At 38.7% G+C, this 60948-nt stretch overlaps 1 pseudogene; it reads right to left on the reverse strand.

Annotated features, from left to right (window-relative positions):
- Window positions 1-25135: 25135 nt before the first annotated feature.
- On the reverse strand, window positions 25136-55908 carry LOC121403047 (annotated as a pseudogene).
- Window positions 55909-60948: the final 5040 nt, after the last annotated feature.

Below are 60948 nucleotides of genomic sequence, written 5' to 3' on the forward strand. Positions count from 1 at the left end.
TGTAGTCGAGCAACAAGCTAAAGCGGAATCATTTACTCCTCAATTCATATAATATGGAATGGAAAATTCTCACTCTTGATAGCTTGCCAACTGAGATTAACACAAGTTCATGTATAGATTGTAAGCCATGGCTGCAATAAAGCTTGTTTCTATTTCTACTGCTTGTATTAAAAATGATTGGTATGAAAGAAGTGAACAGGTTAACTGTCCTACAGCATTCCCCTGACCTCCTGCCCCCTGCATTGTCTGTTCTTTGCTGTGGGTCAAAGCAGTTTCTCACTGTGTGGTCCTCCCCCTGATCTTGTCACTGCTCTTCTTGCTTGCCTCGGGGGACAGGTTTCTGGGACTGGATGGGAGGCTGAGTTACCCCACCCCCAGTTCTGTAACTAATACCCTGCTTCCCACCTTTTCTATTGTCAGCATTGTGTAGCTTTCCTGTTTCAACTGGGTGCTGCTAATCTGGGCTTTTTTCAGCCACAGTATCAAACAGATGACAGACGCCAGCGATTCTTAGGTATATAGAAGTGTACAGGATGGCGTCATAATGGATGGATTTACAACAGAAAAGCAAATGTATCATACAAGGATGACTACTACTGATAAGGACACACACATGATACTGTATTTGATCAAAAGTTAATAAAAAAATCTATTAAATAAAAGGGATCATAGAGAAAAAAACTGACTAAGAAACAATCAGGATAAGATAAGATGTAACTCCAGTTCTTGTAATTATGTGTGGGTACCTGTGTATGTGTAAAACTGTGTGTGTGAAAATCTTATGTATGTATCTTTATGTGGGTAGGGTATCTTTGCATGAGTAACTGTGTGTAGCTACCTGTGTGTTTGGGTAACTGTGTGCGTGTGTATCTGTATGTGAGTAACAGTGTGTTGGTATCTATGCGTGTGAGCACCTGTTTTGGGGCAACTGTGTGTGTGGGTACCTGTATGTGGGTAACTGTGTTTGGGTAACTGTGAGATTGATACCTGTGTGTGTTGGTGACGGTGTGTGGATACCCGTGTATGTCTGTGTATGGGTAACAGAACACTTCTAGGCAGGAGAATAAACATAAGAACTGGACATATTTATCCATTTAAATATAAATGCTGAGGATGAGGAGCAGTCTGTATGGCCCTAATCTTCAGCTTTGGTCTGCTAATGACAACTGACCCTGAGTTCATACCCGTTGAGATGTATATATATATATATATATATATAGATATATATATATATATAGATATATATAGATATATATATAGATATAGATAGATAGATAGATAGATATATATATATATATATATATATATATATATATATATAACCTGAGTCAGATGCTTGCACTCTGAACCAGTCTTCCATAAACGTGGGTGCAGGGTCAAAGTATTTATGTAAAGTTCAAGAGGACCCGCACTCCTTGGTTAGTGAACCAAAAATGTCTTTATTTTTCAAACTTGTGCATCCAACGTTTTGACCCACATTAGGGCCTTTATCAAGGTTGGAAACATTGGATGCACAAGTTTGAAAAATAAAGACATTTTTGGTTCACTAATCAAGGAGTGCGGGTCCTCTTGAACTTCATATATATATATATATATATATATATATATATATATATATATATATATGTGTGTGTGTGTGTGTGTGTGTGTGTGTGTGTGCAGGACAGTATAATAACTCTTACAATAGAGATGTCTTTATCAATGGGTGAAAGTTAGACCTCGCTGTTTGATAAATTCCCTCTAAAATTCCATAGGAATGAATAGAAAGTGGGAGAGTTTTTCTGCGGCATGCTCAAATTTCACATTTTTTAATACATCTGCCCCTGAGTCCCAAGTGGTAAGAGACACAATAAGAAAACTTTTCCTGCCTCATAGAGCTGAAGTGGCTATGGCCATACATTATATAACCCATAGGGCAATTTATGATAAGATGTGAGACCCTTACATTACATAGTAAATATGTACGTTTGTATGAAGTATCTAACTAAAACGAATAAATTATAAAATTGTAAAAACTATAAATACTGTAAATGGAATGTGCTTCACTCATCAGGACTTAATTCAACTAATACATTTACTAGAGTGCTTGAATCATGAATTGTAAAATGCATATATTTATAAAAAGCTAGTGGTAGGACTAGGAAGTTTTAATAGTCACTTGCTGCCCTCTGCTGGTGTTTATAAAACAAACTGCAGGTAAAGTTGTTGTACCGTGTTAAAGGGGTTGTTCATCTTCCAAACACTTTTTCAGTCGAGTTGTTTTTAGATTGTGTGTGAACGACACAGCTGCTTCCATGGCATGCATATTTGGAATTAGCTTCAGTCTGGAAATGTAGAATCTACAATGCTGCCAGTGATGTAGATTGTTTGCCAGGAATACCCATATCTGATCCAGACGCAAAAATAATTTTTTCAATTGCTTTCCAGTTTTTATTTTTTAATCTATGTTTAATGTTCCTGTCTCTGGTGTTTGAGTCTGTCAGCTCAGTAATTCAGGAGCAGATTCTGAACTGTTACCAATGTGCTATATTTGGTTGATTCATTTTTCAGCAGCATCTCTGGAGTATTAGCAACTATTGTATCAATTCTAACAGCTGCCTTTAATGAAACTCAGGGATTCTGCTCAGCAGGGACAAATAAGAAATTTATCAACTAATGTATCAATTTAGAACTGTTTAGAGAGTCAGCCACCCCCCTGAGCAATTTTAGAATTACATATATATATATATATATATATATATATATATATATATATATATATATATATATATATATAATATATATATATATATATATATATATATATATATATATATATTTAGAATTTTAGGCCCTGGTTTTCACAAATACTGTTCCTATCAAAGGACTTCCTGCTCAGACTTTCCAATCAACAGGATCTGAAGACACAGGGCGAGGTAATCCAACCTCACCCGGGCAGTTGGGCCTTCATGGCGTGGCTCTTGGGAGGTTGAACCTCTCCTCCTCTGGGCTTTCAGAGGCTTCCGTTTCTAAATTATTGCCAGCAAGAAAACCTAACACCTTACAAAAGTATTTCATCACTTGGGAAAAGTTCAACTTGTGGAGTTTTTACAGAAAGGTTTGGAGCTTAAACTAAGCATTTCCACCCTCAGCGTCAGGTAACAGCCATTTCCCATTTCTCTAACGTGGCATGGTCTCAAAATACACTGGTTAAGAAATTCTTCTAGGGGGCCAAAAAACTTGCACCAGTTGCTAGACCCCAGATCCCTCCATGGGACCTAAGTCTGGTTTTAAACACACTTACCAGGGAACCTTTCAAACCCATAGAGGACATTTCTTTGAAGATGTTAAACTTAAAAATGTGCTTCTTACTGGCAATTACCTCTGCAAGAAGAGTTGGGGGAAGCTTACCTTTCTACAGGATAAGGTGGTCCTCAAAAAAGCAGTCAAGTTTATCCCTAAGGTGGTGTCTGAATTCCATACCACACAGAACATTGTACTACCTACATTTTCCCTGATCCAAAATCCGATCTTGAGCATCAATGGCATAAGCTGGATGTGGTTAGATGTCTGAAAACCTACCTGGACAGAGTTCTGCCAATAAGATCTTCGGACTCCCTCTTGGTAATTCCTCAAGGAAAAAAGCGGGGGCCCAACCATCCAAATCCACTATAGCATGTTGGATCAAAGAATGCATTCAGAATGCCTATGTGTTAAATTCCAGCACAGTACCCTCATTATTATTCATCGTTATTAAGGCACATTCAACCAGAGGGATTGCGGCATCCTGGGCCTTTCATGCAGGAGCCACTTTGGAAGTTATCTGCAAAGCTGCAGTGTGGTCCTCTTTTCATACATTTCTCAATCATTACAAATTCGATGTATTTGCCAACAAACCTGTTGCTTTCGGTTCTACTGTGTTGATTTCTGTATTAAATTCTGTTTAAACTCTAACTTCTCCCTCCCTCATTTATGTTGGTTGCTTTGGTACATCCTGCTGTTGCCTGCTGCCATGTGTAAGGAATAGGAATAGGGAAAATCATATCATACTTACCGAGATTTTCCTTTCCTGGACTGGAACATGGCAGTGGGCACGGCTTCCCACCCTCAATTGGGGGAGACTCCAGGAGTTCAAAGATGGCGGCCAGGGTTTTTATGTTGTATTTCCTGTCCCATTGCATTGTGGGAGGGGATTAACCCATTGTTGCCCACTGCCATGTTCCAGTCCAGGAAAGGAAAATCTCGGTAAGTATGATATGATTTTCCCTATTGTACATTGTTGTCTGTGACTTAATGGCCTGAGCATCATGTGCTTTGTTCTCTTTATTAATCTTAATGGTTAGTAGCAGGTCGGAAGGTTGGTACAACGATCGTTCATCGTATAGTATTATCTGCAGATTTATGGCCAGTTTAAGTCAGCAAAAATGTTACAGGGTAACCCTTTTGAAATAAAAAAACAATAAAATATATATAAAAGTATAAAGGTGACACCTTTATTGGCTAACTAAGATAATCATAGCAAGCTTTCAGAATATTTTAGTTCCTTTTTCAAGCAAGGTAATCAGCTTTTGAAAAAGGAACTAAAATGTTCTCAAAGCTTGCTATGATTATCTTAGCCAATAAAGGTATCACCTTTACACCACTTTTGTTGTTTTTTATTTCAAACGGGTTGCCCTGTAACATAAAACAAACTGCACATACTCCAAAGTTTTTTTTTTGTTTCAATAGAAAGAACTACAAAGAAATGATCCATTTTTATTAAGGAAATAAATACATAACTAGCTGCAGTGCCCAGTTCTGAGAACATATAACCCAAAAAAAAGTTAAATATCCTTTTACAACATATCAACAGTTTAACACCGGGGGTTCTTCTCTTCTAGTACTAAGCAGGAGAGGCGCTCGATTTGGCACGTAATTCCACCTTATTACCAGGCAGTGGCACTGCAGTTGCACGCTGTGAACTTCCAATAGAGTTGCCAGGAGTGTGTATTTGCCTGGTGCTATGAAAGAGATTGGGGGGCATAGGTCATGTTTGAAGGAGTATATGAAGCCAAAGATTTTATCTGCACCGTATTTATAAACATACTGATGAAAAGCCATTATGCAAAAGCAGTCACTCGGGGTCTTGTCATTGTTTCATAAGGCTGGGAATGACTTGTTCTATAGCACTTTTATGGGATTTAAGTATAGTGCCCCTAAACAGAAACATCAGATGCTTCTAACTCTGAAAGGAAAAGATCAAGGTGACTTCATGAGAATTCTAGAACAAGTTTCACATACAGTATTTACTTGCTACTCCTACTATTATTGTCCCCAAGTCCATTCTGACATACTGATCTACCAGCAGCTGAGTCCATATTCAAGATGCACCTCAGTAAAGACTACACATATTTTGTAATGGGTATAAATGGGTATAAATGGATAACTGGTTATGGCAGATGTTTCTGTAAGGTCTGTCCATCTTTTTTTTATGTAGATAACTTGCATGCCAACATCTTCAGGGGTTACAGGGGTTCTTCACCTTTCAATCAACTTTTAGTATGACGTAGAGATTGATATACTGAGAAAATATACAATTGATATTAATTTATAATTTGTGGTTTTTGAGTTAGTTATCTTTTTTTCAGCGGCTGTCCAGTTTGCAATTTTAGCAATCTGGTTGCCAGGGTCCTAATTACACTAGCAACCATGCTAATTGAATAAGAGACTGGAATATAAATAGAAGAGGGTCTGAATGGAAATGTGAGTAATAAAAAGTAGCAATAATAATAAATGTGTAACCTTACAGAACATTTGTGTTTTAGATGGGGTCAGTGACCCCCATTTGAAAGCTGGAAAGAGTCAGAAGAAGAAGGCAAACAATTAAAAAACTATATAAAAAACATAAATAATAAAGACCAATTGAAAAGTTGCTAAGAATGGCCATTCTATTACATATTAAAAGTTAACTGTGAAGGTGAACCACCCCTTTAATAAACTTAATGGTGTAGTTCACCTTTGAGTAAAACTAGTGCTCTTTGAGACTATAATTTTATTGTTACATATTACTTATATTTTCTTACCTGTTATTACTTATCTATTCCGGCCCACTCCTATTAATTTTCCAGTCATTGATTCTAACAGCTGCCTGGTTGCTAGAGTAAATTGGGCCCTAGCAACCAAATTGCTAGTGAATTTTCAAATTGTAGAGCTGCTAAACAAAAAGCTAACTAATTCAAAAAGCACATACAAAAACTAAATAAAAAACCAACTGCAAATAATCTCAGGGCATCATTGTATCATAACAATAGCCAGAATCATACTAAAAGTCAATTCAAATGTAAACTATCCAGGCCTGGATTTATGGGCAGGTCACAAAAGCCTGGGCCAAGGGCTGCAAAATCAGGGAGGGCATGCCACTCAATGGCTGCATCTCCACTGGAGACTAGGCATGAGATTTTGACAGCCATCTGAATCTCCCACCTGCCAAGTCCCCAATGGAAGTGATTGTGGCCTGACAAAAAAAAAGCAGAGCAGGGGAATATGTGAGCAGCAGGTTGGTAAGAAAGGTGCAAGTGGTGGGGGCCTATGAGTGCAGTATATTTAAATCTGACCCTGGAACTACCCCTTAAAAGGTGTCCAGGGTCACTTAATAGTAGTGTTCTATATACGTACATGTTATGTTCACCTAGTCTGCATAATGTTCCTGTTTGGAGTTACTGATCTGGTATAGTTTTTGATTTTAAGTTACACCATTTAAACTGAAAATAATAACTCTATCATATAAAATGTTATTCTGAACCAACAAGTATATGTTTTTTAATTATAATATTGGTGTATATGCAGCCATTTCAAGTAATTTTGCCTGGTCATGTGCTTTCAGAAAGAGCCAGCACTTTGTGATGGAACTGATTTAAGATAAGATGTTGTGTCTCCAACTGAATGTAACTGAAGGAGTCAAAGTGGGACTATACTATTGAGTGCTATTCTCATACTTACCAGGGAGCTGTTATCTTGTTACCTTCCCATTGTTCTGCCGATGGGCTGCTGGGAGGGGGGGACAGGGGGTGACATCACTCCAACTTGAAGTACCGCAGTAAAGAGTGATTGAAGTTTATCAGAGCACGAGTCACATGACTGAGAGCCAGGGCCGCCATTAGAAATCAGAGGGCCCCGTACAACAAAATTTTGTTTTGCCCTGCCCACCCAGGCCCCACCCCAGATCCCGCCCACTCCACACCACAGTTAAAAGACCACACAGACATCAGCGCTAAGAAAGGTAACCCCCCCACACAAGTTATAAAAAGTTATTGATGGTCAAAAAGTAGTAAAAAAAAAACAGTGGTGACAGGGTCCCCCATAAAACTTTTTTTTAAAAAAAAATTAGTGGTCAGGGCCCCCCTACAAGTTAAAAAAAAAAGCAATTGGTCACTAGGGCCCCGCTATGAGTTAAAAAAAAAAACATTGGTGCCAGGTCCCCTAATAAAAGTTTTTTACAAAAACATTGGTGCTAGGGCCTGAAGAATATTTTTTTAAAAAAAACCTTGGCGCCATGGCCCCCTTACAAGTTAAAAAAAATTGGGGCCCCATAAAATATTTTTTTAAAACAAATTGGTGCCAAGGGCCTATAGAGTATTAAAATAAAACATTGGTGGACAGGGGATTAATAAAATAAACTCACATTGGTGTCAGTAGAATTTTACTTGTGGCTTCAGGACTTCAATTATAGCTGTTTTCGTGACTCCGGGTCTTTTCACTGCTTCAGGACTTCAGTGTCGGCTCCTTTCGTGACTTCAGTTCTTTCCGCCACTTCAGGACTTCAGTGTCGGCTCCTTACGTGACTTTGTTTCTTTTTGCCGCTTCAGGACTTCGTCTGTTCGGCACTTCCGCATTTGGCTGTTCGGGACTTTGATCGGGTATCTGTATATGTTATGCTGTTGAAAGCCGTGTTTGTCTGTCCCTTTTTATTATCTGCCCTGGTGGCTTATACTGTTGATACAATGCAAGACAAGGCAGGTGATTAACAGACCTGACTTTGGTGGGAACTGACTTTTGCAACATTGTTTAAAGGAGAAGGAAAGGTTAAAACTAAGTAAGCCTTTTCAGAAAGGTCCATCAAAATATACCAGTAAACCCCAAAAGTAGTGCTGCTCTGAGTCCCCTGTCAAAAGAAACACTGCATTTCTTTCCTTCTATTGTGTACACATGGGCTTCTGTATCAGACTTCCTGCCTTCAGCTTAAACCTCATTGCCCTGGGCAAGAGCATGCTCAGTTTGCTCCTCTTCCCTCCCCCCTCCCTTCTCTACTGTAATCTGAGCCCAGAGCAGAGAGAGACTCGGGCAGGAAGTGATGTCACACCATGTTAGTACTGCAGCTCCTATCCTAAACAAACAGAGAGTTTCAAGAGCTTTTTACTCAGGTATGGTAAAACATTATACAGAATAAATATATCATTCTAGCTTGCTATATTGCAGCTAATCTATTGGCAATACAATGCCTCTGTAGCTTTCCTTCTCCTTTAAAAAGGAACAACCATGATTTAAGCAAATGTTGCTTTCAAAAGCAATTGTTTTTACAATAACTGAAAGAATTGAAAATGTCTAATAAAATGTACATTGGAAACTTGATTCGAATTATGTTTTTCTTTTCTTAGGCAGGTCCCCCATGCGGTTGTTGGGTCTGCCCCTCTATACCACTGTTAAAGGTGGTAGGCGAGTTGAGATAGAGTTGGTAGAGGGAACCTATCAGTTCAAGTTTCTTACAAATATAAGCTGTAAATTCACTTCTGAACTTCTTCTTAAACAAGGAATAGTTTCAGCTGATAAAAGATGATTACTTATATCACTATAATACACAAAAGCCATGAATATCCTGTAAATTATATCCTTATAAACTGTGAATTCTGATGTCATCAGTTATAAACGGTGAGTTCTGATGTCATTTCTGTCACATGACTCACTTAAATTTATATATAATTTATAAGTGTATTATAATAAATAAAGTACCCCCAGTTGCAAAATATGAGGATATTAGAAGTTACATTACAACTTATAATATCCTTATATTTTACAAGAGGGGGTACTTTATTCACTATATATTTACAAATACATTTTGTCATTCACATCAATGCTGTAGGTTAACAGAATTCTGGGCGACAAGCTGTATGTTCTTCCATCCTTTATCCTTCTTACTGATCTCTAGAATAAATAACACCCTCTGTAGAATATAATATTGGGCAATGCTTTACAATTAATTTTGCAGCATATGGTGCACCCCGTTTGCATATGACAAATGTCATATAAGTGAATAGAGTTGATTTTAAACATTTTTTTTACTGCCTGCAAACTTGCAAAGATATTATTTTTTTTTGTGAACAAAACATTCAGCATTGCTCCATGTTAGTAAATTGTTAGTAAATTGCATTATACTGATTATGAAGGGTCATAACATGTTCTTCAAGACAGAAGTTTGTTTGTTTGTTTTTTTTTTTTGCGTAATTCCTATTGCAAATTATGTGAACTTCTCATTACTATTAGTCCAAAGTAGTTTGTAGGATGAATGAGGAAATAAGGCAAAGCAGAAAGGGCAGTGGTAGAACAGGAGCAGGTAAGTAGGAAGAAGTATGCCATTACGAGTACTCTTTTGGACTTCATAAACCATCAGACTGAAAGAAAAACCTGTGCAATGTTTTTATTTTCAATGTTGCTGTGCATTTTAAGGAACATTTTATAATTTGAGCAAGGCACCTGTAAAGATGTTTACTTGTTATCAACCTTTAAAGTTATTGCCAAGATTAGCATTGTGTTTCTATAACATTACTTACTCAGCCTCTCCAAGTAAAAAATCTTCCCCCCTCCCCATTCCACTCAGGTGAGAAATGTCCAAGAAACACTAAAATGAAAGTGTGTGCTTGTTGGCCATTATCAACAAACACCTGCAGTTATCATGTATTCCACTAGATGGCAGAGAATACCAAGAAGAACAATCCCAATCCTCAACAAAGTTAGTCATTTAATCCCATTCTACTTGTTTGATTCTAAACTTTGCCATCAAGTGGAATATGGAGATGGTTTCATTAGGTGAAACAATACTTTTTCTGAATAAGGTCCGGTTAGCGCATCTTAAAATAGGACCAAATGTGCTGAATGTGGCACGACGACAGATTAGACCCAAACCCCCTGCTTAGCCATCTTCTCAATTTCTCCATCACTCTCCTCTTCCGGTCACGCTTGCCAACCACCCATATAGTCATGGTGTCATATTCATGACGCAAGAGATGTTGGCTGTGGTGCAAACATCAGTGGATTCCGGCCTTAAATACAAAGTCTTGCATTAATAGATATTTATTGAGTTTATATTCAGCTCTTGCTGAGCTATAACTCCAAAAAGAAAGCGAATTACAGGTTGAAGCAGGTGGGACTTTACATCCACAAAAAGTAAAATAAATCACATTACATTGCATTCAGACCAACTGTAGCCAACAGACAGAAAGACAGACTTGCAAAAAGAAAGCACTGCAGGCAGAGGGACCTCTAATCAGCCAATGCATTGTGCTTTTTTTTTTTTTAAAAGTATTTTTAAAACTAACACTTAATAGGGGGTACAAAATGGTGAAAAGACTACTACATGGGTTATATTAAAGAGTTTACATAGCTGATATCTGACCAGTCACTATAAAAAAATGTATATACATATAAATTTATCTGTCTAGCTTTTTAAATATGTGTGCTGTCTAAGAGCTTAGTATTAGATTTCCTGTAATCATTAATTTTGCTCCATTAAAAGTCAAGTAGTCCTTGTTATGATTATATACTGACTGTGGCTGGCACAAAGCTGCTCTAGTGTCACATAGTTTCTGGGGAAATGGTTGGCAGGGTAGCATGAGACCGTCACAGGGAGCTCAAGGTCTTGGGTGTGCTGCTGTTTGTTCCTACTGATTAACTTTTCCATTATCTCCTGGGAGTCTCAAAGATATCTGTGTGCATGGTAGAAATATATTTAGTTTCTATTTGAACACCTGATAACATATTTGTGTTTTATCTTTTTAAAATGGCTATTAATCCCTTAGAAATTTATGTCATACAACGGTTCAGATAAGATCACAATCACGGTTTATCTAGAGACAAAAGAGTCTGTGAAAAACAAGGAGATCATATATTTAACTTGATCCTCACTTGTGCTACTAATATTCTCCAGATTATCTCTTATCCAAGGTCTTCATATGTATATATTTATGTATATTTATTAGGGAAAAAGCTCAAACTCCATTGATACATTATCCATCTGCCAGGAATGGGCTTATATCATTTCTCTTTATAGATAAAGAGAAGTAGAGATAACTTTGAGTATTCATCATTCTATATTTAGGCTTGTAGAAAAGAGGAAGTATTCTCTTCCTGTGTTTTTCAACCGACAGAGAACGTCTGTGCAATCTGTCAGTCTGTACTTCAATGTATTTTGCCACAAAAACAATGAAATGCACTTTTCTGACTGAAATCTGCCCATAACTGCCAGCATCATACACATTCTGCACAAGTGAATGACTGCTACACCGCCATAGACAGACATCCCCTCTGCCACCCACACCCCAGGCGCAAGTTCGCAACCCCATACCAACATTTTTTCCTACAAGATACGAGGCAATCGGGGCCAGGAGGGGAAGTCAGGGAATGGTTTTTCTTGGTGTCCCAGTCCAACCCTGGCCATAAGGCCATATTAAACTGATATAATGGTTTTAGTTGGTTAGAAAAAGTAGTAACAGAACTAGCACAGGACCCATTAGAGTCTTAAATGGTTTGGAATTTAAGGATATGTATATATAATAGGATATTTTCTAGAAGGTTTGGGGGAGGCTGTGTCGATTTTGCTATGGGCCTTAGCAGCCACAGGTGGATGTGGGTTGTAGATGTGGGTTTTCTCATTGAACGGGTTAATGACAGAACATAGTCAGGAAGCAGCACCCTTTTGTGGAACAGAAGACTGGTGGACTAGGTGTCTGCACCAACAGGCAGTCACTGTGAGATACATTCCAATGTGTTCTATCATAGGGCAAAACCTGTTTATTGAACTAGGAGACCTATGAAGAAGTCAGGGGTCTATTCTTATAGACCACAGGGTTGAATGGGGACTAATTAACGCATATGTTGCCTTAAGAAAACACACATGAGTATAAGCTGTAAGAAATAAATAAAGATGAATTGTTGGGGTTTTTGAAAAATGTCAGGGGGGGCACCACAGCCTGTGATACCAAATCCAAGGATACAAGAAATGTAGTGGTCACCAAAGGAGAGCGCAGCAGGGGATCACAGAGTTTGAAGCAGTTAGCAATGCCTCAGTGGGAGATATACAGGCTGGAGAGCAGACAGATCTTGCATTCCAGAAGCCATATGAGAATGAAGCAGGGGGCAGTGTGAGGCAGAGAATACAACCGTGGGATAGTTGGTCTGCTTATTAATGAACAAGCCCAAAAGCACATGGGAACTTCCTGGATTAGGAAAAGAGACGGTGACAAGGGTTGCATTTTATAGAATGGTGGTTATTACATGGTGGTGCAAAGTAAAGCAGAAATGCACAAGGAAAAAAACAAATTAAAAGGTTAAACTGAGAGGTAACAAAAAATAAGTGGGGGAGGGGTTGCAGTTTTAAGCCATCTGTACACTTTACAACCTTGACTCACAGCATTTAAAGCAACAAATTAAAAAACTATTGCTGATTTATATGGTTGCAAATTTATGATAAGTCCTACAAAACTGGACTGACTATTTCTAATTTGCAGAAGAAAAACAAGCAAATGTTCAGTCCCTCAAGGCTAGATATACTGTAATAAATTATAAGCCCACCTAAACCTGATAGCTTGAAGAAGCCCCAACCGGCAGGACAAGTTCAGTTATCTGCAGTCAATTGTTTTTGTTTTTTTTACATGCCACGGCAGCAGCAACTGTTCTATACTGCAATAGGAATAGGACGAAAAAGGAAGCAGATACTATTTGCAACAACAATATAACCCAAAAGAGAATGTGTATAAAAAGTGCAAACAACTTAAAAATAGAGCAATTTTCTTTTCTGTTTCTGCTATAGGCAATGTTTCTCTCTCTTACATTGAAAGGCATTGTGGCTTATTGGAGAGAACAGCTGCTGGGGTTCTAAGTTCAATACTGACCAGTGCACATTCTTTAAGGAGTATGTATGTTGTCCCTGTGTATGTGAGGGTTTCCTTCAACACGACAGGAAAATATATACAGGTGCACTGGCCCAGGTAGGGACCTTAAACTGTAAGCTCTAATTGATAGAGACTGATGTCTAACGATCTCTGTGACATGCATTGGCAATTTCTACATAAAAGATGATATAATGGTAAAGACTAATGGTAAGCAATCAATGGTAAAATGTGTTATTGTGAGCTGTGTTTAATAAAATTCGAATTTATTTTGTAAAAATTTAGCATTTTTCGACTTTGTTTCCTAAAGACGGTGTCTAATTTTCTAAATTCAATTTTGAACCCTTTAAAGTCATTAGAAAATAAAATTGCTAGTATTGTTTCACTTTAAAGAATAAACCATTGATTGAAGAGAGTTGAAAGGAGAGCGATTATTTCAAACTCGCCAAAATACGAAAGCTAATGAAAAATATATAAAGTAGGGATGGGAATTCACAAACAGAATACAATTTTTAGTGTTGTTTTCATTCTTTCCTTTTGCTTCTTATAGTGTTACAGAAACACTTCTTTGTGATGAAACACAGACAACTATTTTTATCAGCTGTTAAATAAATACATCTCTATACGTGAAAAGGCTTGTTTTTAACTGGTAATGAGACTACAAATCTCTTTCCCTTATTAGGAAAGAGTCTCTCTTTGCTTATATCTTGCTGTCTGTGCTTTTGCTCACTGTGTATTGCCCCTGGCCACCACACCAAAACATTTGCTCTTATTGTACTTATTGGACACTGATCACATGACAGAGGCTTACAGAAGTGCTGACTTCAGAACAGATGTCTGGGAGGCTCTTTTGTTCTGGGGCAACACAGTTGCAGATGGCTTTTATATGCAGAGCTATAGATTGCTCAAAATCAAAGTTTAGTGCAGAGTATTCAAGGAATTTCTGAAATACTACTGAATTTATTTTTAAGCATGGAAATAATAAACAAATTCTCATGATCCAAAGGGAAATGTTGCACTTATTATTACATCACCCCTTTTGTTCCATACCGAGCCGCTACAAAAGAAAATGAAATAACTTGAATAAATAAAAACTCCAGTTGCAAAAATATCCAATTCATCCATGTCATGCCAAAAGTTCATTATAAGTGGAAAGTCCCATTTTTGGTTAGGACCCATTTATGGTCCACCATGAGCTTTAGGGTGGGAATATCCTCCTACTATAGAAAATAAAAATTACAAATGATAGCCAATTATAAAGCAAATCTTAAACCACAACCTGTCATCCAATCTGAAACTATATCTGATTTGAAAAGGGCCTCATTTACTAATAGAATGTGAAGTGCAAGGGACAAATTGCATCCATCCAAATGCCATACCCAAAGGGGGTGAAAACCGCCCGAAAATGTCTTGCTGTTGATGAACATTGTAATCGCTACAAGTACAAGTACACTTTACTTGTGGTGACTTGGCTTTATTGGGGGAAATGCCTGCTCTCGCATTTTCAAGTGATTCAGCCTATTGGTCACGAGTAAAGTAATTTACTTTACACATAACGAAATGGTGCTGGGTCCCCCCACAAAATAAATCTCGGAGGGGTCTGGTGTGCAGAAAAACATGTCCGGCACCCGAACCGCTCTCTGCACCCGCTTACGCTTGCAGTGGGCGCACAAACTTTTGTCAGCAGTAGAGTGATTATAAAGTATGTAGACCCCACGTTCTCAGACCCCTTTTCCCTGGGCCTGTTTCCTCTATAATTAGGCCACTGCTTACAGCAATTACCATGTAAGTGAATGGCAGTTTTGGGGAGAATTATTGCCCACAGTAAAATTTGTGGGCTGCAAATCTCCCTGTATGTCTTGCCATTAGAGAATTAGATAATGTAATGACTGGGGAGACAAGTTAACTTTTATCTCAGTGTGAGAACATACGTCTGTGTGTGTTAGCTTTACTAAAAGCCTTTTTTCTCCTTTGCAACATATTTTCTTCATCTGCATAACATTTGTTGTCATTTTGATTTCATTTGTTTAATATGAAAATCAAATAAAATATTTTAAACAAAAGCCTTTTTTCCCAAGGCCTATTCTTTCTATATTTTACTGCTCTTTAGGTTAAAATCTGACCTAGCATGGAGACAGCTGGAGCAGTAGGGAGGGGGAGTCACTGCATTCCAAAGTTGAGAAGGCTGAATATGACTGGGATTTCCCTTCCTCAGCCACGAATCTCCCTGACAACTATCCTGAAGTGAAACAAACACCCAGTGCAGTCAGTCCTTTGTACCCAGAACCCAAAGGTCAGTTAGGGATCCTGCTTGTTGGACTCAAATATCTTCTATTAACACAGCCGACAGATGGTCTCACAGTCCATGACAGCTATGTAGTGAACCCTTTTGTTATAGCTAAAGTCAAAATGAAGCATAATAAATGAAAGAAGTGTGCCCAGTCTTTACAATACAAGTATTATGTAATTTGTCTATAGTTATTTTGCACAGGATACAACAATGGTGTTTATGGGATTTGTGGCATAATTTTTGCAGGGGTAGTTCAACTCCAGAAAATGTATTGCTTATAAACATTAACTATGTTTCTCACATTTACGTGTCTCCCAACAGAGTGGTGCATGCGCAGTAGAGTAAAATATCGGAATTTTACTTCAAATATTTGGATTTTACTATTGCTTGTGCACACAACATTAGTCTAAGTCCAGTTTTGTGGAAAGGCCACAAAGGTTAGAGCCTAGGTCAACAAGATGTTAACGTAAAGCTGAGAATAACCAAGCCACTCGCAGCACAATGTGACAATTCACTTGCTTAAATCTTCTCATCTGACAGCCACAATAAAGTGCATTAAATGTTATTGCATCTCTGCACAACATGCTTTATTTAATCATCATTTAATCCTTATCAGACACAACAGGCAGAATATTTATCCAGCCCCACACAGTGACGTCACAACATTGTGTGAAGTCATGTAGCTTTCCAATGTTCCTCATCTGGAATTCTGAACGGGGGGGCAGGTTGTGAAGCCATGGAACAGGTGACAACTGGGAGCCATGACATCAGAAGGTGGGACTATTAGCTGATCACCATGTCAACCAGGCAGGCAATATTGACACAGACATCCTTTCCAAAAACTTGACATGTGGCAACTGCATGTGGTGATGTCACTATGTGCACTGGTTTGAATTAAATGCACTTTTACTCTGCGTCTCGGATCATATAACGAGTTTAACTGATTTAATAAAGCGTGGCTGTGCAGTGGTGCATATATATATAGGTAAGATTTAAGAGGTCGGATGTCACATAGTGCTGAGGGTGGGAGGGTGGAGCACCAGCCTGGAGAAAAAAGTAAGCAATTTGATTCACACTGGCACCCCACAGTAAATCAGAACATTTCCCTGTCCTTCAAAGGCATGTGGCTTTCACTGGTGTTTTCATATTTTTGTCCTCCACCTATAGGTAAATAGACAGAGAATGAATTATCCTTTAACAAATTAAGCATTTCCTCTATACATTACTGTGGTATATGGCAAGAAGAAAGTTATAATTTAACACCATGGATACAGGCCCTAGGGCGGCAGGATTTTAGGGGGGCGGCATGAAGCCCAACCACACCAACATTGGTTCAGAAAGTCTGGGGCTGATCATGGGATACAATGGCTGATACATTAGATAGCTTTAAAAATGGGTTGGATGGCTTTTTGGCAAGTGAGGAATACAGGGTTAAGGAAGATAGCTCATAGTCCAAGTTGATCCAGGGACTCGTCATTTTGGAGTCAGGAAGGAATTTTTCCCCCTCTGAGGCAAATTGTTTTTTTTTTGCCTTCCTCTGGATCAACTGGCAGTTAGGCAGGTTAAAAAAAAACTTAAAAGGTTGAACTTGATGGACGTGTGTCTTTTTTCAACCTAACTTACTATGTTACTATGTTACTATGTTTTTCAAACCTCATTTGCCAATCACCGGTGCTCCCGACCTGATGATGAAAATTTGAGCATGTGCACAAATGAAAGGGAGGGGTGACAAACGGCAGCAGGCCTAGGGGCGCCAGCTATGTAAATCCAGCCCTGCATGGATAGGATATATCTTAAAACCTATTTTCAAATTAAAATATGTCACCCCCCTTTCTTCTAGGCAAGAGAGTGTTAAACTGTTGGTCAGATGCTTTTCTGATGTCCAAGGCATTAATGCAAACTGAAGCTTGAAATACACAATACAGGGTGGATGTAATAGAGCTGTAGTACAGATGGCTGCTTCCCCATCCCTGCCAGCTGCCTGAAGGTCACAGGTGAAAGCTAGTAGAATATGCTCAGCTGCATGTCTGGGTGCCAGTGAATGTGCTCTAATTATATTACTAAATAATTAGCATGACACTGTAGATAGGCTGCACGCTTCTCCGACTGCTTCTCTATTTAAATGGGGGGGGGGAAGCCTTCTGAATGCACATATTAGAGAGCACCCATTACAAGTAATTTAATGTTGGATGTTGGATGTTGTATGGCACAGATTTCCTAGCAGAGATCTATTGTTGTAAACTTCAAGTTGATTTCTGCATGCAACAATTGTTTTCAGACAGGTCTACAAGTGCAATTTTCATTGCTGATCAGCTAGAGATACAAGATACAAGTTTTATTGTTGCCAAATTGTTAAAGTTTATAATAGCTCGTGTTTGAATGCAGGTGCAAAACGCTAGAAGGGATGCAACACTGAGTGCTTACAGGTACTCACAAAAGGACTGCAACTGCATCCACTGTTGACACTGATTTGAGCCAAGTGCATCAGACACTAATGCATTATTGCTGCTCCAGAAGTAATGACATGGGTTGCTACCTCAACTTATGGATTTTACACATTTCACACATGTCTCAGCACTCCAAAACAGAGCACAGAGACCTGCATCTTCTCCTCACAAGTATAGTGATGTCTACATTCGGCAGCACTGTATTCATGAGGGGCAGGCAGATACAGGCATATAAACATCCCCTCTCTTCTGTCCCCTAATTCAGTATACAAGTTTGGGAGCACTGGCAACACAGGCTGCATAATTTTTTGCAGTTTACAAACCAGTGCAATTTTCCACAAGGCTAAATACATTTTGCAGAGTAATATTTCATGTTTACTAATTTACATGTAAAATCTTCTTTCCAATTCCAGTCTTTGCATAGGCAAAATATTGTAAAAGTCTGTTGCCTGGATACCTTTATCAAACCGAAAAATTTAATGCAAACCGTTCTGTAATAAACATAAAACACTCTTTGGTACATTATATATAAAAAAAATATAAACACTGGATATCCCTTTTAAAAAAAAAAGGTGCAACGCCCCTTCTTTTGTGAGCAGTACGTAGGAGTGAACAGGATTTATCAAAGGATTAAAGGACTAGAAAGTGCAAAAACACTGAAACGGCAGAACCCCCCCCCCCAGTACTAAAGTAGGACAGCTGACGATAATTTATTAAGTATTATTTAAGTTCTCCATTTTTCTGAAACAGGATAAATGGCATTTTGGGCAAGTTTGACTCAAAGAGGTAGGTGTGTGAGGTAGGCAACAATATGGCAGTTAAGAGTTCTCTGTGTAGTACACTAATTATGACAGTTAGCTATAGTATCTGTTATTTACTAACCCCTGCTGATCTGCTTAAAGACTCTTTAGTAAATGTGCTATTTAAGCAGCCTACAGCACAGGCAAATGCACTGGGAAGCAAACTGCCATCTGTTCCAAAAATACACTTGATCACCTATTCAGATAATAAAATGCTGACAGATTTGCTGGTATGAAGTTTCTTTTTCATAGGACTACCCTGAGGCAGGAAGAAATTCTACAGAGTGCACGGTAAAGGGAGAGGCCACATAACAAGACCAGGTCATTCAAACTGGTTGACCATTGATGAATGTGTGGGACCTCTACAACAAAAGTCATCAATCACTCATAATACTATGAGTGTGTGCCAGCATGGTTTTATGTATAATAGATCTTGCCAGACTAATTTAATTTCTTTTTATGAGAAAGTAAACAGGGATTCTGGGAAGGTTACTGGTTAAATTAAGGAATGTTGGCCTGGAACATAGTATTTGTACCTGGATAGAGAACTGGCTAAAAGATAGACTACAAAGAGTGGTGGTAAATGGAACATTTTCCAATTCGACCAGTGTTATAAGTGGAGTACCGCAGGGCTCTGTACTAGGTCCCTTGCTTTTCAACTTGTTTATTAATGACCTGGAGGTGGGCATTGAAAGTACTGTGTCTATTTTTGCAGATGATACTAAATTGTGCAGAACTATAGGTTCCATGCAGGATGCTGCCACTTTGCAGAGTGATTTGTCTAAATTGGAAAACTGGGCAGCAAACTGGAAAATGAGGTTCAATGTTGATAAATGCAAGATTATGCACTTTGGCAAAAATAATATACATGCAAGTTATACACTAAATGGCAGTGTGTTGGGAGTTTCATTAAATGAGAAGGATCTAGGGGTTTTTGTAGATAACAAGTTGTCTAATTCTGGGCAGTGTCATTCTGTGGCTACTAAAGCAAATACATTTCTGTCTTGCATAAAAAAGGGCATTAACTCAAGAGATGAAAACATAATTATGCCTCTTTATAGGTCCCTGGTGAGGCCTCATCTGGAGTATGTAGTGCAGTTTTGGACTCCAGTCCTTAAGAGGGATATAAATGAGCTGGAGAGAGTGCAGAGACGTACAACTAAACTGGTTAGAGGGATGGAAGACTTAAATTATGAGTGTAGACTGTCAAGGTTGGGGGTGATTACATTAGAGTACATTATTGACAAATAGCAGGGGACCTTTTTACCCATAAAGAGGATCACTGTACCAGAGGCCACCCCTTTAGACTAGAAGAAAAGAACTTTCATTTGAAGCAACGTAGAGGGTTCTTCACAGTCAGGACAGTGAGGTTGTGGAATGCACTGCCGGGTGATGTTGTGATGGCTGATTCAGTTAATGCCTTTAAGAATGGCTTGGATGATTTTTTGGACAGACATAATATCAAAGGCTATTGTGATACTAAACTCTATAGTTAGTATAGGTATATGTATATATAATGTATGTAGATGTGGGGAGGGGTGTGTTTATGGATGCTGGGTTTTCATTTGGAGGGGATGAACTCAATGGACTTTGTCTTTTTTCAACCCGATTTAACTATGTTATTAAATATGTAACTATGCAAAGTCAAAACACAAACCAGAGTAGTCAATGACCGCCGCTGGGTCTTGTAAGACTTGCAGTTTCATGTCACCATAACTGTCTAGGGAACATGGGGTATATTTATCAAAGAGTGAAGTTAATAGTGAAGTTCCGCCACTAGAGTGAAATTCTGCCACTCTCCATTCATTTCTATGGGATTTTTATAGGCGTTTTAAGGGTGAACTTTCACTTTCACCCATTGATAAATACGTCTTTCAAAATCCCATACAAATGAATTGAGAGTTGTGGAATTTCACTCTAGTGGCGGAACTTCACTCTTTGATAAATTTACCCCCATGTCTTTTAGCCCAGTGTAATTTTGCCATCCACATCTCTGACCAGATCAAACACAATTTACTCCAGTGGTTTTATCGATTTTGTTATTGTCCCCTTGAGGGAAAAACATGTCATCATTATAAGGTAAAATATATACAATATGAAACATTGCTGAATCCTCATTCACCCCAAATCTCCCTATAAATGACCTTCAAGTACCTATGAGAGCAAATAAGCACACAATCAGCATTTGCACCAAGCATTCCTGCTTCATTGTCATTTTTTAAATATTTTTTACTAACCAGGTGGTAGCCAAATGTGTTATTAGAACAAGTTGAGAGACTGTAAAACATTTACTGGGAAAAATTATTTCATACACTAGTTGCGACCCTAAACTGTATTAGTACCATTGATTCATAAGGAGATTATTTCTGAAGTGGGACTCGTACTAAAGTTGCCACATTTTCATTTGAAAGTACATCGACCTGGTTGGGGGTGCTTCCATAAGGGGGGCAGGTTGTGACATTGAAAGGGTGGGCGTGTGACACTAAGTGGGTGGAGCCATGTCGTGGATGGGCTGGAACCTGTCATAAAGCATAGAATCAGCTGGGGATTTGGTAAGCATAGGAGCTAGGACTGTCAGAAAGGGGCAAATCGGAATCAGGCTGTGAGCTGATCAATTGGTTATTACAAATTTACTGGCAACTACATTGCCGATATATTTATAATACCGGCCCGAGCCTTGGCTGGTATTTTGCTGCCTCGGCTGATGCTACCTAAGGGACAGAGCTACGAATTGCAACTAAATCTGTTACCTGCCTTTGTGTTTATTATCTGCCCAAAAACCTGTTCTGAGCTCAGAGACATCAGGTGTGTAGGGGGAAACTACAATAGATTTGCTGTTTTCAGGACCGCTGCATTCCTCCCAACATTTTGTAAATAGAAAGAGGGACCAAAAGCTTTGCCATGCGGCAAAAGTGTTTTGACCATGCCCATTTTTGTGGCCACACCCCCTAATTATCATGTCCATTTTACAAAATTTGGCAGGTTATGAAAGTTTGAACACATATCTGTGGTTTTTATGTGGAATAAAAATTTTGCTAATCAAGCAGAATTGCCCTTTAGGTTGCAAATCACAGTTTCCCCAAGATACCTGCTTATCTTAAATTGTTACAATTGCTTCTTTGCTTATCTTAAATTGTTACAAAAGTGTCTATTCTGGGCTCTCTGCCAAAAGTCAATTAAGTTAGAAACGTATCTTTTTCTGGCTGTTCAGTGCAGGAGATGATTGATGTGATTAGTAATATTTTCCATGGAACAGAATGCTAACAATGTTTTTATGGATATAGATCATAATGGGAAATCATGACTAAAAGTAGACCTCGCATTAGTAAAGTATGGGCACTTCTGGTTTAAGCTGTTCAGCTCAGGTGCTATCATTTAAAAATATTTTTGGGAGGGGGTGGAAAACAATGAGGATCATTTGAAAATCATACTGATACCAGATTGCAAGTGTATCAGAACAAAGGAGCACTGAATGCTAATATAAATACCGTACACAACAGTGACATATGCAGGCATTGTTCATTTGGATTCTAATTTGCATCACTAGTCAGCCAAGGATAAATGCAAATTCATTTTTGGCTTTCTCTGCGTCACCCCACATTAAGGGCACACGTAATCATAAAGCTTCTCTGTCTGGCACTTTACACCCCAGTCACAAAGATAATTACAAATATTTCTCTGCCCAGAAATTTATAGTAATCTAAGGAAGACAGAGATTCATTGTTCACAGAAAATTCAGTCCTGTAGACAAAACACAGGGCAGAGGTTATGTTTCCCTTTGCCACTTACTCCACCAAATAATAACACTACTCAGTTCTACTTGAAATAAATTCCATATGTGCTTAAATGTCATTTTATGTAACATTATGTAGAGAGGAGGACATTGTTTCCTTTTTTTTAAACTAGCAACTGTACTGCGATACAAAAAACACAATCCTTTATTAACAAATACCAATTTATTCTTTAATTGTAATAAAAAATAAATGCTTAGTGTTAAGTCCAAATATATGAAAACATGTCTAAAACTTAACCTAAGTGAAAAACACTCTAAATATAATAAAGAGTTTTAAGCCAAGGTAAACAGCTTCATTTATAAATAAAAACACGCCAGCACTCCCTTTCCTACCCAAGTCTGGACTGGGATTCAAAATAGGGCCTGACATTTCAAATATACAGATTACCAAACGGACCCCTACCTTTGATTCACTATCTGCAAGGAGTATGTATGTTCTCCCTGTTCTGTTTGGGTTTCCTTCCACACTCTGAAAACACATATGCAGGTTAACTGGCCCTTCTGTATGTAAATGTGATAGGGACCTTAGATTTTAGGTTCCACTGTGACAGGGACTAATGTGAATTTAGTATATTTTTCATAAAGCACTGGAGCCAGGCCACAATTCTTGCACATGGCATATTAAGCTTGCAAGGGTTTCACTGCAGTCACTTCACTGTGTGTTGGTGTAAATTTTGTTGCTTAATTAATTTATCCCACAACATCTCACAAAATTGTATTAAGAGTCTGCAGGAAAGAGACATGAAATATGACATATAAAATATTATTGCACCATATTATTGCACCATATCATAGGACCATATCATAGGACCATATCATGTGCTTTTGTGTGTTAAATATCCTATGAATACGTCATTGTCAGCAGCCCTCCTTGCATCCATTACACATTTACATTTTTACCAATCACAGAATTTGCATTTACAGTGAATGCAAATATTATTTAAATTTCCAGAGAAAGTATTTGCTTACGATCTTGGAACAGGTCAGTGACGCAAGACAGCGTTGTTCCCATGAATACACATTTTTAACAAGTAACTATATAAATCTGTTTAAATTTTCTAAGAAGTGAATGCACTTCTCCTCTTTTCTAGACAACAGGTTTGCTTATACTCTCAAAATATATTTTGTACCAATATACCTCAGTAATTAAATAATTCAGGTGTGAGTGGAATATACAGTCTGTTGGAGTCTCTTCCAGATAAACATAAAGTACAGTGCAAAATCAGACAGAGCTCATAGTGCAGCAGAAGTTCTGTAATCACCCCTGCATGCTATTAAGCAACTTACTTTGAGTATGACAAAGTCCTACATAGGAGCACTGTTCAACTCTCTCTTTTAGTTATATTTAACTATATACAGTATATCTGTGTCTAATTATTTGAACATCCAAAAATAACTATGCTACACAGACATACCTAATTCCACAAAGTAAAAGGAAGTCATGTTACTCATAAGAACCATTTTACCAACTACGTTTAGGCTTACTGTGTAATGCAACCCCTCCCTTACTTTGTCCCATTGTGTAGCAATAGATTCGGGGACTTGAAGTCCCTGTGCTTTCTACAGTGGGTGGTGCGCAGATTCTCTGGAAAGCATACAGACTTCATGTCCCACATCCATCACTTCACACTGGAACAAGGTGGGGAAGGAGTTGGATCACTCTGTGGGCCTAAGGGGGAAAGGAAACTGGTCCCTCTAGTACAGGCAGCCTATTGCAGTTTAATTTCAGTCTGAGGAATTGGGAATGTCAGTGTACTTCTATACTTATTTTTGAAAGTTGACAGTGTTTATGCATCTTTTTTTTTTATCATAAGCCCAACTGAATGAACTCAGGTCAAAAATGGGTTCATTTCCCTTTCCCCTTCACACTTTCCTAAGACAGCTTTTACAAACATCAGTTCCTCCCCCCCCCCTGATTTCTATATTTTTAAAGGAGTTTTGACATATAAATGCTTAAAACACTCACCACTTTAGTAATACTACACAAGTCACTCATATTAATGTCTGATATAATAATAATGCTCTGTAATGTAGTGATTGTCTCATGCCAAAAAAAATAAAGGGTTGCTGATTAATTACATGACATGGAAGTGAACAGTGAATTTTAACTTGGGTACACTACTGTAGGGATTGATGATAAACTGACACACTCCCAAATACACTGGAATACTTGTATGAAGATACCCTAAGGCTATGGGCATTCAGAGCATAGGCTCTGTTGCTCTCCGCCTGTGTATTTATGCAGGCTGAGAGAAACCAGCCTGCATGCTCTCACACACACAGCAGAGGTAAGCCCGAACATGCCTCTTTTTGTGTATTTGGGCCAACATCTGCTCCCAGGTGGATCTAATGCAAATCAAGTGAGATGGGGAAAGGAGCTGGTCTGCTTCTCTTAGCCTGCAAAAATGATGCCTACGCTCTTCCATGTGCCCATAGCCTAACAAATGCATCAGTACCTAGAACACAATAAGTGACGTGCAGGCCGACCTGAAGCCCATGTGGTTCAGTTGGGTTCGGGCTGACTTTGGCACAATCTCTTCAGGCTGTGGGCAGGTACAAGCTGAAGTTTAGCCTATGTCCACCCCACCCACAAGTTCGCTCTTTTATATATTTGCATTGGATGTGCCCGCCCCCTTCTGGGACATCAGTATGGGATGGGGCAGGTGCAGGTATATAAATGAAGGAGCACACTGGGTTAGGGTTTTTAATCGACCAGCACATCAATAAACACAATCACTTCTCAGAATACATCTTCCTCTCATGGACAGGCATAGCAAAGCTATTTCATACATTATGTCAGTACAAAAGTTACAATTTTAGTATGCAATTTGGGGATTTTTGGTGGGTCAATGCCAAACCACAACCCTCTAAGAACATTTTTGGACTGTTGTGTTTTACTTATATGGTATAATTTACTTTCATTCCATGTTTTATACATCTTTGTTCAGTCAAGTTCGTAGGCTCTGTGCATTTACATTTCTGTGTCCTGAAGGCATAGGAAATGTATTTAGGTATTTTCACTTTGAAGGGGGTTCCAGGTAGTGGTGGTGTTCTCTTGGCAGAGTTCCCTTCCGTCGCTGGAACAGATGGGTCTGGGTCTCATTGACCTTTTTTAGGGCATGGAATTTCCAAGCCTGAGCAATTTGGCTCTCCTGCATAAAGAGAAACTACAGTAAATGAATTGTATCCGTTAATATCGGTTGCATTATAGTTGACAGATAATAAATGTATCTAACCGGAATGAGCTCATCCTTTATATTTTCTTTTTCAAGAGCAGTCAGATCATCTGGTGATAATAGGAAGAGGCGCAACTCCTTTACTACATCCAAGGCAACCGCTGACACGGGGACCTCCAGGACCACCTGAAACGAGAATTCAATTGGCTTTTATTGCATTTACACAAATATCTGTCATCATGAAGCCAAAAAAATAGCTTTTAAGAACCTATGCATAAAAAAGGGATTTATATAGCAGGTTATACCTACAGGGTGATCCAAATAGATGCCAGCCAAACATTAGATATTTTAAGCATAAGGCAATGTCTGCCAAAAATAACTGCCATTTTTCATGGCATATTTGCTGATTGTATACTTTGGCTCGTGCTGTTAATTGAGGTCTATATTTATGTGTGGATCCGCTTTCATTTGCTTCCAGTTAATTGACAAAGTTTCACTGGCAAATGCATATAAAAGTGTTTTATAATTCCTGCTAAAATTCAATTATCTTTAGAAAATTTAACATACTTCATACATTTTCTATTAGTTGAGGAAAGGCAAAATAAAGTTGACTTCATTTTGTGCAATTGCCTCTTCCCGGCTGACAGTCTCGTAACTGTACATTAAGTATGCATGTATAAAGTGCAAACATAATATTGGTATGGGTGTACCACTTGGGTGGCCTAAGCACTCACTGAATTGACATGGGCCCATTCCCGCAATGCCTGAATAAGAGGCACCTCATCAATGGTCAGCTGGTCACTCCGTAGGATGCTCAGAAGTCCCAGGTCTGAGAGCTCACGGAAACTCTGTGTTTTAATGATTTCCTGTAAGAATGAGGCAGGCGTTGCTATTAAAAGTAGAAGCAGGGCCAACACAGTGATCACAAGAACTTCTGCTGCATCATATTGCATCCTGTTTATGTTAAATTCTGAAGGGACCAACAGGGAAGTATTAACCAATAGTAATGTGCAATAATGTCCAGAGGTCAAAGAAGTTCCTGTCATTAAAAGGTTTCACAATCAGCATGTGTGTAATTATACAAAGTAATTTTGATGCTGAACACTGCATGTATGTACTTTGCAGTGTATTCAGTTATTTCGTATACTGCTAGGTAGTGCACCATTTGTACTTTTATTTTTGTTTTCACAAATAAAAGGTTAACATAAATATTTTTATAATTGTCTGTTCTCTATGCTTGCAGCTTCCCTGTTATTTGTGTGTCACAGGGGTTATTAAACAGGGTTGTAGCATAAGGCCCATGGTCTCTTGATTAAAATTTTGCAAAGGACCCCATCATTCTCACCCAAAAAATAGATCACCAATGACCAGCAGTTACTTAATTGCACACTCTATTTTCACCCATATCTGTCACCCCTACATGAAGCATTGGGAAATGTATTCTCTCTCTATAGTTTGGTATCTTTGCTAAACTGTCTATTAATAAAGGCCACCCAAGGCTTAGTTGTGGTTGCAGCCACCACAGTGAGGGCATTTTTCTGAAAATTATTATGACTAAAAAGTTTAGTGCTGGCATTACAATAACATACACACACACACACACACAATACTGAAAGACAGACTTAGCACCACCACCACCACAGGTATGGATCGATTACACAGAAGTCTTGGGTCATGGGTGTTTCCAGATACTGGCTTTTTCTGTTTGGAGCACCATTAAAGCTACAAAAAGCATTAAAAGAACAAAGAAAGCAACATTCACTGGAGGATGCCTGAATGGCCTGCCATCTTAACTGCCTTTCCCAGCTTTCACAAGGCAGCATAGTCCTGCAGTAGAAAATTCTCCAGGGAAAAAACTTGGATGGAATATGTTAAGCACCCCCCAGTGAATCTGGCACTTCTTGTCCTTGAAATACTAATTTGAATTATTACACCAAATAATGAAGCCAAAATTCAGATGACATGAGTTGGGTTTGTTCTCCAGAGGTTAGCTCCACACTTAAAGAACAATTGACTGACACAGCATGGCTTTGTCGCGTTGTGCAGGTCAGTTGTTGTGTGAGTTAGATGTTTTGCTTATAGCATCTGGAGGGGTGCCAACCCACCTGGACTGAGCACCAAGCTGCACTGAATTATGAGCCAGAGTGTGCTGTTGCATGAATCTGTATGACTAGTTCAACTATGTATCCACATTTCATCTAATATATGCTACCAATAATGACAATGAAACGATGTAGTGTGCCATAGGCCTAATACCCCATGATTTAGTCAGCAGTGATAGCATAGTAAACATCCAAAATAAAGGGCCAGAACACAGGCATACTGACAAACACCTATTGGCATTGATTATCCCCTGTAGTGTTATTGATATATATATATATATATATATATATATATATATATATATATATATATATATATATATATATATCTTTGGCTGTTTTGGCACAGCTGGGTGCAATTAGCCCATACATAAACAACTTGTGCGTACCCTTTACCCACAGTAAGTGCAGACTTTACCCAAAGCAGAACAGAAAAACCAGTGCAAGGAGTACAACATAGCTCAATTAACTGGAGCCCCATAATTAATCAAGTAGTGTAAAATGTAGCACCTTGCCTTCCCTGGTGCTCTTTTCTTGCATTTCATAAATGATGCAGAAGCAAGGCATGTTCTCATCAAGTGCCAAATCTCTTGACTGTAGTGCTGGCAGTCAATGACTGTGCTGCATACAAATGGTATTCAAGGAGTTGCCCCTGAGAGTCAAAGGCACAACTAAGAAGTGGCACAGTACGTTGTGCTCAAAAGCATGGTGCGTTTTGACGGTATTTTGCACTTTGCACCCCATTATAAATTCTATAACGCAACTAGTGTTAGGTGTATATATACATATGCGTGTGCATTTTTAAAGCACCTTGCCAAAACTGACATGGGTAATGAATCCAATGGAGAAATGAAACCAGGTTTGACATAATTGCCTCTAGTTACAGCTAACTTTTATCCTTTTGTTACTGCAAGTGCGGAGGTTAAGCAATGGAACATTCAGTGTGACAGCAGATGGCAGCTGTCGGTGTTCCATACTATTAGACAATACCATTGCATAACACTGGCTTACAGGGACAAAACCAGTGAGACAAAGACAGCAGTACATGCCCCCCCACCCCCAACTATTCAGGGCTCTGTTTGGGATACTGACCCCACACTCCTTCTTTTAACCAGTCCGTCATGCATCTCATGTCTGCAAAGCACCTGCCGAAAATTGCAGCTGATTTGTGGCTTTATATTTCTATGTGTGGAAGGGGAAACAACAAAAACACAACACAAAAACACAAAGCAAATACAATATTAGGCAAACTAAACCAAGCATACACACCAACAACTCTGCAGTCATGAGACACAAAGATCACAGAAAAATACAAACAGACACTTGTTTACAGATGATTCTGTATCTTTATCCCTGTAGTACTTGCCCTGCTATAAAAATACACAAGGGGGTATTCTATAAATATATTGATAAACAGTGGCGGAACTATTGGGTGAGCAGGGGGTACAAATGGACCAGGGCCCGCAACCCCTCAGGGCCCCCCAGAAGATTGCGCACCGCTGTAGCTGGTAAGAAAATCACTATGGAGGGGGGTGGAGGTATTCATATTGTGTTAAATTCACAGTGTTCTCTTTTAGAAGCAAGTATCTGATCTCATTCATGAGCCAGCAACAAAAACTGGTTCTTTGCCAAAGCTATGACTTGGTCCCAAACCTGAGTGAAATCTGGAATGCAGCTGGAAGCACTGTGTTACAACCACTCTGTCTGGGTGTAACTGTAGATACAATAAAGTGTGAATTAAATTACTTTATTGCAAGCATTTCAGCCTGGACCCATACCTGCCTATATAAATCTTTTAATGTTATCCTGTTACTGCAAACAAAGACATTTATGACATTTGCTCTTCATACTGAGGTCTAGATGTCAGGATGGAATGTTGTAGATAAACATAATTTAGGAACACAGTTAGCACGTGTTGTGTATGTGTCTATAGTAGAAAAACAAGGACATGTAATAAAAGTGCAAAGTTTGCAACAGGTCTAATAACCTGGTCACCCATTTAAAAGGGACACTAAACCTTGTTGGACTGTTCAACCATACTTTACTGAGTGGTTGCTGGAATACTTATCCCAGTATACTATAACCAATTATCAGGGTTAAGGCATGCTGGGAGCTGTAGTCCAGCAACATCAGGATTGTCTTCTTAAAGCAATATTTACACAATAACATTTTCCTGCTGCTCTCTAGGGCCAGTGGCTGTAGTAAAATGCAAAATAATCCTCCAGTGAAAATCTTGTCTTCTTTGTTCCTGTAACTGATGTTTGAAGCAGTTTCCCAGCACTGTAAAGTATGTATTTTATCCCCATGTTTGATTACAGTATAATATAATGAATCTTTAATGACATAATAATCTTTGTAAGTAAGACAACAACAATATGCTTGATATAGTTCGGATAATCAGCATTCTTATTGGTGAATTCTCTGGCATCTATACTATGACACGTTTTGGTCAGTAGAATTTGCATTAGTGAATTTTTTTTCCATGTGTGATTTTGTTTTTCATCAACTTCTATAGCGAACCTGGCTGAGCATTGGGTCAGCTTTAGGGGTTAGTGCCCCAATAAAAGCAAATATTGTTGTTATGGGCAACTCTACCTGCACAAATATTGGGCAGTATTTTTTTTTACATATGGGGTAAGGCTGTCATTTTTCCAGACATGCAGACCTTTGAGGTTTTCTATGCTTAAACGTTTGTTGTCAAAATGCCTAAAATTACACTCTAACCTACCCAATATATTCAATAACAATTATTTGAGAGGTCTGGCTTTACTGACTGTTGCTTTTCAGACCAATGTCACCTGAAACCCTATAGTGATTGTTAGGAAAAAAGACTAGACTGTAATATCATGGGCATGATTTACATTTTATTTTAGATGTCAAAAAAGACAGCAGGCGTAATGCTCAAAAACGGCCTAGTATGCTATTGGCCTAAAGCCTCTATCATGGACTGGTATGAAAATAAGTCCAGCCAATACTTACCAAAGCATGTGACCTACCTCTGTGAATCGTTCAATAAATGCCAAACACTTCTGTTTCAAGTCAGTCTGTCCATAAGTGACTGCTGCCTAAAAAAAACAACACAAATAGTAAGTATGTCTGTGACAGAAGTCATTCTGTTATTTGGTAAAATTATTATTATTATTATTATTAACATGTATATATTTAGCGTCAACATATTTTGCAGCCCTGTAAAGTAAATGTGTTTATACAACTAAGTCACATGAATTACATACATAGAACATATGGAGTTACATACATCACAACCAATACCGGTACAAAAAGTGAGGAAGGTCCTGTGCAAAAGAACTTACAATCTAAAGGAGGGAATAAGGGAAGGTGTGGAAGTGGTCAAGAACAGAATGAAGTGGGTGAGAGATGTAGTACTGTATGTTGTATTGCATTTGTTAGTTAAGCAGAGTGAGGGTAGGCTCCTCTAAGGGTAGTACATGCGTTTTAAGAGCTCTTTTGAAAGCAGAAAGGTTGGGAGAAAGTTGGACAGACCGTGGGAGAGAATTCCAGAGGAGGGGTGCAGCCCTTGCAAAGTCTTGAATGTGAGCATGTGAGAAGTTAATGAGAGAAGAGTGGAGTAGCAAGTCAGTAGAAGAGCGTAGTAAGCGGTTGGGTGAGTATATAGAGATGAGTTCAGAGATGTAGGGTGGGGCAAAGTTATAAAGTGCTTTGAATGTCAGGGTCATTAATCTGAATTTTATTCTGAAAGGTAGCAGATACCAGTGCAGGGATTGGCAGAGTAGCATGGTAGAGGAGGAGCAGTTGCTGAGGTGTATAAGTCTGGCGGCAGTGTTCATTATGGACTGGAGAGGTGACAGTCTCTGGCGGAGAAGGCAAAGTTACAGTAGAGTTACAGTAGTCTAGACATGATATGATGAGTGAGTGAATATGAATTTAATTTTGGACATGATTTAACAAGTGACTGAATATGAGGAGTGATTGACAGGGCAGAATCTAGGACAACCCCAAGGCCTGGGGAGAGGGGGTGATGGTGGAATTGTTAGCTATGATAGATACTTCTGGAATGTTACGGGTGTTTGTTGGAGGAAAGAGAACCCTTTCCATTTTAGAGAGGTTTCATTTAAGGTAGCGTTGCGACAACCAAGTAGAGACGGCAGACAGGCAGGGGGAGACCTGAGTTGGGAGTTCTGGGTTGAGATCAGGAGAGGAGAGATAAATCTGTGTATCGTCAGCATAGAGGTGGAAATGGAAACCATACAAGTACCAATCTCCTATCTGCAATGTCTGATATATTTAATCTAAACCCCATTTCTTCATCTCCCACAAAGCCTGTTACATTACATGTAGTCGTTCCAGAAATATTATTAGTAGTTGTTTCCTTTCCTACCAGAAATCATTATAAGGGTTGCTGCTAGACAATGTTTCGCACCAGTGAACCATTCAGAGTTTCTTTTGTGGTCAGGTAAGAAGTATGAGGAAGTTCAGCTGTGCATGCCAAGCAAGCCTCAAAATTGCATTCTTCTTACCCAAGGGAGCGTAAGTTGGACGTCAGTTTACTTCCTTTCATGTTACAGAATACTTTTGCCATAAGTATAAATAAAAGTATCACCTTATACAGAGTTGCAACAAACGGTGACCTATACAATAGCATCCAGAAATGAGTGTGCTTGTCAGAATGACATGTTAGTGATTACAGTATATAGCAACCTAAATACACATTGTTGTTTACAGTCCTCAATGCTTTGATTTTGATGGTAAAGCTAATCATCATAACGACACTTATGATTTTACTTACATGCAGTAACCAACGAGACTAATGGGAGTCTGCATGTGTTCACATACAGGTGGAAATGCCCAATCAGAATCATGAATGACCACAGCAGAGGATATAAATAAATTGTATTCACAACAGAATATTAAATACTATTTTCTGCCTCTTCTTTGCTGGAAGGGTAAAATGAGAATACACTTCTACAAATAGAAGTACAAGGGAATTGGATTGCTCACGTTGCTGCCTCCATGTCACAAAGTGGCTGGGTAAGTGTGATACCTAGGGTGGAGCACAGGTTGCCATAATTTTTACCCACAATTCAACATTTTCCCTCATAATTGCAAGAGCAAGGGGGAGATGCACCTGATGCTATTGCATCCAAACACAATGGTGCATAACGTTACATACAGTAATCTCTTACCTCCAATCTTGACTCTTCAATTGAGGCAGGACACTTTGGGAATCCAGGAGTTATAACCATCTTTGAGGTGTTGATAGCGCCCCAATTTCAATAGCTACTCTTGCACACAGTTCAGAACAGGAGGAGGTATGGGCGTCAAGTGAGAATATGCAGAAGTTCAGGAATGGTTTTGAATGCAAGTACTCTTAATTAGTGATGAGGAAATTCCACAATTCGACATCTGTGATTTTTCTCGAGAAACCATGACAAAAATTTGCTGCAGCAAAACAGTCGCCGAGACAAAAAAAGTTGCCATAAGAAATTTTAGTTTAATGCATTTGGACAAAAAAGTCACAGAGACAGAAAAAGTTGCCACAAGAAAATCGACCATTGACTCTAATGCATTTGGAACAAAAAAATTGTTGTGTGTAAAAAAAAATGTTGACGTCGATTGATTTCGCAAATTTTTTTGCAACAGATTTGCTCATCACTACTTTTAATGAACAGAGTCTTGTTTTTTGCTTGGCCGTGACTGCAGTCGTAACTGAACCCTTATGCTTATTTTATGCTAAAATACTTCACTAAAACGATGGAACGATTAGGCTTTGGTTAGATATCAGATCCAAATAAGTTCAACTGTGAAAAATTAGAGCTATTTAGCAGAATTTCAAATAACTGTATTTAAATGAGCATGCAAATTTGCCTGGATGTGGTGATCACAACCTCAAAATTGTAAGATATATTTATATGACAATTTGTTCACTGCACATTGGGAATCACAAGCATCTACTGGTACTGTTACCTACCTGTAATGCGTCGCAGGCCAACTCCACTGTAAGCATATTGCTGATGAACTCCACACACAGCTATAACAAAGAAAATAAAATGAACAGAAAGACAGCACACTTTAGTTTAGCAGATACAGCAACTTGTGTATCTAAAAAACATTCCTTTTTGATGTCAGACTGTGTCATTATAAAAAATGGCATATATAAGAGTGACATACATAAAGAAATAAATTGTTTATTTGTTTTTCATCAATATCTATCAGTCTTGGTAATTCCCAGAGGTTGTACCACATGTGTATCACTTTTCATGATTACTACTGGCCTATATTTATGAGATTTGCACTTTTAATATTTAATGTTGTAGATGAGACTGTACAATCCACTAATTTTCACACTCCAGACAAAAGGACACAAAAATTAGTTTCCAGCAACTTTAGCTTTCCTTGGCTTTGCCCTAGGGTTCTAAGCAATACTCTGCAATCAATTAGCCTTTAATTAAAAGGGTGGTTCACCTTTAAGTTAACTTTTAATATGTTATACAATTACAAATCTAAGCATCATTTCAATAAGTCTTCATGTTTCATATTTTATAGTTTCCTAATTATTTGCCTTTTTCTTCAGACTCTTTTCGGCTTTCAAATGGGGTCACATGTATTGTTATTGCTACTTTTTATTACTCCTCTTTCTAGTCAAGCCCTCTCATATTCCAGTCTCTTATTCAAATCATTGCATGGTTGCTAGGATAATTTGGACCCTAAACTTAGCCAGACCCCGGACAAATGTGCAAGAGCAGTAAGGGGTGTAGAACTTTGTCCCTTTGTTGTCATTCAGAGAACACTAACAGACTGCGGGACATTTGGGAGGTATGGTGAATCAACCAATATCCATGGAATGGAGGTTTGTAGGTTTTGTATTTGATCGTCCTGTCTGTGTACAGGTACAGAAAATTCCACAAAAGAATTTATCATTATGTTTTTGTGCAACTTCAGTGTCCAGGGCACTTTAGACAGAATTATGCTCTTACAGATAACAGCAGCAGACATAATGCCTGATAATGCTTGTCATTTCCCATAGTAAAACATAATAAAAGCAACAGTAAAGGTTTTACTGCTAATCATTTAGGTCTGTGGGATATGATGTTCTTTATAAATACTGACTTTATGAAGCAAACATTAACATTGCCTGTGTATCTATTATTCATACACCAGCAACGCACTGCAGAGACCCGCACAGTGACTAGTGAGTAAAATGATAGAAAACACATACAGAACAAATTAGATGGTGATCTGCTGACTGACAATTCTAAGTAGTCACCCAAAACACTGTAGGAGTTTGCAATTGTCACCCATGATTCAAGAATTAATGAACAAAGACTGTAAAAAAAAGAAAGAAAGTCATAACATTCTTTGCTGTGGCTTCCTCATGTTTATAGAATTTACTAGCAGGAGTTCCCCCTGGATATCCCGGTAGAAATGACAGTTTTGCTGCTAAGTAACACACTCATGTCATGTGAAGAGTGAGTCACAAAGGAGCAGAGTGGAGTCGACTGCTGAGCATTACACACAATAAGAAGAAGATAACCCAGTTGACATTTTAGTTGATACAGGTATGGGATCCGTTATCCAGAAACCTGTTATCCAGAAAGCTCTGAATTGCGGAAAGGCTGTCTTCCATAGACTCATTCATATTTAAAATGATTTCCCCTTTTCTCTGTAATAATAAAACAGTACCCTGTACTTGGTCCTAACTAAGATATAATTAATCCCTATTGGTAGCAAAAGCAGCCTATTGCGATACGTTTGTGCGAATTTAATATAGCTTTTGTGAACCCGGAAACTGTTTAGCGACCACTTCCAACAGGGGAAGAAGGTTTGCGAATTTTATAGTTTTATTCTCATTTGTGCAAATTGTTTTGGTCTTTGTAGGGTGTAAAATTTTTGGATATCCTTTATGTAGTCATTGGCTTAAGTTGAATTTCCCTTCTTGGTCCTAACAGAAAAAAAGCTCTTGAGTCTAACAGGCATCTAATAAGTAAGGAGTTAATATGTACTATGTTTATATCATAGGACAAAGAGGCTCACTGTGTAATAAGACAGCTGGGAGGAAAGGAAGGAATGATCTCACTGAAGTCAAAATCCCACAACCCCGCCAAGGAAATATTTCAAAGCTTCCCTGTTGCTTGGAATGTTTTGAAAGACATCCGGTAGTGAGAAAGAATTTAAGTGATATCATCAAGCTTTTACAGCCCAGATTTGTTTTTTAAAAAAAAACTTTACTGGGTGGGTTTAACACATCTATATTCTCAGCCTTTTCTAAAACACAGACTTCCATGCTTTGGTTAGTGGAAGCACAACTTCAAAATGTTCCTGTTTTTTTTTAAATGAACACTTTTTTTTAATTTTGGGGCAAAAAGGATATGGGTTTTTAATGCAGTGTATTAATGGAAAATTATATTGTTCTAAAGTTAAAGATCCCATGAATTGAGAACTCAAAATGTAAAACCTGGATGATTGATGAATTTAATCAGTTATAAAGATGAGTAGTGGTTTTTATTTCTGTCACAAGGCTCACTGTATTATAATAAATAAAATATCCCCTGTTGCAAAATATGAGGATATTAGAAGTTACCTCGGAGTTCCATGACCTATATATATATGGTCATGAAACTCCTGGTGTATATGTATATATATATATATATATATATATATATATATATATATATATATATATATATATATATATATATATATATATATATAAATATATTGTTCAAAAGGACCCGCACTCCATGGTTAGTGAACCATCAATATTTTATTTCTCTTGTGCATATATATATATACTGTATATATATATATATATATATATATATAGTGAGAATCCCTTCTTGTAAAATATAAGGATATTATAAGTTACAGGGAGTTCCATGACCATATAAAAGCACGAGGTCGAGGTCTGTTTTTATACAGGTCATGGAACTCCGAGGTAACATCTATTGTTTACTTCATTTATTATATAACACAAGTTTTATAATAAAACACTAAACAAAATCTAGTTATTTTAGCGACTAGTGACTGAGAACAAGTTATACACAAAGTTTTTATGAAACTGGCCTGGAACTGACTTTGCCAGATGTTAAATTTTAAAATACATAAAAATTCACCAAAAGGTTTCCCTTCATGTATTTCATTTCTGACTCATAGGAACCAAATAAAAATCACACATTCAGTATATTGCCAACATCTACAAGACAACAAATGCTTTAAACTACAACTTTTGAATTCTTAAATTGAAGAGCTTTCACTTTCCATGGATGTGCAGGCAATTTTCAAACATGTCCATGGTAGGGAGAAAATTTATTTTTTTTGCACAGCATTATCTAAAAATGCTACCAAAGCTTATGCAATATAAGCATATATGACCCAATTGCTTCGGAACAATGCTTCAGATTTCCGTTAAACATGGATCTCTATGGTGTTTTAGGCATGGGACCCGTTACCCAGAATGCTCAGGGCATGGGGTTTTCTGAATAAGGGGTCATTCCGTAATTTGGATCACAATAGCTTAAGTATATTCAAAATTATGAAAACTTTAAATAAATCCAATGGAGTTGTTTTGCTTTCAATAAAGATTAATTATTTCATAGTTGGAATCAAATACAAGGCACTGTTTTACTATTACAGAGAAAAAGGAGATCATTTGTAAAACATGGCCTTCCAGTAATTCTGAGCTTTCTGGATAATGGGTCCCATATCTGTACAAATTGTAATGTAATTTTACAATATACCCATATGTGCTGGTCCTGTTATCAAATGATAACAGGACCAGCACATCAATAACTAACAAAGTGAAAATAAAAAGTGACTTTATTTCCATATGGCTATATATTCAATATTGTTTAAATAAACATAATACTATACTTTCCAGGTATCAGTTAAATATTTGATTTTATGGGCTATATATACATAGTATATATACATAGTTTCCTTTAACTAGAATCTGCTTTCTACCTCCAAATATGGGACCTCAAGAGAGGTGTGAAATTTTCACCCACTTACACTGACCTATTTATGAGCTAGTGGGAAGGATCATCTCTACTAATCTACAAGTGATTATAGTATTTTTGTTGACAGGATAAATATAAATTATCTTAATTTGCAGATTTCATGGGATTTTGCAGATGAGTTAATAGCCTTTCTAGATTAGCAATTTGGACACGGTAATGATTAGATAGGAGTGTGAGGGTAATTTACTTTAAAGGGCAAATTCTTGTCACCTGAGAAATGTTAGGCAATTTAGCCAATTCTGAATTTTAACTCTAACTTTGCTAGCATGCTATCAGATGAGGTGAGATTAGTTAGTGAGAAAAACAACTGGTCGGAAGAAAATGGCACCTATTATTTTCCTTGTACATTTATTTTGATTATATTGAATCATCCTTCATGAGTCCTACTCAAAGGCATAGGCTCCATTGCCAAAAGGTGTCCCAGGCCAAAGGGAAAGCATGAGCGTGTGGGTCCACCTTTGCCGAAGCTAGGGTGAGCCCCCCCCGGGGGTTTCGGGCCGTTTGGACTCCCCTTTACCTTAGTCCATGGCTTCTACCGAAGCTTCCCCCAGGGAGTAAGTCTTGGCCTGGGGTCAAGCCCAAAGTACTATGACACCCATCCAGTGGTGCACAAATCAAACACAAAAATGGTGCTGGAGTGTGCGGGTGCAATACCATTGATTGCTTTGGTATAGCTCCAGCTGGCAGCCAGAAAAAGAAAAAACTTCCCACCCGCCTAATGGCTGGGGCAAAGGAAGTTAAGCATGATTAGGCAAAAGGTGCATGTTCATAGCCCCTGACTAAAAATAAATCAGGCACCTCCCTCATGGGAGCATAGCAACCCCGCTTTCATCAAGATTCTGCTTGCCAGCCTAGACCAGAGGACCAAGTGTTTTTCCATTCTTCACATAAGATCATAAGAACAGATACTACCCCTTGATCTTGCCAGCCAGAGGACCAAATGTTTCTCCTTCTTCACAGAAGATCATAAGAAGGGTTGCCTAGCCAAAAGGCCCAGTACTACACTTGGTCTTAGCCAAAAGGCAGAGAAGAGATATTTTGACATAGCAGTTATAAACATCCTATTCTGTAGTGAGTTTCATAGATTAATTGCTTTGAAATGGATGGCAATATAGAAGGCCTCCTCACTGCTATACCTGAATTTAGGGAGATTAAAAGATACTCAGTAAGCAAAGAGCTCATACGTTGCAAATTTTGCTTTTTTAAATTGTTCAATATCTGCCGAAAGCATAACAAACCCATTCAATGTGGGGGAAATATAATCATAAAATGCTTATCCCAATAAAAGCACAAGAGGGTGTTTTGATGAATAAACAATTATTTAATATTTACATTACTCCACCCACGAGTACTGTTTTAAACAATTGCTTCAGTAAAGAAGATCCTGCTTACTAGAATGTTAGACTGGGACTCCAGCTTAAAAAAGATTGTTCACATAGACCATGTCCACGATCTGCTATGCCCTGTAATGCCCAAAACATGCCCAACACTGTCCATTTCCCAACATACGGCATCCTATTTATGTCTGCTAATCTTGGTCATTGTATTGGCCCTTGAAAGGTCACCCACCTATCCCTTCTTCTATTGTACAGCACAGTTGAATATATAGAGAAATTATTTATTGTTGTTGTTATTTTTTTATTTTTTTTGCTGCTGCTTTAAGAATAACTTGTTTTATGTTGATTTTTTATGGGGATCCATTTATATTCTCTGCACTAAGGGACACTAGTACGTAAATCAAATATTTCTGTGTTATACCTCTGAGATATGCCCATGTATTATGTCAGTCTTTTTTCCACTATTGTTTCTTATTCTGTTGTCCCTGTGGATTTCTATATTTAGCTGTGTAGGTGTCATTTGATACACACATTTGGCCAGTGTATCCATTAGCGTATTTATCAGAGATTATCTGGTGCAGTACTAAATTAATACTCCTGTGTGATAGAGCTCCTAGACTTTATAAACCAGACTTTAGCAAAAGGAGGCAATTTTGGTTATTATTGAACTTAATGTAGACCAATATTTAAAAAGATATCCCTTAGAACAGTGGTCCCCAACCTTTTATGGACCGGGGACTGGTGAAAAAAATGTTTCTTTGCAAGGACCAAGGGTGGGGTTGGGGGAGGGGTTAGCGGGTCAGGGGAGGAGGCGGCGGGGTTGGGGGGCAGGGTCGTGAGGGTTGGCAGCAAGTTTGGACGCACCGCGTCCAATTTGGGCTCACCGGAGTTCTCGTTTTTGTGGGCTGGGCTCAATGGCCCAGTGCAGGAGTGTCCACGGCCCGGTTTTGGGCCGCAGCCCGGCCGTTGGGGACCCCTGCCTCAGAACAGTGCTGTCCAACTTCTGCGGTGCCGAGGGCCGGAATTTTTCTGACCTACATGGTGAAGATCCAATAATGGAAGCCAGTGTTGACCACACCTGTTTTTAAACCACACACACTTTAAACAACACCCATGTTAGCACAAGAACTTTTAAGACCATATCCACATAAATGGTGGTAGCACACCAAAAAATCAAATGTTTGGTGCTCACTACAGCGATATCACTCCACTTACAGTATATTTGAAAAATGTAAGTCATATTAAAACATACCCATAAATCCATATGCCTCCTCCTCCTCTTTGCATAACAGAGCCCCCCCTCCCCTCCAGCACATGATTAGGGACCCCTAACAACAATTTTCAATTGCTAACAAACCCCAAGAACAAACCCAGCCAGTTCACGTCCCACAGGTAGCATAGGGCATGCACAATATGGCACACATGGCGCATATAGAGAAGGCAGGATATGGTACACACAGGGAGCATAGGGCAGAGAGTGTATGGCACACACAGGGAGCATAGAGAAGACAGAGTATGGCACACACAGGGAGCATAGAGGAGACAGAGTATGGCACACACAGGGAGCACAGAGAAGGCAGTGTATGGTACACACAGTGAGCATAGAGAAGGCAGAGTATGGCACACACAGCAAGCATAGGGCAGGCAGAGTATGGCACACACAGGAAGCATATGGCAGGCAGAGTATGGCACACACAGGCAGAGTATGGCACACACATGGAGCATGGAGAAGGCAGGGTATGGTATACACAAGGAGCATAGGGCAGGCAGAGTATGGCACACACAGAGAGCATAGAGAAGGCAGAGTATGGCACACACAAGGAGCATAGGGCAGACAGTGTATGGCACACACAGGGAGCACAGAGAAGGCAGTGTATGGTACACACAGTGAGCATAGAGAAGGCAGAGTATGGCACACACAAGGAGCATAGGGCAGGCAGAGTATGGCACACATAGAGAGTGTGCCATACTCTGCCTAACCCAACCCTAGCCCACCTGCACCTGCCTCCCCTTATAGGCCTGTGCAGTTCTTCCCTGCCAATGATGTCACAAAAGGGAGCGGGTTGTGGTGAGCTTGCACGTAATAAAACAGAAGCCAGAAGCAGTCAGCCAGCAGAGTCCTGAGATCAGCCCAAACCTGCATACCTGGGGGTCCCACGGGTATCAGGCAGGTCTGAACAATAATAACAGAGAACATAGGGAAAGAATACAGCAGGAGACAGGGAAACCTATCAGTACATGCTGTGCTACATACAGTGACATAATGCTGGTGGCCCTCCAGCAGTTTGTGAACAATGTGGGCAGTTTCAGTCTGGGTCTGAGTTGTGAACATTACAGGGCTTTAAGGGTGTGAACAGTACAGGGCTTTACGGGTGTGAACACTACAGGGCTTTAGGGATGTGAACATTACAGGTGTAAACAATGTAAGGGCCAGTTAATCTCAGTATTGATACCTTTTAAAGCTTTAGCAAGGTAAGCAGTCACAGCATACAGACTTCCATGTGGGGGGGGGGATGGGGGTCAAATGAGGCCCACATAGGCTAATACCACATATACCTCTTCTATCTGCCTACCCAGAGTCCTTGTTCTCCACACATCACAAGTACCTGTCCCACAGCATGCTGTTGACGTATGTACCCATCACTCCCCATAACAATGCATGCCAGTTCACAGGTGGCCAGCCGGGTTGCCTAGACCCAGCACTTTGTCAATAACTGATTTGTGCTGCGGATAAAACATTGATGTTTTGCATAGCGTAATGTTCCAACAAATGTCAAAATTCTTAATTCAGTAACCAGGGGAGCTATAAAACATATCTTTTTACATAATAAAACAGATACATGCCATTTAATGATTCCAATTAGTTGCCTTTTGTGAAGCTAGCAGGCATTCTGTTGAATCTAAATCCTACTGAAAAAGGCTTGGATTCAGCCGAATTCAAGATTTTGAGCAATCCTAATCTCTTTCCTGTGCATGCATCTAGCACTGAAAAAGATGGCAGTAGCACACTTCTTACAAAAGTAGCCCAGGCCATTGTATTTTTTTCCAAGAGGAGGAGCGGCAGCACAGATAGGAGGTTACCAATTACAGTCACTAGGGATCCCTAACAAAATGCACTTATAGGCAGTGCTGTATGTAGGTCGCCCCACCTTCTCTGCCAGATTTGGCTGCAAGTATCTCCCTAAATCTGTTTGGGTGCCAAAGACATAGGAAAATGACAAAAATAAAGAACTGTATAGAAACATTAAGAGGAGGTTTGAAGGTTACACTGCAGCTGCTAAGAACATTACAACAATGAAATGAGAATATCATGTGAACAGTGTTTTGGCTGCTGCTCCCTATTCAAAGGAAGTTATTCTATTTCAGTCTGTTGTCGGCATCTGTGCAACTTCTGGCACAATAATCACAACCCTGTCTGCTCTTGTTTCCTGCCCATGTATTATTAATAGTACATGAATTCCCTTCTTCCTGAATCCCGACAGGAAGCACCGGTCACAAAGGAAAGTCACTGCCCACTAAATACAAATAAAAAAATGCAAATGCCTATAATCAGGGCTGTAAATAATAAATATAAGTGCAGTTAAGTATTAAGGATAAGTCATCATTCAAAAGGAAAAAGCTTAGAAGTACAATCAATATGAAGAGAAAACTTAAACTTGATAATTTTTGACTGAATTTGTTTTACAAAAAACGATACAAGTGGAAATATATCATCTTTTCTGAATCCAGAATGAAATAAGCCTCGATAATGGACCTTTAATCCAAGAATTTTTTTTAATGGAGTGAGCCACAGTTCTTAATGTATATGTTTAATATATATTTGATATATATGAATATATATATATCAAAATATATGCTCTGGAGGCCAACCCTCTACATATTAGATATGGGACTAAAGTCAGCCATTGTCCACTGACTAGAGAAACATTCGCTGCATGAAGTTTCCAAGTAGAAGTGCTGCATATTTTTCTCCAGTGGCAATTCACATGTTAGATGCTCCTCATTTGTGATTGCCTTTAAAGGGTAACAGTGGCCATACATGGGCAGATTTAAGCTGCTGATTAGGCACATTCAGACCACGTTGGCAGTATCTCTGCCCATGAATGGGGTCCTCTGACAGGTCTACTCAACTGATACATGGCCAAAAACCAACCTTATTGGCTTGTCCTGGTCCTGACCCGGAAGGCTTGTATCCCTGTCATTGTGATCTGATTGTTTGGCCTTCAAGGTCACCATATTGGGGAAAGATATTTCAGTGTATGACCACCTTAAGTAAAGTCTCAAATAAACATTATGTAAAATTGCTTTCAGTTTGTGCCTCATTTTGATGTTTACACCTGAGTCAAAGGGTCAACTGTTTAAAATAGCCCAGCACTGTTGCTGAAATTCATGATATTAGCAGAGCATGCAGATAACGAGTTAAGTACCATAAGAACAACAATTTCCATGATCACTAATATAAGACAATCTGAGAAACAGTTTCCCTTAAAAACATATGGCTGCAAACACAATTATGTGCTCCACTGGCCATTTGCTATCTACCTAAGCTACAAAGCTAGAAAATAACAGAATCCTTAATTTACAGTCAGCGTTCTTGAGCTATTGGTTGAGACCCAAAATTCAGACACCATGCTAATTTAGACACCTTTTAATATAGTAAAAATTCATCCTGCAGCCAATAAGTATAATTAATTTGAAGATTAAACTACTATACTTAAGAGGATGAATCATTAATTCTTGATCATCATCAGCTCACCGGCCTAAAGCTGCTGATTCAGCATTTGTTTCTTGATTAATCAGATATGAATGTATCATAAATCATCAGTTTGTTTTTATGATCCTTATGTTTCAATTGTAGCCAAACTCTATAGATTGTAAACCATTGCAAGTAGGGCCCTCTAATCCTATTCTTCTCTGTAAACCCTTGTTAAATTTTTGTTTGTTAAAAATTAATGTAAAGCGCTGCATAATTGCTGGTACTATATAAATAGATAAATGATGATGATGATATATGGGGATAAAAAAAACTGTCAGCCTGCATGACCGATGTCTGGCTGAGGGTTGGCTAGATTAACTATGTGGATTGTTTAAAAATTTGTTTGGATGCAGACTATGGTCTTGTCCCAGAATGTACAGGCTCCCAAACCAATCAAGATCTGCTCAAATTGTGACCTTACTAAATAAGTAGATCATTACATGTAGGGACAGTGATGATGCAAAAGCATTATTTGCCCTACCATACATCAATATGTGCGCAGGTGAGTCCCCTAAAATCATATAAAAATAATTTGCAGATGTACGTTTACAGATGATGTATGTCTCATTGCTTATTGTATGTACATGTTGGCATGCTGCTTTGTGTTTTCTGATAGCAGTAATTGACTGTACACTAATGTTGTGATAAACAAAAATTTATTGAAGTAAAAAATAATTTCAGATACCAGGTCCCAGTTACATTACCTTTCTTAGGTCATTCAGACCATACTCCACAGCTGAGGTCAATACTTCCAGGGCCTGCATAGAACAAAAAGTAAGAATCAGACAATATCATTTACCATAGAGTCCATTTCATGCAAACAATTTAATGATTTTTTATTTAAATAGTATCTTTTATAATAAAATGATACCTTATAATTAACCTTTCACTCCCCTTTTCAGCTTGCACAAGCCCGACCAGATGCTCATTCATAAATTCACTTACTCTCCCCTGCACCAGCCATGTGTTTTCTTTTTCCACCCCCTTCATGCACGATCCCCACTGCTGCCTGCAAAAGTCCCACAGATACTCACTCACAATCTCTCTCTTGTGCCCTAGGCACCTACCTCTGCTGCCAACCACTTTTGCTAAAACTCATTGTATACAATGTAATTTTCCTTCCGCACACCTGTAGTTCACCAGTCCTGCAATGGTGGTGCGTTCTTCAGTTGACCCGGCCGGGTCCCCTAGCAACGAACACGTATAGAAATGGATTCGCACACACTCGAGTTTATGCAGTCGGGAAGTAGACCCCTTTTTTATGCCACCAAACACAACAACGTTTTGAGGGGAAGTAACTGCCCTCCACTGGATTGCAGTCAAAACACACATGTGCTATAGGCTAAACTTATAATATACTAATTAGAGCTCTACAACATGCCACAAGAGCCAATAGAGCAAAAATGTGTTGTATACTGTAGTGAGTTAAGAGAAACAAGAGTTAACAAAAGTACATATCAATGACTGGTATTCTTTTGAACAGGGTGCAAAGAATTTGGTCAAATAAAAAAAGAAAATTCTTGCATTTATATGAATTCCAATACAAGTTCTGAACAGGCTTGCTTAAATATTTAATCTGTAATTTAGGATCAAAAAGACCCTTAAAACCTAAACGTCACTGGCGACTTTCATTATTACGGTATACTTGCAAAAACAACGGGCATATACAAAAGCCTTTGCATAGGGAAAATGAAGTGAGTTTCATTCTGTTGTTAGAGGGAATCAGAAGGATCTGTTGGGTGCACTTCACTCAGTCATCGTGACATCAGCCGTTTAACCACTTCCTGGACAGAAGATCACACAGGAAAAGAAAAGCAAGAGCATATCTAGAACAGAACGCCATAGAATTCTGTTGCATAAATAAGTAGGAGTAAACACCATGCAAATTCAAGTTTTGGTTTTTATGGTTTATAAGACTCTGCTTATGAAATATCCTGTGACTAGGATTTTAAAAAAAACTCTGTCTTAACTGTGTGCAACCTAAAAAGTCAACTGACCACATAAACAAACAGCAGAAAACAGACGGAAAAGAAAGTTAATTATGGTATTTACTTGTTAAAAACAAAGCAGTTGTTTATTAGACGCAGTGAATGATGGGACCTTTTATACTTACAATGACGTTGTTCAGTGTAACATGGTCGGTATATAGGTATTCCATAACTGCCAGAAAGACATTGCATATCAGCCAAAACAAATGGGACTTGATGTTCATGAGATGTCTTAACTGCATGGAGCTGGTGGCTAAACATACAATTCAACACTTTGCTTCGACATGCCAGGATACAGCGGTGGGCATGAACCACCTGGCGCTCCTTTCCCACAATAAACGTCACGTCACTACAGAGAGAAAAAATTGTATAATTAAAAAGAGAATTGAACAGTGTATAGATAGTAGGCTGACTGTTATCAATGGTAAGTAAAACTAAACCCAGAACAATGTAGGTCTCTTTAAAAAAATATTGCATGTATTGCTTCATGTAAATAAACCATTTTCATAATAATATACTTTAGTAGTCTGTGCCATTGGGTAATCATAAATAGAAAATTGCCATTTTAAAAAATAAGGGCCGCCCCCTAGGATCTTATGATTCACGGTGCACACAAACAAACCAAACAAGTTAGGTCACATGAGCCAGTTAAAAGACAGAGTTCTAGCTTATGCTTCCACACTTCTTCCTGTTACAGTTAGAGTGGTAGTATTTCTGGTCAGGAGATCTCTGAGGCAGCACAGAACCATCACGAAATGGTGGTCTAATGCAAGAGATATAAAAGGACAATATTTACTTAAATATATATATTCCAGTTTGGTAACATTCTTTAATATGTCACTTAATATGATGTAAACTGTCTGTTGCTTAAACATTCACTTTGGGGGTAAAGTTTTCTTTTAAGCAAGTCATCAAAACAAAAACAACATAGATGCCACAACACCAGGGCCTTAGCACACAAGGCACTTTGACCTTTCCCAGCAGAAGTCACTGGGAAGGGGTGTAGGTAGCTTGAAACTCATAATTATTGCCCAAACAGTGCATTAACATATTTATTTATTGAAGGTCCCAAACTAATGATTTTTATTCTTGTATCCAATATCGACTATCCCATGTACACCCTCTTTGCATCTCATCTGGTGGCCCTGTTTGGAAGACTAATTGGGTGGTGGCACTGTTAATTTGCAGTAGGGCTCATGTTATATGGGACTGCATTCAGTATTAATTGCTTGCCTTCAAATCATGTACACCAGGGGTTCCCAAACCTTTTTACCCGTGAGCCAAATTCAATTGTAAAAACAGTTGGGGAGCAACAAGAACATGAAAAAAGTTCCAGGTGTTCAAATTAAGCGTTGTTATTGGCTACTTGGCAGTACATCTGGTTTTATGCAACTATAACTTGCCTCCAAGCCTGGAATTCTAAAATACACACCTGCTTTGAGGCTACTGGGTTCAACAGCCATGGGGTTAATGAGCAACATGTTCTCATGAGCCACTAGTTAGGGAATGCTGATGTACAGTATGCACAGTTTGTGAGTGGGTCAAAGTGATTTGCCAAAAAGTTGCAACATACAGTAACTGTGGTGCAAGTGTCAAGAATCTAAAACATTCCCAGAGTAGAGAGTATAGAGAGTAGAGAGAACACTGTACCGTTCAAGGTAGGTCTATGGAACCACTAAAAGCACATAGAACACATACTTTTGCATGAGGCCTAACACTGAATATTTAGATTCCAATCAATGAGCACGTTGACAGGCGCATAGGAATTGTGAAAGACTATATAAAAAAGAATGTATTCTTCCACATTACCCCCATTGACAACAAACAATGGCAGATTCTCTGATATTTATTAGCCTGGCAATGAAGTAATGTAGTAGACCCACTTCTGCTTTATTAACATCCACGTCGTCACATAATTAATAATGGTGATTACTTTTCCAAAAGATAAATAATTTCTTTGGGAAATTTCAACCTTTCCAAGAGATATATCATCTGGTGCAAATTTTGTCAAAGCCTCAGTGGTTTACATATACATACATACCAGTCATTTTAACTTATGCTTCAAAAAGCCTTAGATCGTCTCAACATCTTAACTATACAATTACCAGAGCTCTGTTGGACAAGTTTGCTGCATTTAAGGGGAAAGAATATGTAAACTCCACTGTATTTATATTTAATAGCATGCACCAACTCATCACTGGTGAGTGCACCAATGTTAAAGTAACCTAGGTCAATGAATTTTAATCCCCGGTTTGTGCTTAAAGGACCAGTAACGTCAAATTTTTTTTTTACAAAATTCGTTAGTATACATCGAAATATAAACACCAACACACTTTAAAATTTTAAATTGCAAAGCCTTTATTAAAAAATAACTTACTGAAACTCCACTTCCTGTCCTCTTCTGAAACGGCGACAGGGCGACCATCCTTCCTGCAGCAGTTGATTTCTTCTCCCTGGCTATCTATCCTGGCCACTCTATGTCTGCCGCGCTCTGCCAGCAAGATTGACAGCCAGCTTCTTCTTCTCCAGTCACTTCTTGATGCAGCCGTACTGGTCCTGGTGGTGAACATCTACGGGGCTTGCACAAAACCGGCGTGCGCTGGACTTCTCCCTGCACACTCGGTGTGCTGCTGCTGCGGACTCTGAGCCCTGCTGCCCCTTTGTTTCCCGTGCACCCTGTGTAATGGAGGTCCCTACTGACTGGGGTCTGCGGCGCTTGTTGTTGCTCCCACCTCCGGGCCTGTCACTCCGGATCGCTGGTAAGTTGTCTAAAGTTAAGGAAATAATGTATAACCAGTGGACTGTACATATAATCCCCCACACCAGCCACTAGCATATCCTGTTGAATCATGTCACTCTCCCTCCATCTGATAATGTCAATTATACAACATTTGAAGGGCCAGTGACACTAAAAACATCTACTTCAAGGGCTGCATATAATCAGTTAATCATATAATGTTCTGTTACCCCACCCATTTGTACATTAGCAAACAATCCTTATTTATATAAATAACCACTTTGGTCACTGTGAAGCCAATCACTTTGCACAGAAGGTAACATAAAAAAATTTCTTGTTAGCAATTTGAACTGTCAGGTGTCAGGAAAGAAATGGAAGCTGCTGAAATCAGCACAGAAGACCCAAGGAAAGTCTTTTGCAGAATGTCCCGCAACACTTCATATCTGTAAAACAGAGCATTGTGCCTGGGCTCACAAAGGAGAAATCTTCTATCATAGGGTGCTGTTCATAGGGGTGATTTGCAAACACAACTGCAAATGAAGCTGCCCCATAATGGACACAATGGAGAGTATATATGGCCACAATTCATTAAGGTGCATCCATCCTGTTTCTACTGATGAATGGTGTACAGCTGAACATCTTAATGCTGGAGATCCATGGATCTGCTGTTAGCTCCGAGGTTTACACAATGTCTTGCATCAAGGCACACCAGACTTGCTTCCAGTGAGTCTGATGCAAACACCACTTTGAACATGTGTTCTGAAAGAGACCTAACCTTCTAATGCAAAAATATACATCCAATTTGATGCATCAGGCATAACTGCAGTGGACACAACTCGGAGCAAAGCTATGTTATGCAAGAATTATGGGGAAATAATACTGCATTATTAGTAAAATATAAAAATATAAAATGCACTTTCTTTTTACTTTTAAAAAAATGATTATTTGATGTCCCCAAAGGCTTATTATTTAACCTAATTAAATACACATTTTGAAAAAAGGAAGTGCTGCAGTATTATTTTTAGTTTGTATTAAATCTTGGGCAAGATTATTGCTGTGATTGCACCCACCCACAAAGATTTTTATGGTGGCTGTTGCATGCCTAATTGTTGAAAGACTGCATTATGGGTAAAAATACATCCTCGTCTGAAGTTGCACTTTGCAAACCACACTTGCATTAGTAGATGACCTCTCGTGTGCTGGGTCTCAGACAAACAAACAAAAAAAACATAACATTACAAAAATAATTGGGCACATACTGTGCATTTATCTTATCGAAAAATGAATATAAATTTGTTTGTACACTCATACATACTCACCTATGAGGCATATGTCTACCAGAAGGCAGGCCTATGTAAAGGTGTAATGTTAAGTAAAATAAAGTCATATGTCATCACTGGAATTCATCTACAAATGCCATCGTCCCTTCAGCAACACTGTGACAATGGAGGCTGCCAGTTACTGGGCCAACACCGTATCTCAACCTTGCTGCAGTCTGATAACAAGGAAGCTTTTCTTCAGTGGTTAAATAAAAAAGAAAATTTTGCCCAATCAATAAACTAAAGACTTCAAAGCGGAAAATTGAAAATAAGTCTTCTGAGGCTGTGACCTGATGGTGGTTTTGGCTCTACCTACTGCATAATCACCTGTCAGATTGTTAATACATGGGGCATAGTCCTTCTGCCATAAAATAAATGTTTGCACTGATGGCAACTTGTATTGATTCTTTAAAAAACAACATACCGGTTAAAGGGCACCATTCCCTTTCTTTTCCATGTCATTAGCAATAATGAAGCTCTTATTTTTTCCTAGGCAGAAGCCACGTAAAAACACACACAGAAAACATTTTAGGAAAATGTGCAGTTGAGTTTTTATCTGATGATCTATACGCCTACACAATATGCAGCTCACTGCCTAGCCCTCCCTATCATTTCTTGTGGCCAACTAAAATGTATGCTTTGCTGCCCACAAACAGTAACATGTTTTCACTTTTTGTGGGTGGAAAAAAATCCAAATAGTAATAAAACCGTTTAAGAAAAGAACAGAGCAACATCTCCCTCACATACTGAAAAGCATAACAGTTTCAGGAAGTCTGGCTTTACATATAAGAGCAAGGGGGAGATGTTTTTTTGTTATTCTCATATTACTTATGCCCTCATATGTTCTATGAAAAGGAAGAAATAAACACACTGTGATATCTTGTATGTTCATGTAAATAATCGTAATCATAATTATTATTTTATGTGGCAACTGCTCTGGAAAACTGGTATTTCTTGCTGGATTCGGAAGTGTTGCTTAGTCTTATGTCATCATATTAAAACTGACATTCTTATAACGAAATACTTACAGGAAAGTTGTTAAGGGAAAGAATATGCACAATGCAAAAATTTTTCCTTTGGTGTAAACATTATTCATTTGCCCTAATAAGCGATACAATAATTCATATCTTTTTCACTAAAATGCACAACTAGACTATAAATTAAAGTTGTTCTCACATGCCATAGACAGTCATTATTTATGTGGCCAGTGGGAGGCTTATAGGGCCTCTGTGTACTTTATATGCCAGGGCCTATTTTGAATCTTAGTCTGTACCTGCGGGGGGTGGGTCAGTCCTGTAGTCTGGAGAACAGAGGTAAATATAAGGATTACATTGCGATAAGCCCAACATGAGTGTTAGAACCCACACTTGTGTGTTTGCTGGATGTTGGTGCACAGTGAATGTGATATTACTTCTTACTGGGAAAGTCATATTTGCACCAAATAGTGAATCTATCTTTGGGCAAGTCTTGTGACATTAGACTGATGACATGTGACAATGCAGTGCCAACATCAGCCTATCAGACCTTGGCCTGGATTGTTAAAATACATGTTTGGAACTGTGCCAATCCCCCTTAATTTTCCCCAAAAATATATATTTTTTTGGTGATGCAGTGCCAGAGTATGCTAATAATGGTTTACAGCCCCAAGCTTTATCATATCATATTTAAATGTCATGTGCTTAGCAAGAGTGTACTTGTGAATCTTAATTCAAGCTCTTACACTAAAGCCTTCAGAGTTTCCCTATTACAGGGGCTTGTGGTTAATAATATGCCAGTCATGATTTAAAATCACATTATTGTTCAGAGCCTGGTGGACATGGTTTGAAACATACAGAGCTAAAGGTATATGCATAGCAGAACTAGTAAGGGGAGAAATGCTGATGCAATACTATTTTCTTAGGCAGTTCAAGGCACAAACATGAAACTGTGTGAGACAGATTTTTCCACCTGCGCAGCAAATCATGCTGATATTTGTAGGTTTTCTTTAGATATTTCAGAGAAATAAAGCCACAGAGTTGGTTGTTGTGAGGGCGAGTGAAAAGAAGGGAGGAGCGAGAAATGAATAGTGACAACTGAAACTTGTTTTTTAACCCAGTGCATACCTCCCAACATTTAGGAAACAGAAAGAGAGACAAAAAGATTTGGCACGCATAGCACGGTGAATTTTTTTGGACACGCCCATTTTTACCCCTAATTACCATGTTAATTTTACATAATTTGGCAGGTTATGAAAGTTTGAACACATTTCTGTGGTTTTTATATGTTATTACAGTTTTGCAAATTAAGGTGAATTACCCTTTAAGCTGTGAGTCTTCATTCTCTTATCAAACTGTTACAAAAGTATGTTAAGTATCTATTCTGGGCTGCCTGCCAAGAACCAATTAAGTTAGAAACATTGTATCCTTTTCCGGCTGTTCAGTGCAGCAGATCAAAGAGAAACTCTAGAATTATCAGTATAAATCAGTGACAGCGGGTTGAGCTGTCAAAAGTGGGACTGTCCCGCTCAAAATGGGAAAGTTGGGAGGTATGCCCATTGTAAGTCTATTTAAAAGTAACGTTCTACTTTGGCTTATGCTTCCCTTATAAACTTATAACCACTTACCTGTCCAGCCCAGGTGCACTCACAGTATATCCAGCTTTCAGTATCTATATCAGGGATCCCCAACCTTTTGAACCCATGAGCAACATTCAGAAGTGAAAGGAGATGGGGAGCAACAATAGCATGAAAAATGTTCTTGGGGTGCCAAATAAGTGCTGTGATTGGCCTTTTGGTAGCCCCTATGTGGATTGTCAACCTACATTGAGGTTCTGTTTGGCAGTTCACCTGTTTTTTATACAACCAAAACTTGCCTCCAAGCCTGGAATTCAAAAATAAGCTCCTGCTTTTTTAGGCCACCGGAGCAACATCCAAGGGGCTGGAGAGCAACATGATGCTCACAAGCTACTGGTTGGGGATCACTGATCTATATGATGGGTAGATGATCGTGATCAAAATCATTGGGCTATGGAAACCAGTTGGTTATTCAATCAAATAGGTCTTAAATTTAATTTGCTAATGCAGATCGATAGCCATACCATACATCTGTCGGACCTGTCTTTGGGTCGACACTGCAGTGCAAGTTCCCCATTTATGTTGAACTTGGGGAAAGGTTGCAAAGCTCTGATGTACAGAAATATATACAGCTCTCCAGCATATCAGAACTATGTACCACCCTGAACTCAGCAAGAAGGGAGAACTGAGATCACCAGATTGGGGTAGCAAACTGTAAAATATATTCATATCCTTTTTTATTTTATTTTTTAAATGCCATTGCCTGGATTTTCATAGACATGATTCTTTTCTTGGTTAGTAAGTGGGACAATGTCTCATTGTTGATATCAAGCAAGAGAAAATGGTAAGGAACCATTTGAACCAAACAAATGGTTGTATTATAGTGTGCATGTGATGTTCCAAATGCATCACAAAGTGTTACCATGTAGCATTTTCAAAAGTCTGCATTGGTGACTATAAATATCTAATCCCGTAGTTGTCCTGTGCCACATTTGCTTTTGCTTTCTAGTCTCTACTGTTTAAATCCTTTACCAGAACTGAACTCCAGGTTAAATTAACCTTATGCCCTGCTGGATATATTATCATCTGAATATATGAACATCCCTGCAAACAATGGTGAAATGCACAGTTTGATAAAGTAGCCCAATGCTGTCCAACTTCTATGGTACAGAGGGCCAGAATTTTTCTAGTCTACATGGTGGAGGGCCGATAATGGAAGCCAGTGTTAGCCACTCCCTATTTTTTAGACCACACCCACTTTAAACCACACCCATGTTACCACAAGACCATGTCCACATTAATAGCACACCAAAAAACCAGATGGTTGGTGCTCACTGCAGAGATCAGGGCAAGAACTAGGGGTAGGCAGAGTAGGCGGCTGTCTAGGGCCCCATCATTGAGGAGCGCACTTTTAAGGGGAATTTTTTTCGTTTTTTGATTTTTTAATTTTTTTCAAGTGTTTATTTAATAATTTGTTTCAGTAATCATGGTCACCCAGTTGGGTGGAATCCATCTCCTTCACCTTCTCCCTCTTGCCGGCAAGTGGCCTTTAAAGGAAAACTATACCCCCAAAATGAATACTTAAGCAACAGATAGTTTATATCAAATTGAATGACATATTAAAGAATCTTACCAAACTGGAATATATATTTACATAAATATTGCTCTTTTACATTTCTTGCCTTGAACCACCATTTCGTGACTGTATCTGTGCTGCCTCAGAGATCACCTGACCAGAAATACTACAACACTAACTGTAACAGGAAGAAGTGAGGAAGCAAAAGGCTGAACTCTGTCTGTTAATTGGTTCATGTGACCTTACATGTGGTTTGTATGTGTGCACAGTGAATCTTACGATCTCAGGGGGCGGCCCTTACTTTTTAAAATGGCAATTTTCTATTTATGATTACCCAATGGCACATACTACTAAAAAAGTATATTATTATGATAATGGTTCATTTACATGAAGCAGGGTTTTACACATGAGCTGTTTTACTCAGTATCTTTTAATAGAGACCTACATTGTTTGGGGGTATAGTTTTCCTTTAACTGGAAGATAATATGTGGTTTTGGGGTCTGTCCTCCGCAACCAAGAACAGACTGAGAAGAACTGACTGACTTCAGTGTTATTGGCATTCTTATTTTACATTGCCTATCTTTATTTTCAGGCTCTGCCCTATTTATATTCCATTTTCAGGTGAATGCCTGGTTGGTATGGTATTTATTTTTTATATAATTTTTGAATTATTTGCCTTTTTCTACTAACCCCATACAGCTTTCAACTGGAGGTGACCCAAACAGACAAAAAAACGAATAAATACTAGGTAATGCTACAATTGTATTGTTATTGTTACTTCTATTCAGGTCCCCTCCTATTCATATTCCAGTCTCTCATTCAAACCACTTCCTGGTTGCTAAGGTAATTTGAAGCCTAGCTGCTGAAATTCCAAACTGGAGAGCAAAATAAAAAGTGAAATAATTAAATACAAATAATAAAACATAAAGACCAACTGCAATTTTCTCAGAATACCATTCACTACATTACACTACATTATATTTGAGTTAACTCAAAGGTGAACAACACCTTTATACCAAAATAGATGAAAAGTGTCTGAAGGCATTTTGTAAGGTAAAAATATATTAGCTAAAAACTAAAATAATGTAAATACCAAAGTAAGTTGTTTCAGACAAGCTAGCAAGTATCTACTGCTTCGCTGCTGATAGTGGCACTGGCTTTTTGTGAATGAATATGTTCTTCCCAGCTAAATACTGTATGGCCATGTAAACATTGTGCCAAACAAGGGCCCTTTTGGAGTATTTGGAATGTCTCTGCCTTCAGAATGTGTCAGGAGGGACACCCTAGTTTACCATGGCTTAGGATAGGAAAACACACCAACCAGAAAAGGAAGTGCACATATTTATCTAACAGGGGAGGGGAGAAATTCACAACTATAAATCCATTTATCCTGCAATGGTCAGATAACAAAGAAACACATTCCATATAACCCCACTAACCTGAACAGAGGGTTATTAATCAGTCCCCTCAGAGAAGCAGAGAGGGAAATGCAGTCCCCTTGCAGTGAGCCTGGCTCCTCATGCTTACAAAAGTCAGGACAGTGAGCCATAGTACAGCAGGGAGAGAGAAAGAGAGAAAGAGAGAGAGAGAGAGAGAGAGAGAGAGAGAGAGAGAGCAGCCCTGCGTGCCACAGCAGTTACTTATTTCTACGTGAGCTACACTCTCAGTTCCTTCCCCCCTGATGTAGTTTTCTTTCATTAGATCTTGCTGCAGCTCCCTCACTCCCTAGTCACAAATTCCTCCTTATTCCTAGAACTGTGTGCAAGTTCTGGTCTTCTCCTGGAAGCAATGTATTTTACACAAATACTGGCTACACAGCTGGCCTGGCTTGCCTCCCCTGCTAAGGGTTTGTTTTAGAGCAGGAAAAAAGAAAAACCAGGCATGGATAAAGTAACCCCCATTTAATTGTATATGTATTTTGAGAAGGGTAAATAAACTAATAAAAGGCAATTTTGTGGAAATTAAACATTTTCAATATTTGAGTTTGTTATGATAAGTGTATTTTATTTCATTTTCAAGACAGTGGGTATATTTATGAAACTAATAGAAAGAGATCCCAGTGCCAGTAATATAATGGTTGGCCTGTTACACTGGTTTAAACTTTCATTACTAATACACCTATAAATAAACATATTCTGTAGACATACATATTATATGTATTTAATTACTGGTAACTATAGATGTAACAATGTATGCCTGTGTAAGATTCTGTTGTCTCATGTGAAACATTTTCTCTGTTTATTGTCAGACAGTACACGTGGGGCCTTCTAAACTTAGGCTGACACACAGGTTATAATGTTATAATACACAAAAGCCATGAATATCTTGTAAATTTTATCCTAATAAACAGTGAGTAGTGATGTCATCAGTTATAAACGGTGAGTTCTGATGTCATTTCTGTCACATGACTCACTGAAACTTGTGTATTATAATAAATAAAGTACCCCCAGTTGCAAAATATGAGGATATTAGAAGTTACCTTAGAGTTCCATGACCTGTATAAAAACACTTGGCCTTCAGCCTTGTGTTTTTATATGGTCATGAAACTCCTCGGTAACTTATAACATCCTTATATTTTACAAGAAGGGGTACTTTATTCACTATATACATTAGTGATAGACGAATCTGTGCGATTTCACTATCGCCAATTTTTTTTTGAATTTATCACAAAATGGCAACAAATTCGCAAAACACATTGAAGTCAATGGGTGACAAAATTATTTTGGTTAGTGCCAATTTTTATACGCGCGACTCAACGGGCATCCAAATAACTTTGACGTGCGAAGTTTTGAAACGCAGCAAACTTTTTTTTTTTGGTTCGACTGCTTTTTCGCTGTTGAATTGTCATTGCAGTTTCGCAAATTCATTTGCTTGCGACGAAATGCTGAAATTCGCCGCTAATTCACCCAACACTATTTTACACAACATGCTTGGGAATCCAAGAATATTTTTAGCTTCAGGAAATGATCATACAAACACTCAAGTGTACAGTCTGTTTTAAATCAATGAGGGTACAAACCCATCCAAGCACGAAGCACCCATCTTGTGTGGTGATTTCCAGGCACTAGAATGGATCTTAAGCATTATAAAATGTCAACAAGAAAATCCAGTAAGGCAATTACAGGGTTAGGAACTCACCACTATAAATCGCCACCCCAGCAAAATGATAAATTACAAGCAAAAATGGGTAGTGTGTGATAGTTTATCTACAGGTCTTGTTTTGCCAAGTGTTGCCAGTAAACATGTGGCTTAGATCTAGGAGTGCGCCAGGTCCAAATACTGAATCATCCACAAACTATTTGACCAAACAGTGAACTGAATCTGAATGCTATTTTGTAACTAAAACTTAATGAAAATATAAATATTGCATCACATGTAAACAAAAATAGTATTGTTCAGTTGTCCAGAGCTAGAAAGCCATGTGACTTCAATCATTTATTTTTGGTTTGGCTCAACATATATGATCTGAGCAAATCACAAACTAAATCCAGGATGATCACTGAGAAGATCAAAGATAAACCCAGAACCAAGATTTATTACCATCCTACCCTTCTTTTCAAGGGATCCCTTGCCTGGAATTTGGACTTGCACATGCACATACAGTCATATGAAAAAGTTTGGGAACCCCTCTCAGCCTGCATAATAATTTACTCCACTTTCAACAAAAAAGATAAGTGGTATGTCTTTCATTTCCCAGGAACATCTGAGTACTGGGGTGTTTTCTGAACAAAGATTTTTAGTGAAGCAGTATTCAGTGTGGCTAGTTCAGGGACTGGGGCCCTTGTTAAAGTCTAGGGCCGGATGAATTTAACCCAATATCAACAAATTCTTCAAGATAATGTTCAAGCATCAGTCAAAAAGTTGAAGTTACGCAGAGGTTGGATATTCCAACAAGACAATGACCCTGAACACACTTCAAAATCCACAAAGGCATTTATGCAGAGGGAGAAGTACAATATTCTGGAATGGCCGTCACAGTCCCCTGACTTGAATATCACTGAAAAACTATGGGATGATTTGTAGCAGGCTGTCCATGCTTGGCAGCCATCAAATTTAACTGGAGAGATTTTGTATGGACAATTGGTCAAAAATACCGCCATCCAGAATCCAGACACTCATATCGGAGGCGTCTAGAGGCTGTTACATTTGCAAAAGGAGGCTCAACTAAGTATTGATGTAATATCTCTGTTACGGTGCCCAAATTTATGCACATTTTATGCATTTATGCATATTTTCTGTTAATCCAATAAACTTTATGGCACTGCTGAAATACTACTGTTTCCATAAGGCATGTTATATATTAAAAGGAAGTTAATACTTTGAAAGCTCAGCCAATGATAAACAAAACTCCAAAGAATTAAGAGGGATTCCCAAACTTTTTCATATGACTATATGTGCAGTCAGAGAATATGCTAAAAGTCTAACTAAAGGCATAAGGTATCCCTTGGAAAGAAGGGGAAGATAGTGGTGTAGCACTGAGATGAAGAGAACCAGAAGCTGCATATTTTTCTCTGCATATGATCCCCCACCTGGGAGTGGCCTAGCAAATTGACACCCCCAGTATGAATTGGTTTTTGCTTTACCTGAAAATTAATGTGCAGAATACATTTTCAATACAAGCAATATTAATCTGCGCTAGTTATGTATTTTTTCTGTAGCACACCCTTGGGTGAAGCTAATATGTATGAATAGGTCAGCACACTCAGTGACACCCCGTACCTTTCCCAGATAAACCACAGCAAGGTAAATGGTGTTTAAACAAAAAGATCCCTTTTTATCATTTAAGAGAAGCAAATGCAGGGATCTGAATATAACCAGCAATATAAAACAACATGCATATTATAAAACAGTAGCAGTTTAACACTATTATTTACCATATACAGCAAACTATAATGCTGTGTTAACTCCTCTGTCACACTCCCAAATGATTTGTGCACATTGGGGCCCTTTGGTATTACTCCTCACTAAATCAATGTCTGTTAGTGCTGTTCCTTTAATTTGTTGGCCAACAGCATAACTCTAGCCACTTAAGTGAAAAACACCATCCTTCCTGTTAGGAATCACTTGGCAGATGATATAGTTCAGCAACAGCAGGGTTGACTCCTTTTCTAAAAAATGTTACTGGCCGGTGGGGGGCGGTAACAAAAAGGGGCTATCTTTACAAATTACTGGCAACTGCATTGCTGGTGAATTTGTAATACCGGCCCCGGCCTTGGCAGGTGTTTTACCAGGGTGGCAACCCTACTCCTATGGGTTAATAAGTTCACAGTTACCCCAGTAGGATAGGGTGTTGGAAGTTTATTCACAGTCTGTACTCCTAAAACACTGGATCACTTGAGTAGCAGATATGAGCAGATATTGATATGATGCAGGCAGCTCTGTCCTCCAGCAGCATAATCACCTGGGCCTAGGGTTGCCACCTTTTCTGGAAAAAAATACTGGCCTTCCTGTATATATTTATCTTTTTCCCCTATTAATAACCATCATTTTTACCGGCCAGGTGGCAACCCTACCTGGGCCTCTGTGCAGCCTTCCAGCCTGGGACTTTCTCAGCCTACAGCCAGACAGCTTCCCTGGGTTCAGGATCTCTGCAGGTGGCTTTCTCTCTCTCTCTCTCTGGCAGATCTCTCTCCCCAAAGCAGGAGACACGCAGCAGTCAGAAGTTCCCTGCTGTCCCACAGCTCTCTTCTTTACCCCTCAGTCATAGGGCAGTCCCCTCCTCCAAAGACTTTTTCGCCCTTTTTTCTCATTGGTAGTTGCAAGGCCCATGCAGGGTCCTGAGTTCTGCTGCATGCTGGAAATATAGTTCTCTTACTGTCCTTGCAATCCAATAGAAATCTAGGCTCTTTATTGTGGTGAGTTTCTGTTTATATATCTTAATTAGGGGTGTTACATTTCTTTAAAAAAAAGAGGATAATACTGGGAGTCACAAAACTCCTTAGGGTGCATATATATTCCAAAAAAGTTAGTGTACAAGAATAAGGCACTTATTCTTGTTCTTCAACTGCTCAAATAGTGTTCAATTGCCACACAACATGTTTCGAGCCTATGAGGCCCTTTGTCAAGTATTTTTTCTTTAATGTGTTACACTTCCTATACAGTAAGAAATGAATCAACTGCAGTATGTCTTGGAAACTTACAGGCCTGGAACACAAGGCACACATGTGTCAGTAAAGCTTCTGAGTCATATGAGAAGGAAGGGAGAAGCATCCCACCAATATACCCTTGCATACCTCCCAATTGTCCCATTTTTTAGAGGGACAGTCCCTCTTTTGACAGCTCAATCCACAGTCCCTCATTTGTACTGGAAAGTCCCTATTTTCTCTGCACTGAACAGCCAGAAAAAAAAACAAAGTTTCTAACTTAATTGGCTTTTGACAGAGAGCCCAGAACAGCCACAGCTGCAGATAAGATACTTTTGTAACAATTTTGAGATAAGCAAATAAGTAATTGTAACAATATATGATAACAAGTCAGACTCACAACTTAAAGGGCAACTCACCTTTATTAGCAAAACTGCAGTAACTGGAAAAAAACGGAAATATGTTTAAACATTCATAACCTGCCAAATTTTGTAAAATGAACATGGTAATTAGAGGGTGTGGCCAAAAAATGGGTGTGGTCAATAAAATTTGCTGCACTGCAACAATGTTGGGAGGTATGCCTTAAATTAGGCTTATTGTGAGTAAGCATTGGAATTAGAGATTGTACGTGCTGTGGTATTGGCTACTGACAAGGAATGTTTGATTATGGTATTGACATGCTGGAGTTGTGTATTTCATTGATGAGGATTACAAGGTATAGGAACTGAATTGGATTTCCTTGCTGCTGTCTGAACCCATTGTAGAGGGGAGGTGCCTTTATCTAGTAAGTGTAGTTTGTGAATGTTTGCGTGTGCTGTGGCCTGTAATGTACATTTTCAGGTTCATTGTGTTTTATTTTTATTTTAGGATTTATCAGTTTGTTTGT

Source organism: Xenopus laevis, chromosome 4L (assembly GCF_017654675.1).
Source record: "Xenopus laevis strain J_2021 chromosome 4L, Xenopus_laevis_v10.1, whole genome shotgun sequence".
Classification (NCBI taxonomy): Eukaryota; Metazoa; Chordata; class Amphibia; order Anura; family Pipidae; genus Xenopus; species Xenopus laevis.